Source organism: Prunus dulcis, chromosome 7 (assembly GCF_902201215.1).
Source record: "Prunus dulcis chromosome 7, ALMONDv2, whole genome shotgun sequence".
NCBI classification, from domain to species: domain Eukaryota; kingdom Viridiplantae; phylum Streptophyta; class Magnoliopsida; order Rosales; family Rosaceae; genus Prunus; species Prunus dulcis.
This window is the reverse complement of record NC_047656.1, coordinates 3886086-3946119: the sequence shown is the minus strand read 5'-3', so window position 1 is coordinate 3946119 and position 60034 is coordinate 3886086. Positions and strand designations below refer to the sequence as shown.

The window sequence follows — 60034 nt, the reverse complement described above, 5'->3', positions numbered from 1 at the left end:
AAAGTCACAAAGTTAGTGACCAAAGTGATAAGGTAACAAAGTCCATGTCTATTGCCCCACCGGCCACTGAACATTTGTGATCTCGATTTTCACACTGAGATGCCAGAGATGTATTGAAGACAAAGCTTCCTCCATCTCGTAACATGCCGACACAAAAATATTATTATTCATGAATTTAATTAGTTTTATAAAATATAAAATTACAATTTTGCCTCTGAGAATAAGGATATTTCAGTCATTTTTTAATCCTGTTCAGCTTATGTTTGTGTTTGGGAAAAACAATCTAGCTCTATGAAAGAGAATAGAATAAAGATAAGAAAAACAGGAACGCATGACAAAGTCACAAAGTTAGTGACCAAAGTGATAAAGTAACAAAGTTTGTGTCTACTGCCCCACATTTGTGATCTCGATTTTCACACTGAGATGCAAGAGGTGTATTGAAGACGAAGCTTCCTCTAACAGTAACTCTATATGTGATCCCGAACATTTGTGATCCCGAACTAAATTCCGCTTTGGAATTCGAGTCGAACCCTGTGCGTGTCCGACACTTGGCGAATGTCGGGCACAATTGACCTAATTGCCCTTCTAATTAAAATTTCAACCTTGACTCCTGCCGAAAATTCGGCAGAGTCTCCCCTGTAATTTGCTCAATCCCAAAATTTTCACCTGTCAGAACGAGCAAAATATGCACACAACCAACTGCCAGCACTTCATAATACAAGCCAAAAGTTCCAATCTCACTCTAGGGCAATATATTAGAGCAATTCTAATAGTTTACAGAGAAGTGAATCTTTTTACAAACCAACACTTTTGTAACAATGAGGCGCGGAAGGCAAGATGGCCCGGTGGTGGATTTCCTGTGCACGCTACAGCCTGGGGGCGCAAAACATTTGAAATGTGAGTGGGCAAAAATAAAGATTCATAAAGCATCCTAAGAATATACTAACCCCCATTGAAGAAAAATAATTAAGTAAAACTGAATATATACTCTGTATTTGAAGTATACTAAACTCATGGCATTCACAGGCTGAAATCAAGATATTTATATATTTCTATAAATATATATAATCGTATTCAAGATAAAACTTGCATGAAAGCACTGAAATTAAAACTGGCATAAAAACACTGTACTCAAAACTTGCATAAAAGCAATGTACTCAAACCTTGCTTAAAAGCACTGCAATCAATTAAAACTACCACTCGAATGTACCCCTGTAATTCCGTCAATTCCCCTGGCAGGTCTCGGCGACACAAAATCTATCCGAGCCGCAAATTGGCAGGATTCAGGGGGCCATAGTCAGCCTGATCCGCTGGCAGGTCTCGGTGACACCAAGTCAACCTGAGCCGCAACTGGCAAGATTCAGGGGACCGTAGTCAGCCTGATCAGCAATCCTAGTAGGTCTCGGTGACACTAAGTCAACTCGAGCCGCAAATCCTGGCAGGTCTCGGGACACCAAGTCAATCCGAGCCGCAAATCCTGGCAGGTCTGGGGACACCAAGTCAATCCGAGCCGCAAATCCTGGCACCCTCGGTCCGGGCCTCCCCGAAACTCGTGAGGCAAATGTCAAGTGCACTGACAAAACTGAGGGTAAACTGGATGTCCGTAGACATCGGCATAACTGAAGGTAATAACTGTAGCTGGGTACTCACGGTGGTTAAAAAAATATAACATTTCTGAGAAAGTATAACATGCCTGGGTAAACCATCAGGAATATTTAATTAATAAAACTGCTCGGTATAAGTTTTTAAGTAAAACCCTGACCCCCGACTTCTAAAAGTGTGTGCACTAACTTTAAAGTCCTTTTCTGCCCACTTAGGCATTCCAGATGTTTAAAATCGTATGGAAAGACTCGAGACTTCATTAAGCGATAACCTTCCATATTGGTCGATACGAAACCCCGTGGGGTCCACGACCTCCAATGACCAATCTGAGAGTTCCTTTAAGTTCCTCACATTTAAGGAACCATGTCCTGCAAATTTGGTCTGAAACTGACAATCGGATTGACCACGATCATGAAATCATAAAATTTCCAAACCCTGGCCCCAGGGTTCGCGATTTCGGAGTATCCGGGACTCTGATTCAGAATCCGTCGAATCCTACATGATTCTGAAATTATCTGGAACAACATATCTGAAATTGAGTGCGATCCAACGGTTCAACAGTATCGAACCCGGAATTCGCACAATATGGAAAATCCGTTCGGGGCTCAAACGGACCCAAATTGAGATCCGCGAAATCCTACGCGCTCGTGACAACATAAGGATCACAACAAGACACAGTGCTACTACACTACCCTCACCCACACACCTCAGCACGCGCCGGCAGCGATGGGTGTCTAAAGCTATTTCGCCTCGCCGGAAAAACTTCAAACCACGGCTCCAAACTCCTACCCTAGGTAAAACACCAAATTTGGAGCCACTTTTGCTCTTGGACCTACCCCAAAAGGTGACCGGAAGTGGCCGATCACGGAGGCAGAAAATCGGCCAAATTTTCAAACTCAAAAATCCAATAGCTACACTGAGAATCGATCTATCCCTACCCAACAGGCAGCTAGAACAGCTCGAGAGGTTCAAGATCCATACCTGGGTCGACGGAAATGGTTGCCGGAGGAGGGAGATCGACGGCGTTGAAGTTTCGGTGACCTCCCGGCGGTTTTTTGCATTTTTCGGCCAGCACCGGTCGTTGGCGGGCGGGGGAACGGTCAGCGAAGGGAGAGGAGGCGACTGCGGTTCGAACGCCACCGGTCCCGTGGCCGGTGGTGCTCTGTGGCGGCGCCGGCCCTCCCTAGAAAGCGACGGCACGAACAGCGGGTGAGAGGAGAGAGAGAGAGATCGCGCGAGGAGAGAGAAAGGGCTGAGCTGTTTTTATAAATCCAACTTTAAAATATTTACGGTTATGCCACTAAGACTCTTTTGACCATAACTTTCTCGTTACAACTCCGATTCGGGCCCACTATGTGTCTATGAACTCATTTCACCGTGTTTCACTAACGGTGTAAGTGGAATCAAATTCTTCTCGATCAAAAAAAAGTCACCTTTTCTTAATAAAATATTCCAAGGGCAAAATTATCTTTTCACAAAATAAAAATTCCTTAATTATGAATTTTAGGTTTGGGTTATTACACTACCAAGATAACACGGTCCACTATTAGCAACACCAATATTATCCCTTAACTTAATCACCTACAAAGCCCAAGTAAATGGGGTTTTATCACAAATGGCATTGGTGTTTTTTTTTTTTTTTGATAGGAAAAAAAGAATTACAACCGGAAACCACGGGGGCAAGCAAGCCCAACCAAGTCAAAAAAGAAAGGAACAGAACAGCTTAACGGAAGACCCCTATCCCACAACCGGGATGGAGTAAGACTATGGCCTAAGCTAGCAACAGCATCTATAGTAAAGTTGGCCTCCCAAAAAATGTGCTTAAAAGAAATCTCTTCGCAATAAGAACTGAGCAACCAAATGTCTTGCACAACGAGACTTATGCTCCAGGGAACCAAAACCAGATTATTAACACAATCAATGATAAGCTTTGAGTCACCTTCCACAAGGATCTTTCACCAACCCTTATGAATAGCATGAGCCAGGCCATCCCGAAGAGCCAAACACTCTGCAACTGTAATAGAAATTTGACCAGAGTTTTAATTCACTTTAACCCAGTCTAGCGGCGGTGGTTCCCACTTGATGTTAACCTTTCCAGTAGATTTCTGGGCGGGCAAGAGTTAATTTTCCAGTAATCTAGCCCAATGCGACCAGCCACATTTAGTACTCTAACTGGATGAGGATCGATGTCTTTAAAAATGCAGTTGTTCCTGGCTTCCCAGATTTGCCAGCATAAAAGAAGAGCTTTGGAAAGAACATTTGGGCCATCAGCAGCCTTGGTATGAGGTAGCGAAGCCAGCCACTCAATGCCATCAAAATTCTGATGAGCATAGTTAGGGAAAAAATACGTGCATCTCCAGATATTCACTGCAAACTAACACTCAAAGAATAAGTGGTTAATAGTCTCCATATGATTCTTACACAGAGGGCATTCTGGATTGATATTAGGTAAAAATTTGTAGAGATGGTTTCCAACTTGCAGTCTTTTCCGAATGAGAAGCCACGAAAAAAGTTTGACTTTAGGGGGGAAGATTAAACTCCACATTTTCTTCAAAAGAGGGGCTTTTGGGTGACTCTATTCATCCCGCAGTTGTAAATAGTAAGCAGACTTTATAGAAAAATTTCCATTAGGGGCAGGCCCCCAGATAAGCTTATCTTGAAGAGGATAAAAGGGCAAAGGAATGGTCAGAATTTTTTCTATCACATCATCATCAATCACTTGAGAGAGCTTGTCATAATTCCAAGCTTGATTTTGAATAAAGTCAGACACTTTAGCATTTAAATTAAGATTATTTCTAAAGAAGAGAGGAATTAGATCTAACAAAGGAAAAGGAAAGACCCAATTAGCAGTCCAGAAAGGAATGGATTGCCCATTACCAACAATCCACCTTATACCTTTGTGAAGCACAGAGCGCGCCTCAAGGATGGCTTTCCAAGTCGAAGAATGTGAAGTCTTTTTAGCAGTCACAAGAAAACCCTCATTCTTCAAGTACTTCTTCAACATAATTTGAGCCCACCAATTGGAAGAATCAGTTAAACAGATCCAACCTAATATTGCTAAAGCCGCTCTGTTGAAAAGAGCCGCAGATCTGACCCCAAGGCCTCCCAGACTTTGAGGCAAGCAAATGTCTTTCCAGGCCACAAGGGGAACTTTAATGCTGTTGCCCCAGAAGAAACGTCTACAACAGGAATTCATTTCCTTACAGACTTCTTTAGGGCACTTGAAACACGAAAGAGTGTGGTTGGGGACACCCGTAACACTAGCCTTGATTAACGTGGGCCGCCCCGCCCTAGATAAAGTTTGGGCCTTCCAGCCAACAAATTTGGATCGAATTCTATCTATCATCATCTTGGCATTGGCAGGATCTTTCCAAAAAATGATATTGTGTATGCCAAGGTAGTGACCAAGAGTGGTTTTATGCTGAATCTGCAAGAGGTTGCTTAGAGCATTTCTAGCTTGAGAATGGACATTACCAGAAAAATAAACAGTGGACTTATGAAGATTAATTCTCTGCCCTGACACTTTGGCAAAATTATCCAATAAGCAGTTGATATTTCTGGGAGCTATAGCAGTTGACTTGGCAAAAATAAGACAGTCATCAGCAAAAACCAAGTTAGAGATCCGATCACCTCCCTGGGAAGAGAGAAGACCCACATGAGTTTTAGGATTCTGAGCAAGTAAATTAAAATGTCTTATAAAAGGTTCCATGCAAAGAATAAAAATGTAAGGGGATAGGGGATCTCCTTGACGAATTCCTCTAGAAGCCTTAAAATGGCCATAAGGAGAACCATTAATTAGCATGGAAAAAGAAGTGCTTGAAACACAATTCATAATGCGATCACACCAATCATTGCTAAAACCAAACTGATTCAAGCAACCTCTAATGACTTCCAATCAAGTAAATCATAAGCTTTTTCAAGGTCAATTTTAATAGCCATAGCACCCCTAGAACCTTCTTACGTTTAAAGTCATGGAAAAGTTCATGCGCAATAAGAATATTGTCAAATATGGATCTACCAGGGGCAAAGGCTCCCTAGTTTTTGGAAATGCACTTTGCAAGGATAGGCCTAAGCCGACTAACAATTATTTTAGTGATAATCTTATACAAAACATTGCAAAGGCTTATCGATCTAAAGTGGTTAACAGACTCTGGAGAGGCCACTTTGGGAATGAGGGCAATGTATGGTTGATATCTTGAAGGGAAATATTGTCGGAAAGGAAATCATTGACTAAACATTTAATTAAATGTTTAGTCTTGTCCCAACACTTCTGGTAGAAGATAGCTTGTAAACTATCCAGCCCAGGCGCCTTAAGAGGGCCAATACTCTTTAAAGCACACTCCAATTCTAAATTTGAGACAGGAGCCAAGAGATTCTCATTATCTAAACTGGTGACACAAGGCTCAATTACTCGGAGAAAGTCCATCATCAAGTGATGATTAGGGGGCTGCTCAGCCGTAAATCTAAGCTTAAAAGCTTGAACGAAAGCTTCTGGAAGGATATCACCTTCAACCCACAGACCATTAAGATCTCTTACTCTAAGAATTTGATTTCTTTTTCTTCTAATAAGAGCTTGAGTGTGGAAGTATTTAGTATTTTTATCACCCAACTGTAGCCAGCTGGCTCTAGCTTTTTGGGCATAGAAAACCTCTTCCTGTTCAAGCAAAATTTTTAACTCAGTGTTCAATTTGAAGTCTTGGTCTAACAAAAAAGGGTCATAGGGATTTTGAGCCAATTGCTCTTGAATTAAGACTAAGTTTTCTTGGGTGATCCTGAGCTTATGAAAAAGGTCTCCAAACACACTTCTATTCCAATTTTTAAGTTGGTGTTTGAAAGTATTACAACAAGTTTGGATCTGCTGGGCAGCATTTCCAACATAAGAGCAATTCCAAACCTGTGAAACAACTTGGTCAAAATCCTTATGGGCAAGCCACATGGCTTCAAACTTAAAATTTTTAGGGATTCTCCTAAAGATTTGATTACACTTAAGGAAAATTGGACCATGGTCCGACCTCACAATAGGCAAGTTTTGGAGCTCAAAATGAGGGAGAAGTCTCATCCAATCCGGGTTGGCAAGAGCACGGTCTAGTCTTTCATAAATAATGGTGTTGTCATGATGCCCATTACACCAAGTAAAAGGGACACCAGTAGCAGCCAACGAAACAACTTCACAGTCATCTATAAACTTATTGAAATTTCTCATGGCCTGAGAGGTTTCAAGAGAACCACCCACCTTTTCATTCAAAGAATAAATACTATTAAAATCACCTAGCATGAGCCAAGGGTGATTATTTATTGGTTTTAAAGACACAATTTCTCTCCAAAGATTGCTCTGTTTGGCTTTTTGAGGGTAAGCATAGATGAAAGTTGTAGTCCAGCTCTTATTGGTAGTTATATCTTGTAACTCACAGTTAATATAACGCTCATGATAATTCAAAATACTTATATTAAAGATAGTAGGATTCCACATCAAAATAATCCCCCCACATTGCCCAACAGAGGGGATACAAAAACTACAATTAAAACCCAGCCTCTGGACCAAGCGATCAGCCTGATCACGAGAGGATCTGGAATCTAAAATGCACAAAACATCTAAGCAAAGAGTACTGATATAAAACAGAATTTGGAGAATAAAGCCACGCCAGGCACTGCCTCGGCTATTCCAGACTAAAATCTTCATGGATTGGGGTTGAACTCTTCGCGGTCAGAAGGGTGAAAAACCCCCAGAATTTCAACACTAGGTTCTGACTCCTTCGGTGCTTCTTCAAAGAGCTATCTAGCTCTCTTCTCAGGGCTCTTAAAAGCCTTAGCATTAGAAGAGCTATGCTCCTCCAGAGAAAGGCTCGGATCCGACACCACCATCTTACCCTTATCCATCCTACTAGGCCCGTCATCCTTAAAAAGGACTTTAGGAATCGGAGCAGAGCTCTCATCAGTAATTCTAATCCCTCTCGCCACTTCCTTGAAGGTTCTACCATCCCTCATAGCTTCTTTACCTTTCCTTTTGCGACACGACACCACTGTCCAGCCCACCTCTTTTTTCTCAGTATTCTGCAGATTGTCTTCCTCAACCTCTTCACCATTCTCATTCTTATAGATATCGTCAACCGTAATCGGTTGAGGAAACACAAGGATTACATCATCTTGCAGAATCCTACGAATATCCTCGTCCAGCACCAACTCCCTAAGGAAGAAACTAGGTTCATTGTTTAGTCTCTCCACTTGGAGATAATTTTTGTTAGAGATTTTGACAGGGCAATCATGACCCGACTCTTTTTTTTAGCTGCAATAAAAACAGATCACAAACAGAGCCTCATAACTGATATAAATACGAGTTTCTTTTGATTCATCTCCAAGAATGAGACACATTTTCAAGGGCTTGGTTAAATCCACTTCCAAGCAAACCCGAACAAACATACTCTGTTTTCCTACCATGGAAGCTTGGTCAATGCAAATCGGGGTCCCAAGGATGGAGACCAAATCACTTAAAACTTTATGATCCTTATAGTGTAACGGCAAGAAAGGAATTCTCGCCCAACAGACAATGGAATCAACAGCTGCATGGAAAGGAGAGAAGTCAGGTCTCCACCTTTGCAACGCAAAAATTTGACCTTGGACAAACCAAGGTCTGTGTTTAAGAACAAACTCTACATCCTCCACAACTCCAAATTCAATCTTATACCAATCTCTGCCAATGTGATTGACAGAGACTTCTTCTTGCAGGTCTTTCCAGTCACTTTTCAGTCTATTCCTAATGGCCCTCCCAGGAATAGGAACACCAAAAACTTTCCCAACAAGACAGAAGGCTTCGTAATGACTCTGCACCTTAGAAACCAGCGCAGTGGTAGACACCCTAGTTTCATTGTTTTCCATGGTGAAGGTAAAACAGCCCTTGTGAATTCTGGAAGGTTCACGAGGAGGGGTCCTTCTAGTATCAAGAGGGGATCTAGGACTGGTGCTACGAGACCTAGTTTGAGAAGAGCTAACAGCAAGTTGGGGATTCATATTGACACAGAAACACAGCTTAAAGCAGAGGTCGTAGGAACAAAGGAAGTGTTTGAAGCATATAACAAAACATCTCCACATAACAGTATAAATAAGGAACGAATGCATGAAGTAATGGTTAACCCAAACAATCAACCACCAATGCATGCAAATGCTTGCAAGTGAGAAAGAAGGAACTTCCCCCAAATCTTGAAATCTCCACATTGTAGCAGAGCACGCCTCATGACTCAACTGGTTTATCATGTAAAACTGGCTATTGGTGTTCTCCGTGTAATCCTGGCCATTAGATTGAGTTTCCATTAGCTTAATTATGCAAGAGTAATAATTAACCACTTTTACACAATAATAAAAATAGGAGATTAGGATCCTTCCCCAATAGAACCCATCTGAAACGTTCTCGAGGGGAGCAACCGACGCCATCGAGTTCTTCACCGCCACAATTCTGTCCCCTGCTGTCCTTTTCCATCCAAGAATTTTGTAGTCCCATACACGTTTCCATGATTGTATCCTTTCTGAAAGAAGACCCTTGAGCAAGTCGAGACCGACTTGAGATATTTGGCACCTCTTGAGATGGTCCTCCAATCGAATCTTTCGACTCTTCCTCTTCTCCTTTCTACGCCTTTTTCTCTTTCTTGTTTTCCAGCTCCCCAAATTTTTGAGTCCTAATCGTGCCCTAGTTCCTTTGTCCTCTTTTCCCCTCTAGAGAGTCTCTCTCATATCGCTTGATTCCTTTGGAAATGAGATATTGAAAATCATGGCATTGGTGTTATGAGCAGAACAACTTATTATAAGTTGTAATTTATTTAGTCAAGTTTCCGATATGGGATTTTATATTCTTCAACATTAATTTCCTTTAAAATGTGAGGGCGAAACTAAAAGTTAGACTAAATTGCGTGGATGAAAAATACGGTCATTCAAGAATATAGATAATATATTCTGTAATAAATGGACTATATTATGCTCACTTGTGATGCAAATGGAAATATACATGTTCAAGCAAACTGACTAAATGATTCATGGAGTGAAAACTAGCTAATGGAAAAAGTGGTCAAGTACTTGATGAATAGTTAAATAATGTGTAGACAGATTAATATACTATGAATATAAATGAAAACAACAGCCAGTGGACTTGAAGTCATGTGAGTTTCATTTTGATCCAAAATAAATATTAATGGTTTTTTATCAAAAAAACGTCCCTGACGTCTACCAAACTATTAGATTGCATCCTTAAAGCTTTTTTGCATCACTTATGGTCCCCAACATTAATATGGGTCCTTCAAAATAATCCCTCCGCAAAAAAAAAAAAAAAGGTTAAATCCCCATTTATGAGGGATATAATCGTCAGATCAACTCCCTTTTACCTCCTCAGGCTTCAAATATATTTCCTCGAGGTCGTTGTCAACATCATCAATCCCATTTCTACGCCTTTTTTTTTTCGAAATGAGATTTTTCAGTCGGGGAAATTGGGCGGTAAAGCTTATCTGCATAAGTGATTGAGAGAAGTTGGATGAGCAAATGAAAACTATCGAAAAGGGGGAAAGGCTCCAACGTATAAAGGTAAGAATCTATTGAAGAATTTAAAAGCAAAGTGTTCATATTTGGTTTGTTTCATGTGGTTGGTGTATGTATTTACACTACTACATTTTACAATTTGCGCGACGAAAAAGAGAAGTTGGATGAGCAAATGAAAACTATCGAAAAGGGGGAAAGGCTCCAACGTATAAAGGTAAGAATCTATTGAAGAATTTAAAAGCAAAGTGTTCATATTTGGTTTGTTTCATGTGGTTGGTGTATGTATTTACACTACTACATTTTACAATTTGCGCGACGAAGACAATTTCGTCGCGCAAAGTTACATTTAGTCACACAAATTCAAGCGCGACAGAAAATTCGTCACGCACAATCCGTCGTGCAAAGAGCGTGAAGAAAGACTTTGCGAGACCAATTTTTTCATTCGTCGCGCAAAACTGTGCGACGGTTATCCTTCGTTGCACAAAAGGTTCAGGGACGACACAACTGTTCGTCGCACAAACTTATGCGCAACGAAAGAAGGTTCATCGCACAAACTTATGTGCGACGAAAGAAGTTTCGTCGCGACAACAATGCACGATGGATAATATTCGTCGTGCGATTCGTGTCGTAGACATTTGCGGCACTAAGAGTTCTTCGTCGCACAATTCGTGTCTACAACGTTTGCGCGACGAAATTGCCGTTGTCGTGCATATCCTTTTCTCGCGACAAAAGACTTCGTTGCGCAAGAATAAATTATATGTATTTTTTTTAAAAAATTTACCTTTTTTTTATTTTGTAAAATGTGAATTTGCTTTCGTCGCGAAAAATTAATATATATATATATTATTTAAATTTAATATTACGTTTGTTTTTTTTATTTTGTAAAAAAATAAATTTGGTTTTTTTTTTTGGTAATAAAATGAAATTGCAATAAAAAAAATGAATTGTAAAGAACACATTTATTATATAAAATAAAATAAATGTATACTACAAGAGAAATATTTAAAAAATAATTATGAAAATAAAAAACTAATCAAATAATGTTCCAAAATCTACATTGTCGTCTGGCACATGCGGTTCGGAGGTCTGGGGGTCTACAGGGGCCGTCGTCTGGTGGGGATGCTCGGGGTGGACGGGCTCGGAGGTCGGCGCATCAAAATGTGGGACTGGAATGCCGGACTGTGCGAGGGACTGCAGAATGACCGATATCTGACTCTGAAGAGTGGCCAGTCACCTGACTGTTTGACTGCGCTGATGAACGGGGTCTGGGTTCCCTCTGCCTGGCATTCCCCATCCCTCGACAATATGTCCCCGGTCTCCTCCCTAGAGTCTGATCCAACGTCTCCATCAAGATCTGAAACCCAGCATCCTGTGGAGGATCCACAGACTCGATCGGAGTATCGGGAGGAAGTTGGGAGGCGGACTCCTGAAGAACCAACTGGCTCCTCTCCACCATCGTCGTCTATTTAGCATAACATAAAATATAAATTAAAACATTCATATAATAACCTTTAAACTTGAATGCGTAATATAAGAATTAAAATTAAATAATACTTACATGAAGGGACTCGGCCAACTCATTCCCAGGTCGAACATAAACGTCGCCAAAGACGTCGATCTCTGGGAATTTGGACCCCCCCTAAATTGAACAAGAGAAGAAAAATATTAGTACGAAAAAATAAATTAAGAATAATGAAATATTAAAAATTAAATAAAAATTATTTTATTATTACCTGCCGCCGTGCATCCATCCTATAGGAGAAGGGCCTGGAACCCGAATGATGGAGAAGAGTCTTCTTCTTCCTATTGCCCTTATTGACTTTGGCTTTATTCTGTTATACAAAAAATAAAACGTATTAGTTGAAATTGAAATGAAATATAAAAAATTAAATAAACATTAGTAAGAAATATATAATAAATTTGAAATTCATATTACAAATTACCACAAAAGCAGGCGCCTGAAAATGAGTGCAGAGCCACGCCCAACTATCCTCCTGCCCCTCAAGCTTCTTCGGGCAACCCTCTTGAAGAGCGACTTGCGGATCATCAAACGCCTCAAAATAGTGGTGCAAGTCGCTCTTCCACTGTTTGTACCTCTTAGAGAAGAGTCTGTTGACGTACGCCAACGACTCATCGTCGAGGTCCTCCAAGTTATAGTTCGTCTGCAATAAATTAATTACATACATTTAAATAATAGAAATATAAAGTTTGAAAGAAAAAGAATTAAAAGGCTTATATACCGATAACTGGCCGCGAACCTCCGTCTTGATCTCGTCAGGCATGACCTTCCAAGAATTCCATTTCATCGGGCAATGGCTCCGAACGACATGACCAATGTCGTGGGCCAAGGAGCTATGCAACTCCGCCGTCGCTCGTCGTATCCGATGTTGATACAACTGTTGGTCACCTGGGTGACCTTCGCCATCTTCAACTGCCGACACGGCCCTCGGGTGTTCTTCTTGGCTGCAAAGAAAGATGATATTAATGTTAAATAAATAAAAAATTTAACTATAAAATACACACACAAAAACAAAAACAAAAATAAAAAGAACTGGAGTTTAAGGAAATCTATACCTGGCTGTAACCCTGACGCATCAGTCGATGTGGTGTCGGTGGTGCTGGCGGGCCGATGACGCCGCCTGGCGCTAACAGGCTGCACCACTGATGAAGCCGATGAAGCAGGCGCCTAGGACCCCGCGGGACCAACTGCCAAATGGTCCATCAGTGCTAGCGCAGTGGTAGCAGATGTCGGCTGAGCCGGGGGCTCCGAACTCTGTGTAGTCATCACCACCCTACGACGTCGAATCAGGTCTGACATCTGCACAATTTCATTAATACACATAAAAATTAATAAAATAGACGAACTTGTAAGCGCATACAATTTTATTAAGATTCTTGACCTAGGGTTTGCGAGTTCGGAGTATCCGGGACTCCGCTCTACGATCCGTCGAATGCTAGACGATCCTAGAAATACAAGGTACAACATACGTGAGTTTGAGTTCGATCCAACGTTCCGAACATAACAAACCCGAAAATCGCACAATAGGCAAAATTCGTTCGAGACTCAAATGGTAACCAAATTCCAATCCGAAAAGACCTACGTGCTCGTGACAACTAGGGGATTGCACTGGGACCCATTGCATGACTGCTACAGTATCCCACACGCCACCACACGCGCCAGCAGCGTGTGGGTGTTCAAAGCGATACCAATCGCCGGAAAATTCTAAAAACTAAGAGCCAAGGTTCCTACCCTAGGTTGAAAACATCAATTGGAGCCACTATTGTTCTCGGACCTACCCCGAAAAATGGCCAGAAGTTTCCGGAATTTAAATTCAAAAACCGGCCGAAACTTAGGTTTTAAAATCGATTGCCCTATTGCAACAATTAATGAAATCCTACCCAACCATCAGCTAAATCATCAAAAATTGTCCAGAAACCATACCTCAGGTGTCGGATTTGGTCGCCGGAGGAGAGAGAACGAGGGCGGTGAAGATTCGGTGAAAACCGAGCAAATTCCGGCAGCAGGCTCGACGATGACGGCGGGGAAGCTCCGGGGTTCGAAGGTTGTGGCGGCGCTGTCCAAATTCCAGTGGGGTAGGGGGCTGAGGTGACGGCGGAGAGAGAGAGATAGAGAGTTAGGGCAAAAATCAGAAATTGGGGAAGAAGGAGGTCATCTCGTTGTTTCTGAAATTTTATTTGATTTTGCACGACGAATAACTAAAAGCGTTGCGCAAAATATTTTAAATGATTCTTGCGCGACGAAAGACATAATTTTCGTCGCGCAATGTTGTGAGTCCACCAAAATTTGGTATCAGGGTAGGGTTGCGCGGTTTTGCGCGGCGCATAGATATGTATTTCGTCGCGCAATGTTGTAATTCAGCCAAAATTTGGGGTTTAAGGTTTATTGGGGGAGAGAGAAAAGGTGAAAGGTCTGCCAAGATTGCGCGACAAATATGGGACACCGTGGTGCAAAGTTGTAATTCCGGCAAAATTTGAGGTTTTGGGTTTATTGAGGGAGAGAGAAAAGGTGAAAGGTCTGCCAAGATTGCGAGACGAATATGTGACAGCGTCGCACAATGTTGTAATTCACCAAAATTTGGGGCTTAGGGTTTATTGGGGGAGAGAGAAAAGGTGAAAGGTCTACCGAGATTGCGCGACGAATATGGGACAGCGTCGCGCAAGTCTGCTTTCTGTACACTAGCAAAAAAGTTGGACCAAGTGTTCAAGGGGAAAGAGGGTGAAAGGTCTGACTGAGATTGCGCGACGACGAAGCAATGATTTCGTCGCGCAAGACCGTTTTTTGCACACTTTGTGCGACAAATCAACGTTATTCGTCGCGCAAACCCTAAACCCGAAACTAGTTTCAATGATCCAACCAGCAAACTTGTTTTTTTATACTTCGAGATCGTATATGCCGAAAATCGGAAAAAACAAACATTAAGAGATCAAGTAACGGGACAAAACTTTTCAACGGTTCTAAATGAAAAGTCATGATTTAACGGTTATTTTAACTCCGATTTTGATGGTTTTTTACAGCTACATTTCTTGACCCTATATGAATACAGTTACTGAATTTGATCTTTAATTTAAGATGTTTACACTAGGAGGATACCACATAATCTTATGTTATATTTATCGAAAGTATAAATAAACTCTTCATTGTTGGTGAATATATGGTTTTGATGGCATACGCATTCTACCAAACTAGTTTCAGTAATCCAGCTGTCAAACTTGTTTGTTTATACTTCGAGATCTTAGACCCCAAAAATCGGAAAAAAAAAACATTCAGAGATCAAGTAACGGGACAAAACTTTTCAACGGTTATAAATGAAAAGTCATGATTTAACGGTTATTTTAACTCCGATTTTGATGATTTTTTACAGCTACACTCCTTGACCCTATATGAATACAATGAACTAATTTGATCATCAATTTCAAATATACATGTCTATATATTATATTATAAAATAATATAATATTTGCGCGACGAGAGGTATCCTGTCGTCGTGCAAAATTTCATCACGCGATGGATGTTAGGTTGTCCCGCAATGTTTTAACTTTACGCGACGAGTGGATTGTGGGTCACGCAAACTATGTGCGATGAGGATTGATTCGTCGTGCAAGGATTTTGTGCCATTTACTTATTTAGGTCAAATTGTGTATCATTTTCATTTTTTAAAAATGTTTTGTGTCAATAATTTTCAAACTTTGTATCAAAAGGGTTTGGATATATTTATTTATCAATGTTTTATAACAATTTTTTTTTTTCATTTTCTTGTATATGTCAATTTATTTAATAATGTCTCACGCGGCTGTTGTTGCGTTGACCTAACTCGTTTGTTCTTTTTCTTTTATAAAGTGAAGTGATAAACTTTCATAAACTCATGAAAAGTCAATCAAAGTTAGAATTGGATACAACCCCCTTAGGTTAGATTGTTTATCATTTTCATTTTTTAAAAGTGTTTTGTCAAAATAAATTTAAAAATTATTATTAAAAGGGTTTGGATATATTGATTTACCAATGTTTTATAACTAAATTTATTTTAATAATGTTTCATTTCTCCACATATATAAGGTTTGGATATAACAACTACATATATTCAAACATTTGTATTACACAAAATCTATACACTAGCATAATAAAATTACAAAAAAATTCATTATTCATCATCTGAACTATAATAACTTTCGTTATCGTCGCTATCATCACTTTCGGTCTCCCAATCCTCCTCCTCCTCCTCTATAACTACATCATCGTCGTTGCTCGGGCCCACTGCAACATCGAATCTTGGAAGATCACCGAGGTCAATTGTAATTGACTGAATCGGTATTTCGATTGAAGACACTCCTTGTATTTGAAACGGTTCTTGTATAACATGTGTATCTCGAAGTGTTTCCGCATCATTTTCCATTGAAGATTCTAAACGTTGGTCAGCCACATTGTCGACGCCGTTGTCAGTTGGGTCTAGTTCTGGTATAGCATACACGTTCCTATGATCCATCTTCTGAACAACTTTCCAACCGCTCCCGGCTTTAGGGTCATCTAGATACACAATTTGTGTTGCCATGTTTGCCAAAATGTAAGGGTCGTCATCATACCAAGTTCTGTTAATGTTCACAGATAGTAAGCCATGGTCGATTTTAACACTTCCCGGCCTATTTGGGTTGCTATCAAACCATCGACACTTAAACATGATCACTTGGTATCGATCTTTGTAAAGCAATTGAACGACATTTGTGAGTTTGCCATAGAAATCAATGTTCGTACTTTCGCCTCCACCTGGGACATGGACACCGCTGTTTTGCGTACACAACTTGTCATCTCGTGCAGCCCCCAAAAATTTGACGCCGTTAATATAACAACCCGAAAACAATTCAGCGCGAATCGGGCCGAACGCCAAGTTATATAACTCATCACTGTAAGTGGGGGAATTCGATGATTTCAACTTATTCACCTAATATAATACAAAACCATTCACATGTTAGTCTGACAAAATTAAATACTACAATTTATATTTGTCAAATACAAAACACTTATAACTTACAGAATCCAAAAACCATTGTGGAAACAATTCACGGTGTTTCTGGGCAACTAAATGTGATGGATGTTCTCGCTTCATCATCTCTTCATGCTCATCTAAGTATGCCATTATCTCATCACAATTGTTCAATACGAACCAATGCGCTACCTCCATGTCATTTCTAGAAAACGACTCTCCTCGTCCAGGATCTCCAAAGGGTCGTGCGCTTTGGGCAAAAACAGAAAGTTTTTCCTTTCTCATACCTCCGTCATTATTGCGCTGAGGACGATTGAAAGCCGTCTCCACATCTTTTAAATACATTCCACAGAAAGTAAGCGACTCATATTGAACCCAAGCCTCTATAATTGATCCTTCGGGCTTCGCCTTGTTGCGTACACTTTTTTTCAGCTCTCCGAGAAGCCTGTCAAAATAAAACGATATGATACAAATTAGCAAGCCTGTGATAATGATGCATACACAAACGATAAAGGATTATATACCTTTCTATTGGATACATCCAACGATAGTTGACAGGACCAGCAAGCAATGCCTCTTCTGGCAAGTGAACCATCACGTGCATCATACTTGTGAAGAAAGCTGGAGGAAATATCATCTCAAACTTGCATAGGACTTGGACAATGTCATGGCGCAACTGAAACATGTCTGTCTTTCGCAATGTTTTTGCCGTCAGTTGGGAAAAAAATCTGGACAACAACATGATTGGCTTCACAACATCTTCCGGCAATAGATGTCGAATACCCACAGGAAGTAGGCGTTGCATAAACACATGGCAGTCATGGCTCTTAAGTCCAGTAAATTTACCCCCGTCAACATTCACGCAACGTGCGATATTAGAAGCATACCCATCAGGAAACTTTACAGACGATACAAACTTTAGAAACTCTTTTTTTGTCATTCGGTTTCATAGAAAAGAATGCAAGATCCCTTCTAGCTTTATCACTGTCCCTATTCATCCATAAACCCCTTCGTATGCCCATTCTTTCCAAATCAAGACGAGCTTTGATTGTGTCCTTTGTCTTGCCCTCGATATCTAGAATCGTGCCCACCAATGTGTCAAATACATTTTTTTTCAACATGCATCACATCTAGATTGTGCCTCAATTTGAGTTTCGACCAATATGGGAGCTCAAAAAACATAGGCTTGTGAGTCCAGTTCATATGTGTAGAAGGTCTGGTCCGACTAACTATTTTTCCGAACGGAGCAAAATCCAAACGGTTAAGCTGTTCCAAGATCTCATCACCGGACCATTCTCTAGGTCTGAGGCGACGCTCTGTGTTCCCGTCGAACTCTTTATCTTTTTCCCGCCACTTCGTGGTCCCATGGCAACCATCTCCGATGACCAAGGTAACAAACTTTTCCTGCGTGCAACCAGAAGTTACATCTTCCTTGCATACAGGACATGCCATATAACCCTTTGTGCTCCACCCAAAAACCATTGCATATGCTGGAAAATCATTCACAGTCCACATAACTGCTGCCCGCAAAGTGAACATCTTCCCAGTTGATTTATCGTACGTGCGAACACCGTTTGTCCATAAATCCTTCAGCTCATCAACCAGCGGCCTTAAGTAAACATCGATTGACCTCCCAGGATCCTCAGTTATCAAAACAGTCATCATCATGTATTCTTTTTTCATGCATTTCCAAGGCGGCAAATTATATGGGAATACAAAAATCGGCCAAGTGTTGTGGTGTTGGTTTAGAACCCCATACGGATTGAATCCGTTAGTGGCAAGTCCCAATCTCACATTTCGGGGATCAGCAGCAAACTCGGGGAACGTTCGATCGAACTCTTTCCATGCCTCCCCATCTGCAGGATGCCGCATCACATCATCGTCTACCCGTTTTTCCTTATGCCATCTCATGTCTGTGGCAGTATGCGTCGACATATACAATCGCTGCAACCTAGGTTTCAGGGGCAGATAACGCATGACTTTTTGTGGGATCTTAGTCGTTCTATTCTGAGATGTCATTTTGAACCTCGACTCATTGCATATAGGGCATGTATCCAACGTTTCATGCTCCTTGTAGAATAACATGCAATTATTTTTGCAAGCATGAATTTTTTCATAACCCAATCCAAGACCATTCAACACCTTCTGCGCGTGTTTATGGTCTTTCGGCAAACAATTGTCCGTCGGAAGCATTCTCTTGAAAACCCCCAAAAAGTAATCGAAACACAGGTTCGACATACGATACTTTATTTTTCCGTGCATTAGCTCTACAATGGCAGTGAGAACGGAAAAGCTCTCGCACCCCGGGTATAACTCTTGGTTGGCATTTTTTAACAGTTTTTCATATTGTTCAAACTCCGCACTGTCTATTGGTGTAGGCACGTCATCTTCCCCTTTCGTGATTGATGTTGGTCGATGCAAATGGAAAAGCATCCTGTATAATATCCATGACTTGATCATTAGGATCCACAATAGGTTCAACATTGTCCATTCTTGTGGCATTTGAAGACGAAGCATGGTCTAATTGTTCCCCATGAAGGTTCCAAATGCTATATGTCTCAATCATTCCATTCCTTACTAAATGAAATCCAACATTTTCAATTGTCTCCCACAACGTGTTATTACACCTCCTACAAGGACAACGGATTCTAGTTGCACCCGGGTTGTGTCTACGTGCAAACTCAATAAAATCCTCGATTCCATCCAAGTATTCGTCTGTCATCGGGTTCTGTATCCACCTTCTGCTCATAATTCCTGAAACCACAATCACAACACAACAATCACAACAACTTCATACGAAGTTATAATGTCACCTTATGCCTCCGGTAAGGGCCCTATCCCATTCGAATGCATAGTGTCACGTAACCTACGGCTACATGAGATTAGATTTCGACATGGATAAATTTCGACAGCATCTCGATACAGTTCTTGAGGTGGGCATAGGTATAAATACCTACGTACCACCCGAAGAACGTACCGAGATGACACCGAAATCTCCACAATCGAAACCTAATCCTGTAGCCGTATTACGTGACAACACTATGCATTACCAAACTGTCCAAATAGTGGGACAATTCAAGAATTAATTGGACCGCAGTCATGCTTTACGCATCCATGTACGAAATCCAACTAATCTCGAACGGGAAACTAAGTGTTACTAAACATAAAAATAAAAGTACGAAGTTAATTTCAATTAACTTCGTACATCACAACACATTGTGCTACGTCACGCACAATTTAACAACAGAATATTAATATAACTTCACAAAAAAAAAAAATTAAACATAACAAACTAACTTTAACATTTTTAATATATAAAATGAATAAAATACCTTCTCAATCGTTCTCCACCAATCGCTAATTACAAATATCCTTAACGAGAACAAAATTAATAGCGTTAGTTATGAATTCACATTAATACTTTTAAACTAACGACAAAAAATACTTACTCAATGAACATACTGAATTCCCAGTAGAAGTAGCGGCAGAGAGGTTGAGAGAGAGGCAGAAAATGCTATATTTTTTGCATTCTGCCTCTGCAATGGCAGAATTCTAATATGAAGAAGAAGGAGTTTGCGCGACGAACCATTGATTTCGTTGCGCAAACTGCCGTTGCGAAAAACCATTTTTCCGTCGCACAAAACTACTTTTTTCATCGCGGAAGCACGTGTCTACATCAAACTTTTGCGCCACGCATGACATGTTTCGTCGTACAAATTCTAATTATCGTCGCACAAAAACAACATTCCATAGCGCAAAATCTATCTTTCGTCACGCAAGAATGTACCGATATCAAACTGTACGCGACGAAAACTATTTCCGTCGGGCAAAAAAAAAAAATCCCCCCTCAAGTATTTTGGTGCCAAAAAAAAAAATATATCCCTCGTATTTCTTACCCTCGTTTTCTTACACAACGATAAATGATTTCGTCGCGCTAAGGTGTCTTTTTCGACGAAACCTGTCGTCGCACAAGTTTTCGCAGCCAATTAACGGGATCTACTGTTTTGTGTTCACCTTTACGCGACGAAGTGTCCCATCGTCACGCTAGGTTTTCTTATGCAACAATTCTTCTCCCCACACAAGTGTTTGGCTCCAACAAAAAACCCGGATTTTTTTCCCTCACTTTGCGCAACAAAGTAAAATTTATGTCGCGCTAAGACGTTTTGCGCTTCGAAAAATTTGGTCGCGCCAGTTTTCAATATTTTGCGCGACAAATATTTTTTTCCGTCACTATAGTGCATTTTGCGAACGAATTTGTGTTCGTCGCGCAAATAGTAAAACGTAGTAGTGATGGCCCATGAATGACACAATTTTACATGTGCTGTGCCAAAGTGAAAAACAAATTGTTTTTAAAAAAAGACGTCATTTTTGAGGTGCCAATTTATCTTTATAATATATTGGAAGATTGTGGTCTCACCAATACTCTTAAGAACCAGTGTACATGTGCCAAAAAGATATGAAAATGCACCTAGCATCAAGGTGTTGTCCCATAATTATATCAGCAGGTTGTGCATCAGCAACTATATATCCCTTGTTTCGTCTCATGAGTAAGAATGTCATTCTATCTTCGGCCCCATGTTCTTTGGCATGCACACAATAAAGTCAAAGTATATATACATTGATCATTCCAAGTTAACATTGATAATTTAATAAATGAAATATTGGGGAACTTAATTCCATAAGTTATCATGAAGGCATGTGGAACGGTCCAATAGTTGACTAGTGTGATGAACTATCAACAAATTTGCATTAGCAAAACTACTTTCATATACATACATGAAGTAAACATCTGCACATTAGATACATGGGTAAAATATTTGAGATCAAAAGAGCAAAAGATGTTGGCGAGAGTTGACTTGCATTGCACACCAAGATTATGATTTAATTTATTTCTTGCATTGCACATCAAGATTCCCGTATTGAATTAATTGATTTCCTTTCTATTTATTATTTCCTACTGTAAATAGAATTAGGAGTTATAGCTTGACTTGGCCTCCAAGATTTGATTGTACTACATATATATATATATATATATATATGACTTCCTACAAGGAGAAGAGTACATATAAAATTCCAACAATTATTTCTCATATTTTAGCAAAAACGAACCTGATAGTGCCTACAAACCTCCTTATCATCCCAAGTAAGTTCCATGTCTCCCTTCCTCCGTCAAACTATGTGTTGGAATTCACCAATCAATTAAAGCAAGAATAAACAAACAAACAAAAAATCCCATTAGAACCACTATTTTAAAAATCAACAAAATTTACCAAATTATAACATCCAAATACTCGAGGCAAAACTAGCAAATGGGTGTATAGAAAAGCAACGATTAGTCAGTGTTTATGCGAGTTTCTTGACATTAAACTCAACTCACTAGAAGCCAATAATATAAAGAAACCCAAAGCGAATTCAACGTGTAGTACCAGTACCACATCAGATTCCAGGGAATGGCAAACACGCCACTGCTTTGAGAAGAAAACAACGTTCCTGAGAACAAGGGCATAACCACCCAACTACCTTTGGTCATTCAACCAAGCATTGTAACATCCCGACCCAAATTAATTATTATTTAATTAATTTGTAGAATTTATAATTTTGCCCTTGGGAAGTAGGGTTATTTTGGTTATTTTTTAATATGGAAGTTTTTTAGGGAAATGAGTGACAATGTTGCATTGAGCTCGTTGATACGAATTTGTAGACACGTAGTGGGCCCAAATTGATGTTTTAACGAAAAAGTTACGGTCAACGGAAGTGTAGTGGCACAACCATAAATTTTTCAAAGTCGGATTTTTAAAAACCCACCAGCCTTCTCTCTCTCTCTCTCTCTCTCTCTCTCTCTCTCTCTCCTCTGTAAGCGTCGTGACACCGTCGTTTTTCTGCGTTGATTCCGGCACCGTCCGGTCCGACCACCAAATCCGACGCCACAACTTGCAAAATCTTCATATCTTCCTCCTCTACATGTCCATACCCATTTCCAGCTTCGATACTCCAACATTGGTCTTGATTTTCGATTGAAACTGCGCCAAAAACCCCCTTTAGTTGCCGGAAGTGTTCATGCGATTTCCGACGATTCTGCCAGCCAAAATTGTCGAACCATGTATGAAACTTCATCTACTCTTTGTGCTCTACCTGTTTATGTGCTTGGTTTGGGTTAATTTTGAGGTTTAATAGATCGATTCTTAAACCCATTTTTGGCCGACGATTTCGGCTTTGATTCGGCTAGTTCTGGTTAGTTTTTGGCCTTGGTCCAAGAACAAAAGTTGATCCCCAAGTTAGTCTGAATGCATTTAGCATAGGTATTGTAGGGTGTTTCCAGAATTTTCGGATTGCCGAAATTTATTCAAGCCACCAACATGCTGCAGGCACGTGTGGCAGCGCGTGGGCCACTCTGTGGCGGGTCGTTGTGTCCTAAATTTTTTCACATGTCATCCCGAACACGACAGTGTGATCGAATTCGAATTTGATTATCGTATGACATTCGAATAGATTTATGCATGTTACGCGATATCTGGGTTCGATATGTTCGAACAGTTGGATCGTCTCCATTTCCAAGTATGTTACCTCTATGATCATGTAAGAACTTGTGGATCAAGAATCGGAGCCCCGGATACTCCGAATCAATGATTCTAGTATTAGGCAAAGTGATCGTCGTCTGATCATGCGATTGGTTTACATCTGACCATTTGATTGAGACCAAACTTACATGACTTATTTAGTAGATCTTATCGAACCAGTAGGAACTTTCGAATTGTAAATCGGAGGTCGTGGGCCCTGTAGGCCCGATTGACCATCGGTTGATCAATATGACTAGTTTGACCGCATAGTTGACCAGGGGTCTTTTGAGACCATCATGTCTCTTGTTGAGTGGTAAAATGGCATTCATGTTATCACAATAATTAAGAAGTTAGATGCACGAGACCTTTCCATACATATAAATATCGTATCCTAAAATGTTCCTCATAGGATCACCAATTGGACAATGGTGACCCGCAAAGACTGGTACACATTATGTCTGCTCAATTGGGAGGATGACTAGTCTCAAGTCATTCGTGTAGAGACACTGAGACAGATGTGTAGGTGCTCTATAGAAGATGGAGTCCATTGAACATGATCAACTCTAGAATTATTGTATAGAAGTCTTACTCACAAGTGTCAAACAAAGAATTCTAAGATGTGATAATGCAAATTAATCCTTAGACCTGAGACATCACAGTTGTCCTGTGTATATATTGTTTCTCTTTGAGAGCACTATACGGTCGTATCAAAATGATGTGACTTAAATGTGTTCCTCAGGATTCTCAGCGTTTACGCAGAGACAGGTGAATGTACAATAAGGAATCTCTACTCTTAGTAAGAAGAGAAAATACTCTAAAGATATGATTCGTGAATCTTTGGCCAAAGTATTGGATGGAAATTGAAACAAGAACGTTTGCAATTTCATCAAATTGAATCATATAATCTAAAGATGTCATATTAGGGATTTTGACACAAGTTTACCATATTCCGAGAATATGACATAGAGTATTGAATTAGAGAAGGATCAAATTGCATTGTAATCACAAACTTACTAGGTTCTCTAAATGAACCTGCTAGGTGTCACTCATACTGCTAGGTGTCACTCATGGCTTGTGGAAGCCCTGTAAGGACTAATTATAATTAGCCTTCGCCAATAGGGAGAATTGTATGGAGGGATACAGTTCACACTTGATTCAGAGTGAATCATTCATACCCACTGCCTCGTTAATTAGAACCTATAAGATTGCACACCGAAAATGAATCGATTGGGAAATTATGAAGAGAATGAATGATTTTGTGACTTGGTGAAAGTCAAATGTCAATGTCAAAAGTCAAAGGTCAAATGGTTGACCCGACATTTGACACGATCAACTAAGGATGACTAGGACCAACACTTGTTAGACAAGTGAGTGATTGAATTAGTCAAGTCACTAGAGTAATTAAATTGATTGGATTAATTTAATTATTCAATTAAAGTTATAAAACTTTAATTAAAGGTCCCATATGACTTGGAAATTCAAAAAGGATTTGACCATATGGACTTAGGCACATATGTGACACATTATAAGATTAATGTGTTGGACCAAAGTGTGTAGCTATGGAATCCTATCATCCTAGGGTTTTCAAGTTGGTGAAATTGAAAGAGAGAAAACATCAAGCTCTCTTTCCCTAACCTCTTCAATCTATCACATCAAGTGAGGCTGCTAGCACCACTCTGTTTGGGCCAACAATTAACGCACCCAGCCCAACGCTGGAGGCCTAGAAGGACGAGGCAAAATCAGAACCCAGGCAGTTTGGACTAAAAATGGAATCAAGGGTCCAAAGTCAAAAAGCCCAGACCCAAGTCAGATTTTTTTGGAAGGGAGCCCAGCCCATTTTTGAAACCCATGTGAGCACCACCTGGGCTTGATTACTATAAAGCTGGGAAAGTAGCCCAAAATTGAGAAAACCTAGCCCAAGACCTGTCAATCCACGAAAATAAACTTGGGCTTCGAAAAAATAGAGAAAAATCATCCCACAGTTCCAAAACTCAAAACTGGGCTTGGCATGATCAAATGAAAAAGAAAGAAAACCCAAGATAAAAGCAAACCCACATGATTACCTGACTTTGAAAAGTCAACAAATTCAACTGGGTTGATAGGGAGTTAATGAAGGCAGGTCTTAAACATGCAAAAATCTCCAGCCTTTTCAGGCAAAAGAAGATCAGAATCCCTTTTCTTTATGCAGAAAAATTCTGCTCCATAGCAGGTACCATTTCCAAGAAATAAGCATACTACGATTTCAAGAGATAAGTAGGGTGCAAGGGAGTTGTTCAAAACAGGAAAGCAAACTGACCATCATGGCAGATTGAGTTTTTCTCTTTACAAGAAACAAAAAGAGAACAAAGAGAGTTGGTTTTCTTTCAGAAAAGCAAGGAAAAGACCTCTATGAAAGCTGATTACTGATAGTTCTTATTTGCCAAAACAATAACTTCCTTCTTTTATGGCTTTGAAAAGAAAAGATCTCATTTTTTAGAAAATCTGCCGCCCATTTTAAAGATCAAAATACCCACTCCAGCATTTCCTATAAATATGAGAGGAGGTTTTCAGATCAAAGGACAGCCAAAAAAATCAATCAAAGACAAACTCAAATGATCACTTGATCTCAAAAGCCTTCAAACAAATTGAAGCAACCAAAAGCTCATTGAGCCACGGGAAAAAAGCCAGCTACAAATCAAAATCTCCAACTTCAATTCAGACTTAGAAGAATGAGTCATTCAAAATGAGATTTCTCTCGTTACAAATTTGGTTCAGCATAAGCCAAATCAAGCAGAGTTCGAGTTTTTACAAATATGAAAACCTCAACAAATTTATGGAGAGCCCTGATCAAGCAGAACAGGTACCACAATGCAGTTCCAGCTCAGTGATCAAGTCTAGCCACTTCTGCCCCCCTTCCAGATTGAAGAGGTCCCAATTATGCCCATTCGAAAAGCCTTCCAGGGCTTGAAATAGATTGAAGCTCTGCCAAACTCGAACGTTGGTATCGATTTACAGCTGAAACTTGACAGTTGAAGGTGTTGATAGTCCAGTCCAGTACAGGCGCACCCAGTCCAGCCAAGATCAGAAGCACCTATCCAGGCAGAAATAGAAGTCCAGCCCTCTTTTTGTCTTTCTAGAGTTGATTTTTCCTTTTTGAGTTCTGTAAAAGGCACTTCTGCCTAAAACAGTTCGTTATCTTATCTGACAGGACCCGCCCCGGAATTCCCAAAAATCGGAGCGAATCCCGTCTCGTTACTGACATCTCCCCGATGCCGGGCCCACTTACTAAGATCGAGACTTTCTACCAAAATTTGACAGAGTCTCCCCTCTAAATTGAACATTTCCTCAAAAATTCAACCTGCTCAAAATTAACAGTTTAAGGTACCCAACCAGCAGCATGCTTTAAAGAAAATAAACAATTTACAACAAAGGCCTTCAGCCTCAAAAATCAAACCCTAGCAAGGGCGATAACAGAGCATATCTAAGGAATTCAATTACAACAAAAACAAAGTTCAAGGGAAAAAGAATGAAGGAGTCCTTCGAAGGCTCAAGGCTCGTAAGCACACGATCCGACTCAGCTGCGGAGCTCAGTCAACTACTGGCTGGGAGGCGCAAAACAGAAAAATGTGAGTGAACAAAAATAAAGTTCAGTTCAGCGTAAACCAACATAATATAACCCCACTGTTTAATAAACCATGCAAGAAATCCAAATGCATCCCAAACCATCATAATCAAATAAATATATGTATATGTCAAAACCAAACCAATACCGGATGCCAAGTTCGAAATCCAAACAGAACACTAAACAAACCCACCAATTAAATATTATAAGTCCCAAACCAAACTCTCGAAAGTGTACCTATTGGCACGACCGGCAAGGAAGTATCCTCACCGAAAAACAAGAATGAATGAATAGTTATATACATATGTAAATATATATATATAATATAAGAGATTTATATATATATATAATATAAATATGACCAACACCTAGTTGTACCGGGGAAACAATCCAACCGGGGGATTGTTTGACTAGTCACCATGGCATAGTCCTCATGGAGAGTCCTCAATTCACCATGTAACTAGGGAACGAGCCGTCCAACTGGGGGACTAACTCTCACTCAGCACGTACAGCCGATACCCTCAAAACTCGTACGTTTATGGCCAGTCCTACGCGCGCGGACTACCCAATCAAGGGTCTACAGCAACATCCCGTCAAGTATGCCCCGGGTTCCGACATTTCCAAGTATCTCAAGTTTCCGCATCCAAGTTCCAAATCTGGGGAGGTACATAGGGTAGTGCTTATAGCACTCCAAACTGACATTCTATACTCATCACTTTCCACAATCTCATCTCAACAACCCAAGTACCCCACATATAGACAAACATGTATAGAAATTCTCAAAATCCTTATATACATACTCAAATATGTCAAAACCCAAAATATATTACCAATACTTAATGAAAATAAAGAATTCAACTATTAAATATAACATGCATTTCAATAACTATTTAATTCATATGCATAAAATTCTCATTATAAAACCATGCTTATAAGTTGAAAACAAAGTCCACTCACAAGTAGTCCCACACTGCCTTGACCCTGAGAGGGTCCTGCCTGCTGCGTATGCGTGGTCGGAGTACCTATTTCAGAATACGAATACGAGATTAATACAAAGTGTTTCGAACGAGAACTTGAATTAAAATCCTAATTTCCCGAGTTTCTAGCGAGTGTACGAGGAATGGAACAAACTGGAAGTTCCTAAAGGTTCCACAAGGTTTAAGACACATGTCCCGTAAGTTTGGTCCAAAAAGGACGGTTATATCACTCACGATCGAATGGTTATCGAAAAATCTTCAAACTTTAAATTATTGAATCGGACCATCCGGTGCTCCGATTCATGATCCGCAAATTCCTACACATTCCTAAGAAAGTCTAGAGTAACATATATTGGAATGGAGTCGATCCAACGGTCCGAACATGACGAACCTGGATAACTCCTAATATGTGAAATTCGTTCGGGGTTCAAACGTCAACCAAATTGGAATCCGAAGGTACCTATGAGCTCGTGCTGACCAGGAGAACACATTGGGATAAAAATACACTTTTTCTACAGTGCCCACGCGCCGCCACATGCGCTGGCAGCGCGTGTCCAAAGCGATAACCCTTCGTCGGAAAAACTCAACACCTCGGCTCAAGACTTCTACCCTAGGTACAAGACCCTATTTTGAGTCACTTTTGTTCTTGGGCCAACCCCAAAAAGTGACCGGAAGTGGCCGGAATCGGAAATCCAAAATTGGCCGAACCCTAAGTTGAAATTCAACTGACCTAAGCTCAAAATTAACGAAATCCTATCCAACCATCAGCTAGAGCATAGAAAATAGGTAGAAAAGCATACCTTACTCGTCAAATTTGGTGGAGAAATGAGAGAGAACGAGAGGCCGAAACTTTGTTGAAAAACTGTCAAAACAGCTTCGTTTCGTGGCTGTTTCCGGCGACGGCAGAGGCGGATCGAGGTGGCGGTGGGTTGGAACAGAAAGAAGGAAGTGTGGTGGTTCCAACGAAACCGGTGTCGCTCAGTTTGGAGGTGTGTGGTGGCGACGGTGACGTCATGAAGGTGCTGTCGTGAGAGGAGAAAAAAAAATGGGGGATGGGGTCTGTTCACAGGAAGGAGAGAGAGAGAGAGAGAGAGAGAGAGAGAGAGAGAGGGGAAAAACTTGGTTTTTTAAAAACCAACTTCGAAATATTTATGGTTTTGCCATTGTCGATGTTTTGATCGTAACTTCTTTGTTACAATTCCGAATTGAGCCCACTACGTGTCTATGGACTCATCTCAATACGATCTTTCTAAAAATACCAGTCACTGCCCCAAACTCTTTCCGGGTAATAAAATAACCAAAATACCCCTACCTCAAGGGTAAATTCGAAAATTCAAAATTAATTAACTTGAGAAATTTAATTTATGAATTTAATTTAGAGTCGGGGTGTTACATTATCATTTATTCTGGCCAGAACCACCAATCTTGTACTGTGAAAATTTGTGAAGTCCTCACTAGTCTGAGGCAAGAAAAGAACTTACTTGGGAGATATTCCTCACCCAAATTCGCAATCGCTTGTTTAGAAATTAGTAACTTGGGGCCCAAGTTATCTATTTTTAAAGAAGTCTTCTATGATTTTTCATTGCTAGTAGTGGCACGCTCGCACACTAAAGAAAGTTGACTTGTTGACCAGTCAATGGTTCTCAAGACAATGCGGAACTTTACCCTACCATCACAGGAACAAACGTAAAACGGGTGAACACACTCTTCACTTGTTGTCTACTCATTCTCTCATCCCATTCAATCATTGGTGGAGAGCTTTGAGGAAGTGCATATCTTTGTACCTATTTGAAGAGCTACAAGGTGCAAATCAACATCAAAGGGAGAGCCAACAACAAAGGGACCACTCCCTCTACTTGAACACCATTCTTGGCTTCAAGATTCACTCCAAGGGTATGAACATCTTACCTTTCTCTGAAATAGGATTTAGAGAGTCTTTGGTGCACACTTTCATAGACTTATAAAGATTGGGACCAAATGAGACTTGCATGAATCCCTAGTTTATTTAATGCTTCCGCTCTTACTTTGATTTCATATTAGATATAGCTTGCTAGGTGATTTATACTCTCAAAGATTGGTTGTAGAGTTTTTAGAAATCTCTATACAACACCATTCCCACAATATTCCCTTCATTCTACACACGCATTAGATAAATTACTCCACAAAAGAAAGTTATATCAATATATTTGTGTTGATGTGACTAAAGAATTGAAGTGTGTTGTTATCAGGGGCAGTATACAAAAAATTTATACATACAGGACACATGCACGATATACTATTTTTCCCTTCAACTAAATTTTTTTCCCACCACCAGTGGGGTATAGCTCAATTGGTTGAGCTTTTCCACTTCAATTGACGTGGGTAGAGATTCGCAACCCCCAGACAGCTAATAAATATATGTGTAAACTCCCCTCCACCAATCGCTTGTATAGAAAATAAACATTTTTATTACTGGATTTTTCTTAACAACATAAGTGCGTCCAATAACATATCAAGTTTAGAAGAATGTTCATAATTTTTTTAAAAAAATTAAAAACAATATATTAATAAGCGTGTGAATCCTTGACAAGGCTAACTCATTGTTTTGGGTTGAGTGGTGAGGGAAGTCTTCTTGAAATGGTGGTAGCTATAGTATTGATTTGGGTGGAGTGGTGGTGGTTTAGGTGGGAGGAGAGACACGGGTGATGATGGGTGGGAGACAGTACATAGACTTCTACCAAAAAAGCATTATTACACAATTGACGAATCCAAGCTAAACCCAACAGACCCATTCGCCCACTTTTTCCCATTAAAAAGCAAAGGATTAGAAGCACAATAAAAGCCCCGAGAAACCTTTAAAAATGACAAATTCACTTTTGGTTCCTTTGGTTTATTATTTTTACCATTAAGGTCCCTGTGGTTTCAAATAATTGATTTTTCTATTTTGTGTTGTTTATTTTTGGGAAATAGCTCTAAATGCCACCATTTTTATAATTTTAAATGAAAATACCACCCCTCCACAATTTTTTTGCAACTATCACCTATAAATATATATTTATTGTCCACTTATTGCACAAATATCACATTTGCCGAAATTTTGTTCTCTCTCAGCTCGCTCAACTCCCTATTCACTCTCTCTGTGTTCACTTGCTCTCTCTCTCTCTCTCTCTCTCTCTCTCTCTCTCTCTCTCTCTCTCTGCTCTCTCTCTAGTGCAGCCCTCTCTTTATAAACCCTAAACCCTCCCTCGACCCCATCTTTTAGGTATGTCTTCTGAATAGCTACTTGCAACCTTGAAGCTCTACTGGATCACCGACCTCGAATAGGTAGTGTTGATGGTTATTTTCTTAATATATGTGGGATTCTGTGAGATTGGTTTTATTTTGATTGCTTGGGTTTCTGTTAAATTGGTTTTGGCTTTAATTGCTTTAGGTTAGGTTTTTTGAATCTTCATGCTCATCCATTTGGGTTTTTACCAATTGCATTTAGATTGCTCTGGATATGTGAATCTTGAAACTTGGGATTTTCCAATTGATGTTTCAGATTTGTATAGTGCGATTGTGATGAATCCTTGTTCACTGCTGTGTTAGTATTGTATTGTTGTTGTGTTCTGTTATTTTGCTTTCATATTGCTATTATATTGTTGTTCTATTACCATTGTATTGCCTGGTTATTGTGGTTGTATTGTGTTAATGAAATGTTGTTTTGTCATGGTCAGAAATGGAGACAATTGTTATTCTGGTTTGCTACAATGAAAAATGGGTAACCCCAAAGAAGATGTGCAAGTATGAAGGGGGTGACTCAAAAGGCTTAATAGTTCCACGGACCATCACATTTACTGAACTGTTAGATCGTGTGCATCATATTGGTAATACAAACAGAATGGAAGATAAGGTTTGCTTAAAGTTCTCAGTTTTGGTGGCCTCGAATGAGTGGAAGCACAAATAGATTGAGGACGATGATGATGTCAATTTTTATACAAAAATTATTTACAAAAAGAGGATGGTATGAATAAATATGCAAATGCTTGGTGATGGGTTTGAGAAAAGCATGATTATATTTGGTGGTGTGATTATGTTTGGTGATATGATATGTTGTTCGTCTTATTCTTCATATATGTAATTGTTGTATTAATAATTGACACAAATTAATGTCCTAAGCATCCAATTATAAACTAGTAATGAGTAAAAAAAATGAATGAAATGAAACAAAACAAAACAAGTAAGCCAAAATAAACACAAACAACAATTTCTAGCACTCTTTTATTGCCACTGTATCCCCCACTATATCACCATGGTAGCACCATTTTATCGCGTTTTAGGCATAAACGAATTATGCACTTCCTCTGTTTTTTAGTTTTGACAAATGTCCATTTTTTGACCTTTAACTTTTCAACCGATTATGCAAATTTTGTGTTCTGTATATGGTTGGATTCAACACAGAAAAATGAAGAAAACCGCACGGACCAAATGTAAAAAATGGATACAAAAATGAGCATAATTCAGTAGAAACAAACACAACGTTTCAAACAAGTAAACTATTATACCTCCATAAAGAGCAAGTATGTTTATATATCGAGCTGTACGAAATAGTTCAACTTCACAATGTACAGAATAAGTATGCTAACCACGACGGCAACTCGAAAACGAAAGCCCAATTTGAAAACCAAATGACAAATACATCCGTACTGGTATTCATGACATGTACTACCAAATTTGGTTTGACAAAATTAAAATTGATGCATACTCCTACTTCAAATTGAGTACAATTGATCTGCCATGTCTACAAAATGGAAACAGTTCATGTGCCATGTAAGGCAATTAGCCACCGCCACCAACATTATGTATCACCATATAAAGCACCTCCAGCATAGCTTCCATGTGTGCATATTCATATAAAGAATTTCCTGAAATAATTAAGGAGCAGAGTGAATTCCCAAGTGATAAGTGATAAGTGATAAGTGAATTCCCAAGTGGATGCCACAAAACAGGTAATGTAGAGACTATAAATGACACCTACAATTTCCTTTCTTTGGATGAAAAAAAAACAACAGGAAACACAGACTTCAATTGCAAAAATCGCCAAAATCATTCAAATCATAATGGAATGAGAATAAAACCATAATAAAATAGCAATACAATAGCACTAAAATGCCAATACAAAACCACTAATTGGCAATACAATAGTAAAAAACAACACTAAAACATCAATAAAACATCAATAACAACAGCAAAACAACAGAATCTCAAATCAAACGCAAGAATCAATCCACAAAGAACAAACCCATTCAATGTTTCAAACAAGGAATCATCAGAATCAAACAATTTCAAAGGAACCCCTCAACCCTAAACCAATTTCAGACAAACCCCTAAGCCCTAAACCAATTTCAGAGAAACCCCTAATCCAATTTCAGAGATACTCCTAAACCCTAAACCAATTCAAATTGACGATGAACAGTACCTTTTGCAGGTGAATGATGGAAGAGGAAGACCACTGCGTCACACAGAGAGAGAGAGAGAGAGAGAGAGAGAGAGAGAGAGAGAGCTACACAAGAGAGAGCTGCGCAAGAGAGGCCAAGAGCTTCCCGCGACAGTGAAAGAGAGAAGAAAGAGTGAGAGCTGACCGAAGAGAGAGTGAGACATGAGCAATGGAGACGAGAGCTGAGCGACAGAGAGAGAACAAAATTTCAGCAAAAGTGATATATGTGCAATAAGTGGACAATAAATATATATTTATAGGTGATAATTGCAAAAAATTTGGGGGAGAGGTAGTATTTTCAATTAAAATTATTAAAAAAAGTGGCATTTAGAGCTATTTCCCTTTATTTTTAGAAGAATTGATTTTTTTTTTTTTTATAAATAATTTGTTGACTAAATTAGCCGTCCACAAGTAACAGAAGTTAAAAAATTTTGACAGAAATTTAGGATTATCCTTAAATTGCTTCAAATTGAACCCACAAGGACGAAAATGTTCAAATTGAAACCACAAGGGCCTTAGTAGTAAAAGTGATAAACAACAGGGACCAAAAGTGACTTTTTGCCCTCTTTTTGTTAGTGCGCTTTCATATTTGTAATAACCTTGTGTAAATTTGTATTTGTAGTGGCTCTTATAGCTGGTAACCTTTGTGCTTGAATTATAAATGCAATCTATCTTCTTAATCTAAAAAAGGGCAAACAATATTTTATTTTTTGTTCTGAAAAAACACAAGAAAATGTTTGTTTCTCTTTTCCCTTTTGGATGAGAAAAAGGAACATGCTTTAGGACCCAATTCATGGTAAAGATGCAACAGATTCAACAAGCTTTCCATCTCACAGAGCCTGTATAAAATAATAATAATAATAATAATAATAAATAAAGCCCCACACCTTCTCCAAACTTTGACAAAAAGACAACAAAAATAAAAAACAATTGTCGAAAAGTACAGTTCACCTTAACATTCCCTAATTGTCCTACTGTTCCTGAGAAACCTTATCCTACAAACCTTCTTAGTGTGAGAATATAAGGACATTGACCAAGGAATCCCAATGAGAGATGCGACAAATAAATAGAAAATAAAAGATGATAAGGCGCTTGGATCAATGAATTAAATATGTTACTACTGGATTTTGAAGATAGAATTTCTTCTATGATATTACAGATGGTGAGAACATAAGAAGAATTACAGGAATGAGAACTGAAAAAATAAAAAAACTAAAAGAGAATAAGAGATCATCTTCTCAACATATTGTATGCTGGCAAATCTTTTACACTTGAGACATCTTCAAGTGCAAGCTCACGCTCTAGCTGACTTCTTGTAGACTTCAGAACATCCTGAAAAAAAATTAGACAGTAAGACATGAGCAGGAAGGATAATATAAGCGTGCATCTTAATTTAGCAAACATAGTAGTATATGACAGAACCATTTACATTGAACTCCATATAGGAAGCACGTTTTGCAAGCCATTGAGCATCCATCATCTGGAAGGCTACACAATAAAGGTTATCAAATGCCATTTCATCTTCTTGAAGCAGTTCGAGAAAACGGATGCCTGCCAAACTAGCTGGCTCTGCTGCAAGAAAGATATGACCGATTATTCTCTATAAACAAAGCATCAGCATTCAGAATATGATGAAGGAAAAAAGAAAAAAAAATGTAAACTCTTGAGAAAACCGGATTAGTGGAAAATAAGTTACGAGTCATCAAATAAACATACTAAGATGTGGTTCTTTGTCATCAAATAGTTATCTGACATTTCCTCATCAACCATTGTCGTACTACGTTGAAGGAATATCCACTAATTTGAAAATTTATTATACCTGATTGAAGATCCAACATGTGTGCCAAGACAAAAGAAATATTGATACCAGCTACAGCAAAGGGATATTCCCACTCAGCTCTAGTTCCATCTTGTTTGTGCAACAATCTTTGGAATGATTCCTGTAAGAGGATAAAATCAGAAACTCATTAACCCTTTCATGAATTTTGTGGAAACACAGAATAAAATGATTACTTAACTATGAAACCCGAAATCCCAACTCAAAGGAAGAGGAGGAGGTACACTAGTCTTGCCATGCAAGTTCATTTATGCAGTAATATATGTTCATTGTAAGTCAAAAGACCGGTTTTAAACTAGGACAAACGAAATCACATAAGTGACCAAAACAGTAAAAGGCCAAAGAAACTGGATGGTCCAAGCTTTAATAAATTAAACAGAAAAAGATACTGCTAGAAGCAACAGCGAAACATATCAAGGACATACAAGTTTTTATGATCAAGTAGTGAGATCTATGTTGCAAACATGAAATAGAACTTTTTATAATTGAAAAAGACATTAAGTCAGAAAGAGACAAACCGGATACTGTTGTGCGAAAAATATAAGATTCTCCAATGATATAAATCCCCCGCCTCTACAAATAAGGTTGGAAATTTATCGTTATCATATCAATTTATTCAGAAAAGATATATGAAAAAACAAAACCAAATACATGTGACTCACTTAAGGATACTTTCATTTTGTTTTATGTACGTACCTAAAGTCTGTTGAAGGGTCTGAACCTTGCCATCCCATCTGTTTCCAAAGCTCTGATTTAAGAGGTGGGAGCTCCTTATCTGGATAAGCCAACCTCCATAACTGTAAAAGTGCATCCTGCAATTAAAAACTTAAGTAATTACTTCGAGGTTTTCATTTTGAGTAAACTGGAGATAAAACCAAAAAAATTAATTCAAGGTTTTCTGAAAATACAGACAACCCTTCTATTGTTAAAAATTACTCGGCCAATAAAATATACTAGTCCGCCCACACCCACAACAGTACAATAAACCAGTACTTTGCTTTATTACAATATATATAAATTTTCTCTTTTTCCTTATTACTCTTCAAGTTACATTGCTCCCTCTGTTGTAACTGTAAACAGTTAATTTTTCTGAACAATGAGCATATTTTTAGGCACTTTTGAGCATTAACGCTCCAACCAAATAATCATAAACAATGAAATAACATACAAACATTAACTGCAACAATAAAATTACTGATAATACTATAAATAAATAAATAAATAAATAAAGCAATTATTATTGTTATTATTATCATTATCCAGATCTTATTATTATTTTTATTATTATCATTATCCAGATCTTTATGTTTGATATAGTAGTACTAGTAACACCAATAGAGAAATGATCAAAATGACGTGAAATGGATAAAAGACCTACTTGATGCTCCACACGAGAGCCATCAAAGGGTACTTCAAGCCTTTGTCGCAGCTTTCTGAGTCTTGCTTCCTACAGGACATAAGTACCAGCAGCAAGTGAACCACGTATTCAATATATACAAATCTACATTATGCAATATATACTTTTCAATTATACAGACAACAGAAATTGTTGACATCCCATTGCTGCAGAAAGCTTAAGCGGCTAGTATACCAGATAACAATTAAATGAGCCCAATAAATAAACTACGAAATAAATTAAGAGAGCAATTGCAGGGATTCAAACTCAAAATCTCCCCTTTTTGATACCATGTTACATTTTCTCGGTTTATCACCATTCCTGAAAATTTAAGATATAGGATATAGAACTAAAATTATGTCAGTGATACAAATTACACAATTTTTTTGAAAATTGAACACTTCAAACGATAAAAGCACAATGTATGCCCAAAGAAAAAAGATAAAGAAAAGATGAAGTACAAATATCCACTTCAAATGACGGCTAAGAGTAAGCAGTTGTGCTTAAGTGCCTGAAAGACCAAATATTCCATTACACAAACTTCCATTGAAATAAATATAAAAAAGATTAATGTTCATAATATCAAGAATTAGCGTACTCTCTCACATTTAAATGTTATATTATAGACAGGTTGATTAAAAAAATGGAACAAATTCATAATTAATCCACCAACAGCAAAAACACATCATAAAGACAAACACATTTCATAAGATAGTATTAGATAATTGAAATGTGAGGCTTCATCTTAAACTTTTCATGGATTTAGGATCTAAGGAAAATATATACTCCTTGGAGATAAAGATCAGATCATTTATTGGACATACTTGCAGAGGACTAAGGGGTGGTGCAAGCAACTTAGTGCTTTGTCCATTTTGTGTAGTTGAAGGGAAGGTCAAAAGCTGCCCAATAAGCGATCCCGATCCAAGAACAATATTTGCTACAAAGAAAAAGATGGAAATATATAATTACAAAAATAACAATACATTTTGAATGTATAAAGAAAATAAATAAATTACAAAGAATGAACAGTGATCAGATAAATGCAAAAGAGCAAGAGCCTATTTGGGAGTACTTATGGTCATAAGCACTTTTGTTAGGGCCTATTTGGGATTGCTGTCACTTTTTTAAAAAGTTGTTTTTGCTGTGCTTTGAAAATAATTAGCTGTAAAGTAAGGCATCTCCATGTTTGGTAAACAATAATTTTAAAGTGTTGTTAGTACAAAAAGCAGTGTCAAAATTGTTTGGTAAATTTTAATATTAAACTGTTGTAATTGTGAATAATGACTAAAATAAACATGATGTTGAAAGTGTTATGCGCTAACCAGGTGGTGATAGTGGTGGTGGTGGTGGTGGTGGTGAAAGAGATGGTGGTGGAGGTGGTGGTGGTGGTGATGAAGGTGGAGGTGGTGGTTGTGGTAGCAGTGGTGGCGGTGGTGGTGGTGGAGGTGGTGTCATTTTAAAAAATTAATGATAGTATTTTGGGAATTTAAAAAAATTAATTAAAAGGAGCATGCTTTTAAAAGCTACTATCAAAAGGCCACTGCTTTTAAAATAATCAGGATATTTTATTTTTACCAAACACCTTAAGCTGCTCAACTTTAAAGTGAAGCTGGTTTTTACCGGAAAAAAAAAAAAAGGCAATCCCAAACAGGGCCTTAGAAGCACAACAAAAAATTTATTAAAAATCAATTGCTTAATGGGCAATCACTCGGAAGTTCTTTTAAAACCTAGAAAGAACTTTACCTATTACTTCCAAATGTTACCAAAAGCACTCTTGGTCATCTAGAAATGTTTCATTTAACCTTTCTAAAAGCACGTACAAACAAGCTAAATATCTGCTACCATAGGCTGTTTCAAATTATTTTTAACTAAATTGAACTCTCCAATAGAATGTTGAATACTCCTCATGGTTCTTTACCTTGTCCAATGAAAATTGCCACTTTCTTGAGACAATTCAGTAACTTAACATTTGACGTTAGATGAAGCACTGGAACAACTGATCAGGGATAACATTCACTTAATCAAATGGTTTAGTTATCAAGTGGGTACCTTTCTGAGAATGACTCCATAATCAGGTCAAAAATGAAATAAACTTCACAGTTTCAGTTTATTTAGTTAGATCATGTTTTAAAATTCTAGCTATATAATGCCTGGAGTCTTATTAACAAAGTTGAAAGAACCTTTCCAGTAAAACAGTAAAAGTTTTTTTGACACCAAAATTATGATTACCTAACCACCGTGCCCACTGTGCAATCAACTGAGAAAACAGAAGAGTCCAATGGAGGTATTCCTTTCTCCGTTCATCATCGCAGGTCTCTTCAAGTGAGGATCCCTGTGGTAAATCCAAGAAAGATATCAACCACAAAGGGCCAAAGAAAATTGGTAACAGAATAAATCCCCACTCTCCATGTAAATGAACAATTAAAATCCCCACCTCAGCATGCGTATCTGAATAATAATTCCCCAGTAGAGGCTCATTAAGATCATCTGACCCTGATGTCTCTAAATGCTCATTCTTTTTCCCATCAACATCCCCATGATGAAGCCTTTTCCGCAAAGTTCTTGATGTCATGATGCTTCCTATATCAGCCTGAATTTTCAAAGAAATAATTTCATCAAGAGCATTGTTATGAGCCAAATGCAGCATCCTCAAATATACTTGCAAACAACCCAATGACAGAATCTCTCCACATTCCATTAAAGCAACAGCTTGCCACCAAATTCAACGCCAAATCATACCCATAAACGTATAACCGATATTCATATACCACTTAACTTAGTAGTAGTACATACTTAAACAACTAAAATTCACACTACTTGACTAGTGCACAAAATGTCCAAGTTACTGTGATACATCCAAATATTTCAAACCCATAAATCCTAAGACCGAAATAACTGGGATTTAGTTCGAAATACAACAGGGGTTTGTGTCATATGCCAATTCAGAGACATAATCTAAGTTTACAATGGTAAAAAAAACGATGAAATACCAAAAAGAAAAACGAAGCAGAAGAAGGAGAAGACAGAGGCTTGTTGGCTTACCTTACGTTACCTTTAGGTTTGGCAAGGGATCCCAAACGAAAAGAGCTTTTTGTTGTTGATTCTTTGCTAAACAATCGATAAGCGCTCAACTTTTCCGTTTCTCTAAATGGTATTAAGCAAACAAATAAGGTGAACTGTATAAATCTATGGTTTCTCCATCTGTCCGCGTTTTCCTTTTATTTGTTTCATCAGATCAGTGTTGCTATTGCTCAACATGACTTTCTCAATCCTGAGTTTGACGCCAATTCAATCCGAACGCCGCCGAGGTGACGTGTCAATAACGTGCCCCGCACTTTTTTTTCTTTTTTTTTTTTGGGTTAAGGATTTAGAATTTAGATGTCACCGAAAAATAATAATTTAGAATTTAAAAGAGGGCAACGCTGACTCACCTAACAGCTACGACTTGCTAACCAAGATATTTATATGAGGCATCATTTTCGGCATTTAACTCTCAAATCAATCAATTTCGTCTTAAATTTCTTATTCAACATAATAATTTGATCCGTGTTGTTCAATTAAAGTTAATATTAAAAATTATCACGTGATTCCGTCGATCCAACGAAAACGGCTTCTTGCGTATTTTTTGCCTCTGGCTTGACTACTCTGCTTGCTTAACACAAGTGTGATTTAACCTTCACAGACCACTGCACTGGCTAATTTCGTCAAAACGCATCCCACCCACCCATGAGACAAACAAATCGCTGCTTTTGTCATCTGCGCTAGCTCATGTCCTCCGACCACCCACCCACATGACGTTAGTAACACATCACTCAAGTCATTACCAAGCATTCCAATAGTAGGTGTGGAGAGTGAACGAGGTGTAGCTTAGTGGAAAAAGACATTAATAGACCAATGGTCTCAAGTTTGAACCCTAATAGGCATTGATAGACCAATAGTCTCAACTATCGCTTGTATTAAAAAAGACAAAAATTGAGATATTTATTTATGCGTGTATTTGGGAGATAAAAATTATCACTATCACAAAATAAAATGCACGAGTCAAGTCGAGACATTATTCCAAGCAAAGCTTTACGGGCTTGCTCTTATGAAGACTTCTGAAGCTAAAAATCCGTTGAAAATTTTACGCATATGGTTAATTATATTGCTTAACTAGTATTATAATCCACATTCTGACCAACAAAGCCACAGCCACATTGTCCCACTCGATTCAACAAAATGATCTCCAAATGGTCAAAGAGAGTAGAGACTAGCTAGGCATGCCATATCCAACATTAAAGTACACATTTAGTGATGCCCCAAACTCTGTTTACAGCGCCAATCAAGTTTGCACAGGTACATTCAAGTTAGGCACTTCATGTCAAATTAAAATATAGCTACCGAGAAACTTCCTTTCTACTAGACATACATTAAAGGAGACTGACTGCTTAAACTGGCATGGGGAAGTGGACCTAGATGTTTAGAAGACACTATTCTCTACTAATTTACATAATAACACAATGCCTCTGAGAAATTCCACTGGCTCCATTGATTTCCAAGATGAATTTGTCACCAAAAGTTATGGGCACCTTGGCTGATTTTGTTCACAATCCAGTATAGGAAATTCTGGCTTGGTAAAATAAGTAGGAACTCACTGTCGAGGTACTGGCTGTGTATTTGACTGATTACTTTGCCCATAGAATCCCATACCCAGCGGTCGATAATAACCTCCAGTAGCTGGCTGCAGCTGCTGTTGCTGCTGCTGCTGAGGCTGAGGCTGATGTTGCTGCTGTTGCTGCTGCTGCTGCTGTTGCGGCTGACCTGGCCTCGACAAACCCATTGAAATATGTGGAGGTATGGGGGGTGGAGGTGGCAGAGTATTTGATCCATATCCGTAAGGCATTACACCCACCATGAGACCAGCAGATTGGGCATATTGATTCGCTGGTGGAGTTGCAGGAGATACTGATGGTGCTGGAGGTGGCGGGGGCGGTGGACCAAATGTATTTTGCATCTGGTTAGTTTGGGACAAAGGCTGCATGGTTGCCGGTGGTGCATGTGGAACATTGGTCATTGTCTGCTGTTGTAGAGGAGTAAAATAGGCTGTATTGCCAACATCAAGATTGTTAAGTTCAGATGCAGACATTTGCTTCTCAAGCTTGGGCCGTTTTTCTGGAGGAAACATGGATAACCCTGAAGTAAATGCAGCTGACGTTAGGCTACCAGTCATTGAGGCAGCTTCTTCAGCAACAAGGGATGAAAGAACAGAGGTCAACATCTGGGCAGAAGATGTAGATGCAGCTAGCTTAGCAGCAACAGCAGCAGCTGCTGCCTTTTTGTTCTCTTCATCAGTAGTTTTGACAGAGGCAAAAGAAATCACAGGTTGGGTTGGAGGCTGAGGTGGGATGCCAGTTGGCTGCACTAATGATAAATTTGGTTCTAACACCTTTGTAGATTCAGTTGTCATGTTAGTGACATTGCTTTGGGGGTTAACAACCGGGGACAAAGTCAGTCTCCTTTTAATATTACCCAGTTTCTCAATCTGATGTCGAGCAACCTGCATGACAATAAATAATTCCTGTTAATCCAAGTAGCCAGTATATTAATATAGTTTTCACAATGCAAAATTTGAAAAAGTAGCATAAGCTCAACTACAAACAAAAGAATATGGCATTTACTGTATGTAGAATGAGGATGATATACATGCCATCTAGCCTGGCTCCTAAAGTGCAAAGCAGCAAATATGCAATTGGTGGAGGGTTGCCTACCTTTGTCAATTCCAATGAGTTACACTAATAATTCAAACTTGGATATCTTGCTTTGATACCTTGATGAAATTTATTGACTTATTACTGTTCCTAAAACTTAAGTTGTTAGAGGTACACATATATACTTGCATGTTCGCATGTTTGATGTGATGGGAAGTGCCAAGGGAATTGCATTATAAGATATTATTTGGTATGCTCTGTCCTGAACTTATATCATACATAGACAGACAATGTCTCTCATGGAAATTGTTATGGCTCTTAACAGATATTCAAACCTACAGTAGATTTATAGCTTGAAAAAAAGAAATGACTACAATGTCAGTGTAAAAACAAAAACGAAAGGTCCCTATAAAAGGTATAGCTGACAGTTATAACTTAAAAACTAGAACATTTAATCAGGAGAGGACATATTACTGTGAACTGATGTGGGGGCATGAGAGTAATCAACTTATTATTGTTGCCTCGTCCGTCTCGTGGGAACTTTGGAACTTTCTACTTGCTATTTGGAGTTAAAACGGGAGCTACCTAAATCAGTGTCACTATTTCATGGAGAATTTGGAAGACAGGCAATGGCACTACTTGTTGCGACTGGAGAAAAAGGAATATTGGAACATTGATAGGGCTCCAGCAAACATTTCTGTCATTCTAGTATCATCTGTGAGGACTTTAGCATGAATCGTCCACTTTAATTTAATAATATTTTAAACTGTTAAAAGGAAAAGTAAGAAAGAGGAAGAGGATCATATTTCTGATTGATTCAACTTAGTAATACGCACAGCCTACGGCTTCCATAAATTAAAAGTTCGAAGAAGTATTTTTTAGAAATCAACCCCAGAAATCATCCAAATGAGCTCAATCAAAGCAATTAAATTACCTAAACCATCCCTACACATAAGGCTGTTTACAGCCAACATTACTGATCCCCTCAAGCTGGAGAGAAGATATCAACTACCCCCAGCTTACTGCAAATAAAATCACTAACAAGTCTACCATCTTCCACAAAAACTTTGACAGCTTGGGCCAAATGAGGTTAAGATTCTTCAGTTTTGTATTGTTTATAGCTAGCCAAAGAAACGAAGAAAAGGCCGTCCTTTCTGCCACTTTAGCCACCGTAGGTCCCTAAGTAAAGCTAGGCAAGAACCAAGACTAGATCTGAGCAAGACAATAACCAATATGAGGTCCAGGCAAGAGCAGAAATGAAATGAGATCAAAGTCAGATGAGGTCCAAGCAAGATTGTGAGATCGAATACTATATCCAAATGAGACCAGATTGAGACAATATCCGAGCCACAAGATTTAATGGAACCCATGACAGAGAAGTAAGAGAGACCTTATCCATATTTCTTTTTCCCCTTTTCTTATTTTGTGAGAAAGTAGGTACAGGTAGATGCTTCTTTAACTCTAAGGATTATATTTATCGGATTCCATGCTGAAAGGTGAATTATGAAACGGGAACAGGATCATATTTTTCATTGATTCAACTGAGGAATATAGATGGTCGTATATAGCCTCCATACAAATAGGGATAAAAGAGTCAATGAAAAATTGCTAGAAATCATCCAAATCAATCAACCAACTTATCTAAATTAGCTCAATCATCCCTGCAAACTAGGTTGTTTACAATCTACATCATCAACATAAACCTTCAGAACCTTCACATTCTTTTCTTGTCTACTTGGTCAGGATTGTCTAGAAAGGCCAAAAAGAAAAAAAGAAATCTTATATTGTAATGAGGAAAGCATTGTCCATGGACAGGTCCAAATGTAAACTTAAGAAGATGCGAGATTAAAGATCATCTAAGATGCGAGCTTACATCTCAAGTCTAGCTTATCCCATTCTTATATAATTCCATTCATTTCTCCCAATTGGTGTGTTATGGGACTGATTTCTGGAATTATATTCGTTAAAAACTGAATACAAGAGTATCTTAAGAGCCTATGTATACTAAGAGTACAGCAGCCTAGCATTCTTATTTCTTGCTTATTAAGAAAACCTAATCCTACTATACCTAATAAATTGTATTCCTACTAAGACTACTTAAAAAATCCTAATCCTATTAGGGTACGATTCTAGCTAATTTGGGAATTTTAATAAATCCTAATCCTAATTCGCTAGCAGCCTTGTAGATGCCCCTGCATCAAACTCCCCAGGTTGGAAAAGACTTGTCCTTGAGCCTAAATCGTCATCATCGAAGATTCCACAAGAAGCTTGAAACTGAATTCTTCCTTTCCAAAACAAAGAGAACTTTCAAATATGGGACCATTCTTGAACATTCATGTTTATTCACTTGCATCAAAACATTTACTAAAATCCCCCATTGATCAACTAGCTCATGGTCTAGAGGTACTTCTCTTCCCAATGTTGGAAGATGTCCCACGTTCGAATCCTCCTCCCCCATTGATAAATAAAAAACTAAAAAAAAAAACTAAAACATCAACTAAAATCCCTAAAACTTGAAATAGCAAATTCCAAATGAAGATTTAATTTAATTTATATGCTTATTCCTCACCCATTTCTTCTAAAATTCTAGTAGTTAAAGAAAATCCATAATCCAAATCAAAAGATTACCCAACTTTGTCTACTACTAAAAGGCTTTAAAGACTGCCGAGCAAAAACAAATAAACAGCTAGCCAATCTAAGGCCTACAGCAGCTTGCCAATCTAATAAAATGACATAAAATGAAGGATCCCTAAAAGATGCAAAAAGAGAAGCCTTAAGAGGCCCAAAAACCCGACTTTCCCAACAATTTTCTTCCACATACCCACTATAGTTCTCGAATATTCTTCTGTTTCTCACCAACCAGATTACCCAAAAGACAGCTAACACAGTGAAATTCCACACAATTCTAGCCTTCCACCACCAAAATACCTACATTTCCCAAAGCATGTTTGAAGGCGACTCAAGAATTACCCAATTAACCCCTGCCTCCCTGACTAAACGCCACCACAGCCTCAATGCATATGGATAACGTAAAAAGAAATGAGTTTCAGATTCTGCCTCTTTCTGGCACAAAATGCACCAATAGGGAGAAAGATAAACAGCGAACCTTCTTCTTTGTACCATATCGCATTTCCAAAATTAGTTTAGCAGGTTGGATTACAGGAAGCGATTTCTAATCAGCCAGAAAATTTAAAAACGTCTTACAAGAGAAGACCCCTGATGAATCCAGTTTCCACGTCCTCCTACCCGGCCTATGTGCCGACAGCTGAACATTTTCCATAACTGAAAAGAGTGCTGCAAGCTCCTCAATCTCCTCCTCATAAATTTCTTCAGAATCGAAAATTCCAATCCACTTGGCCACCCCAACCCTCTGTGAGCTCAGCCACCCTATAACTTGGAGCAGCAGACAGTCTGAATAGACGAGGAAATCTTGAACACAAAGGAAATTCACCAGGCAACAATCTGCCAAATCACACTTTGTTCCCCCTCCCCACTACAAACTCAAAGCAAAGGTGGTGGGGTATATTTTATCATGGATAACGTTTACACGAAAGCAAAGAAATGGATGTAGTAAAGATTAGAAAGTTTATAATGCTAGGATGGTCAACAACCCAGGTAGTAAAATGGAGAAGCCATCTTAATTTTGTTATCTTCCTCGGTGTGGCCATTATGCCCCCTAAAAATTTGTGATAACTTCCATGACAAAACTAACGAATTTCATCAAGATCCAACTAATCACACTAATGATATCAGGAGGTTAAGTGTCGCATTTTGAAATTTAGGAACCAATATGAGACATGGGTTGGAGTTTAGGAGCATTAATGAATTTCTCCTATAAATTTATAACTATTGGTACAAAAAATGATGATTAATCAGATCCACATTGATAAAAAAATTGTATATGACTTCACATCTATATAGTCCTGCACACATTTAAACGCATATGTTAATTAGACCTAAACTTCATACAAATTTATGATACTCTATTCTCTACGTATAAATGCATATATGACTCAAGATTCAGTTTCCCAGTGTCCTCTTCTTTAAAGTCAACTTCTTCCTACGAAAAAACCAACAATTTAATTCTTATTCCAACCACAAACATCATCTAATCTAGCCACCCATAATTTTTGGTTTTTATTTCAAGACAGAAAGAAAAAGACATGTCTTAAATAACCAACCCGCTATGAACTGAATCAAGGCCCAGGGTTGATAATACCACAAGTTGTGCTGGCTACAAAAGATTCTGAGGAACTGATGTTGAGCAACTAGCTGAGCTCAATGACATTCACTGATAAAACACTCGTAAATGCACTTACAAGAGCTCTGTAAATGAACACCATTTCCAAGACGCAAAGACTTATGAATTTAAAAAGGGCAAGTAAAGACTAGTTCACTCTTACTTGCAACTGAGTGCGAACAAGTTCCAGCTCTGATTCCTGTAAAAGTTATATTAGAAAGCAACCATCAATATCTGAAATTTTGAACAAAACCACAGAAGTGTGAACATAAGTGTAACAGTAATAAAAAATCTTACTTGGTCTTGAAGTGCTTCTTTAAGCTGCGAAACCAAGGCAGATCTTGTTGCCTCCACGTTTTCAAGCTGACCAACAGATTGATTAAGTACATCTTCCTGCTCTTTTAAATCATCCAACAATGTAGATCCCTGCTGAGTTCCTGATAACACAGTTTATAACAAGGAAAATCACTAAAAATCATGGTACTAAGACAATATACATGAGGACCTTCAACAAATTTCATCTAGAGTTTCTTAGTAGGAATCAAAAACTAAATTTCAAAAAAGGATTATAAAGGAGAAAAAAAAAAGTTAACAGCAACTCATCTAGGTGCATGAAGAACAAGAGATTATGAAGCTTACTGACTGCATCAAACAGTTCAACAGTCTGCATTACTATTACATGCATGTACAAAAAAAATAGAGTAAATATCACCATATAAGTCAAAAGAGGGGATTTCATTGGCCTTAAGGACCCGTTCAGATGGAATATCAGGATTTCAAATCCATTGATCTATAAATCCATATTTCGATTAATTAAAGTGTAATGCTTTTGACTTTAGGATTTCAAATAAATTTAATTAACTTAGAAACTAAAACACATGACCCACAACCATGATTTCTGATTCATGGCCCATGACCTACAGTCTACAGATCATTACACGTGGGCCATGGCTTGCGAGCTATGACTTATGATATATAACTCATGATCCGCAACTCGCAATGCAAGTTACAAGTTGCTACCCATGACCACTGAACAAATATTTGAAAATTGAGATTTGAATTTGAAATTGAAATGGCTTCATTTATCAGATAACCAACTTTTAGATATCACAATCATAATATCATAACAAAACACTGTTCTAAAGTCACTCACTCACTTAAATCACAAAATTTAAATGCAAAAAAGCATACACAAGCATAGGTGTAGATTCCAGGGCCTAAGAGAAGTATATTCCAAACTAATTACAAGGTTACTCTTACATACTAATACCTAGAAATGGATACTCACTATACTTGTTTTAGGAATTGTTTCTCAATTTGAAACTTACAATTCTGACTCCTAGAATTGAGCTCTAGACAGTAGGTAGATGACTACAATCAGGCCAACCTTAATAGTAATAACATGTCATGGAACAATTCAATTTTCCCCTATCAGTATATTAAAATTGCATAATTTGCATCTGAGTAGCAGAATAGACACAGCCTCCTGGCATTACAATTCGTGGAACAAATAATAATTCACACAACAAATAATTTGGACAACGTTCTCAACAGTGAGCCAATAGTACATATAAACCCTAACTGATAGGATTAGTCTCAGGAAACAAAGAATGAAATAATGTGATAAAAAGAGATAGAAAGCTTTTCATGCCAATCTGAGAGTTTTTAAATCACTCGGTGGTACTTGAGAGATTCATTAGAGCTCTTTACGATTATGCATACAAGAAAAGTTGCATTCTTCCTGTAATTAAATTTGTGATCAAGTCTTCCTGTTTTCATGATAATGGTTTGTAAGGGCACTTATTTAGATCCTCTTATATATAAAAAATGGGAAGAAAAAATCTAATTGCCAATAATTAGAAAAATGTACACAGCCAAAGAAAAATGCAGAATATGAATTCACATCATGACCTGACCTTAACCTGAAAAAATATATATAATATAAGTTATAACCATAGCAATTATTCATCTGTAATCTAAAATCTCTCAGATACCTTTTTTTTATAAGAAATTAACCTTCCTTAATATAATTTTAAAAGAAAACATATCAAAAGACAAGAAATTAATAGATACAGTATGATTCCCAAACAACATCCTCCTTCCAATCTGAAAATACTGCAAACGAACTGAATTTCCCAATATTGTGAAGAGACGGAAGGTCATAAGAATGCCCAAAAGCATATACATCCACAACAAAACAAACTCCTGACCCCTGAAGCTGTGAAAGATCCTCCTATTTCTTTCCAAAGGAAAGGCCCAAAACACAACCAACACTCGGCATCTCCCTAATACTTCACCTCTCTTTCCACCACCAAAAAGAACTTATGCCTTTCACAAAAGGAGTATAATATGATGCTGGAGCTACCCAACTCAGTGAAGTTTCCTTAAACAATCTTAACCACAAAGATAAAGAAATACAGCAGTGCCGAAACAAGTTATCAGAAAATGCATCAGATGGACAAGCAGTCCACCTAGACCGTGCCAACTATAGATGCAATACAAGCAAAACCACACTCAATACAAGCCCCAAACCAATCAGAATGAATTTCTCTTAACTGCAACATCCTTAAAAAGCTTCAAAAAAGACGCACACAAGTAACCAAGAAATCTAATTCATTCCAACTAAAAGTCAACTCCTTCCTATCTTAAAAAATTCTTCTGAACTAAAAGACTCCCCTATTGGCAAAATTTTAAAGGCACTGCTACCGGTCCCCCCCGCCCAGAGAAAGACCTCTGTCAACAATGGGAACAATTTCTTGGAGCGACCCACTCCAAACTGAAACCATGCAACAACTTGACCCTAATTTGTGAAGTGGAGTACCAATGTAGATTGATGTGCTCAGTCGATTCACCAGATATTTTTAAAAAGGGACAGCAATGAGGTAATGAAACATAGGACCTTTTCGAAGCGTACTTCAAGTGCCCAGACCAATGTCTTCTATCAGGCTATGTTTAACTCAAAGTGATATTATTGGCAGGAGATAACAAACTTGAGACACCCATGAACTCCCTATCATTTGGGTTCCTCAGAAAGATTAAGTTCCAAGACAAGGCTCAAGAAGGAAAGTATGAATCCAAGGAGGATAGAACCAGATTATGATTCAAAGAAAATGTATAATCATTAAGGAACATATATACCCTAGTATCTTCCAGAGTAAGAATTCTTGCCCCATTCCCAACAAGAAGTTTCAACAGAGAAGAGAATAATCCCTGACAGACACAAATCCAAGGGCATTGGAAGGTGCCTCCTTCCACAGTACAAGAGTACCACCCATTAGAACGCAATAAAATATACTTCTGGTAATCAAATGACTTTTATAGCTATATGAAAACTCAATAATTGAAGTCAGAAAAAACAAGACTTCAATTTTCAAACCATAATAAGAGTCTTACATTTTGTCAACTAGTTCCATTCCATGACAATCATTCTCTCCAAAGTTACATGTAAATAACATTAATTAACGTAACCAAAGGTTCTAGGTCTTACCATGAGTCAAGGTATTTTCAACATCTTCATCAATTTTACCCACATGATGTACAGCGGCACTACACTTGTTCAAAGCAGCTTCTTCGCTAAGATGTTCTTCAAGAACAGGTTGAAATGCGGTAAGTATTTTTTCTGGCAGACCTCCAACAGCCAGTTTCTGAGGTTTAGAAGAATAATAACGCATGTTCAAGCTCAATAATTAGGAATACAATTATGAAAATTGAGAATAAACCAGCTATATCTATTACCCCAGGGCCTTACAATTCTAACTGAGTGTGCATCCCTCTTCACTATCTTGATAGGATTTGAACTCTTTCCATTGCTTACAGGTAGAGCAGGAGGATTCTTTCCCATCATTTCATCTTTAAGACTCTGCCCTCGAGACCCAAAAACCTTCCTTTCTTCCCAAATGTCAACCTGAACAAAGAAATGCAAACAAATAAATACAATATCCAAAAGAAAAAAGTTCCTTATGGATTAAGTAATGAGACCAGATTGCTAGGCACACATTATTAAAAGGAATCATAACGAAGAGCGGACACTAAACTGGTTCACTCTATTCCACTACATGGAATAAAAGGTGCTAGTCTTCCAGGACAGTGGGAGCAAACTAAGAATTTTATTCATGGATAGAAGGTGCTAACTCAGCAACATAGCAAGTGAAATCAGCTAGGGCAACAAAAAAGGACTTAGTATCAGACCCCGCTACAATCAAAAGGCAAAGAATACAGAATCTTTCAGTTGTTCAGGCCCAGTACTGAAGACTTAATACTGAAGTCTCAGGTCAGCTAACATGATAACTTAATCTCACAGGTTATTTACTACTACTATTGTGTTAACAATGAATTAAGAGAACATTCATAGATGCTCACCAGTCTTGTGGCAACTTTCTTTCCATGTCCATCACCATTTTCATAAACATGCTTCAGAGCTGCAGGAAGGAATTTCCAGAATTCATTCACAAACTCACTGCCCTTTCGCCTACTGTTTTGCAATATGTCATTAGCCAAATATAGAAAAGACACACGCTGGTCTTTTTGGGAAGAATTGAAACATTTATCCCATGTTTCAACAATCTGTTTTGCTTTCTTTCGGTGATAAATACACCAACGAGACAGAGCTGTTTGAATGTTTAAAGAAAAGCAATAATATAAACATTAATGTTGGAGCTAAGTGATCACTTACAAATACATACATCTACAAATTATGATGAAATATTAACAGCTATAGGTATTATCAGTATATCAAGAAATCAATATATTGTTGAATATGTTTACCAAAAGTATTAACAAAGAAAGAACACTAAAGGTTTTCTAGAACATTTTCTAGAACATCCAGTATGAAAAGCACTATAGGTTTGCAACTCTGGATAAAGAAAGAAAGGAGCCATTAGGAATGGATCAAGATTTTAGCTTAGTGAAGTCATGATGGAAAAGAAATTTTTTAATAAATAACTACATGATGGATAAGAACCCAAAAATAAAAAATAAAAAGCTCATTATGACAAATTGAGATCTTAAAAATGACCAATTAGCAGATATTCACATCGCCAATGCATCAATCTTAAATTCATAACGGATATTATGTTGCCAAAACCAGAAACATGACTTTTGTTAAGGGAAGGGAAGGGTGAGGGGCGTACACATGCACACATACTCTCCTTCATAAGAAACAAATTTTATAGCTACTCAAGGAAATGCAAACAAAGTGGACAAGATATCCACCAAAGATCACATATCACAGTGCAGTCAATCAAACTTAATAAAATGCTACATTATATAACACCAAGACAAGTATTTATCCCAAAAAAATCAATCACAGAAGTTATTTACATTATAATAAAATTATACAGGAACAAATATGAACATAATAGAAAACAGAGAAAGCATAAATACAGTTGAAGCGTCACCAACAAATACAATGTTACCACAGCCAAAAACAACATCATAAAGGAAAGGTAGAAACTTCAACATTACAATTTTCTAAATAAATCTAAAATTAGGGAAAAGTGTAAAATTGATATTCAATTAGAGTCAGCAAGATGCTAGTAATAAAAAATATACATGTTTCAGTAAGTCACCTTTTACCAGAAATTCTTATAAGTATGTTAACGATCAGGTATGTAATACAATCACAGAGAAACAAATACAACCCCTCAATTGTTGACATGTATTAGACCTCTTAAACTTGATAATCACACACCATAAATCAGATAAAGCATGTAGTAAATAGGGGATTTCTTATGAAGGATACATTCAATGCTTTGCTGTGAACTGTTGAGTTTTGTGAGCTTGTCAGCTAATATCTGTCCGTCAAAAGCTTCGTTGTTACTCATCTTGCTAGTTACTCAATTTTTAACATCCCCTGCCGCAAAAAGTGTATTATTATGTTAAAAATATAAAATAAATGCCAAAAAATGTATGTATAATCACTAAGTTTTTTACTTTATTTCATCTAATCAAGAAACCTACTACAACCAACAGAATAAACAATTATTTACACTATACAAGCTCTGTCCCAACCATTTTCAAACCGTTACATAAATCATGGTACTCAATTCCGTCCTCTCTTGCGAAATATTTACATGCAATCACAGTGACATAAAAATATACATAATTATTCAAAACTAATTAAAAATAAAAATAAAACCCCTTTCCTAAACTAAAATTTGATAATCAACTAGATAGTGCACTCCATGGCCTTCATCACTCATAACCCACCAATTTCATAGCACTGTACAGACCTCCATTTCATTAATCAATTCATCCCTTACTCTTTACATATTAGTATTGTATAGTAGCACATACTTCGCAACTTTATTCAGCAATTCACGACAAAAAGAATTCCTTGCCACCAGCTAGACACGAAAACGAAATTCTAGGGTTTACACAGAAACGACGTCGTCAGGCACAGTTCCGCTCGAGACGAACCCAAAACAGCGTTGAAGACACGAATCAAAGAGAAGAACGGAAATGAAGAAGGAGAAGAAAGAGCAAGGAGATGTTTCGTAGATTTTTCGGAGACTTACCGGAGCAGCGAAAGGACGCCCCTTTTATTCTTCTTGCAACTTGCAAGGCCCAAGTGCTCTGCCCCTCCTTCCTCTCTGGGCTGAAACGACGCCGGCCTATACGATATAGCTATACTCTTGCCAACCTACAACTAGCCCTCAGAAAAGTGAAAGTAAAATAAAAATAGTTTTTTTTTTATAAAATAAACAAGTAATTTTTAGAGTTATTTATACTGACACACTATTAAGTTTTCAGATGTTTCACAAACCCCCCTGAGGTTTCAAATATTACATGAACGCGCTTGAGGTTTCAAATTATTTTCACAAAACCCATTTTCGTTAATTTTTCATCCAAAGATTAATGACTTTATATACAAAATATTTCTCCAAATAACAAAATTAGCCTTTGAGATTAGATTGCACATATATTTATTGAGGTTGATTTTGTCATTTGCACAAAAAAAAAATTTAATTGAAATCATCAAGTTTTGATGAACAATCAACAGAAAAGGGTTTTGTAAAAACAATTTGAAACCTCATGAGGAATTCCTGTAATTTTTGAAACCTCATGAGGAATTCCTGTAATTTTTGAAACCTCATGAGTTTAGCCAAAAAAGCCGAAAACACCTTAGGAGGTATAGACAAAATATCCTTATAAAAGGAGATTCACTATTATACCTAATATAGGGGGCTCAAATTATAAAATACCCTATATGAAATGGACTTTAGAAATACATCTAAAGCTCATTTACAACATAACAAAGAGACTTTTAACTTCTTTTGTAACTTGTAACCAAAAAAAAGGCTTTTAACTTTTTATAAATTACAAAACTGCCATCAATTTCTTAAAATAAGCCCAACTCCAAAGCCTCATAAAAAAAAACCCAAAATACTCAATAGGGTATCAAAGTAATTTAATAATCAAACTTAAATTTAATAGGGTCAGCTGTCATTTTTTGGGTTGTTTTTGGGTTTGTTTATAGAAATTCAATTATGTAGGGTTTATCTATATTATTAGTGCTAAGAATGAGTTTATCACTAAATATCTCTGTTATAAATGTCACTTTTTACAAATATATATGTCAAAAACCCACTTTAATAAGCTTAAATGCCCCCTCAAAATTAAAATCCAATTGCGAATCAAAATGATCACAATATAATACAATCCAAGAGTTATTGAATTAAAACATCATCTATATTAATAAGACAGCAACACAAACAAATTGGCTAGAGTGAATATGTTTCCACTCTGCACCTGAGTTTGAATGACCCTCTCCGTAGTTTAGGGTAGAATATCACTTGTATCAAAAGCAAAAAAAAAAATAAAAAAAATAAACACAAACAAAGACTAATGTTCCAATTCTACTTCTTCTTATTTATGACTGCAAACACAAATATAGAAGCTCATTGACCATGACGAAATCAAATTAATTATCTTCCTACCAACACCGCATCTAGCCTTAAGCTAGTGCAAAACCTGTGACAAATTTGGGGAGAACATTATTTCCAGTGATCTAACTACATAACAGTGAACAAATATGTTAATTGAACAATCATGCCAAAAAACAATTAGGCAGATTGCAGCAAACTCCTTCAAATGTAAGGTAGAACAAAATTAAGGGAATATGAGAAGTTTTAGAGGGAGTCTTTTTAGAGAAGGATTTTATCGAGTAATTAGGCAAAAAGAGGTTATGGGGAATTTGATATAAGTATATGGCTCAGAGTGGCTTCTTATTCAAAATGCTCGAAGAGACTTATTCACTAACCCAGAAGAAAAAACAAAGAAGAGAGGTGCCAGGACCCCCCTAAGGGACCTAAGAGGAGTCCTAAGCATGTTCAACACCCAAGGGGTATTGGGCCCACAAAATTAAGCTACTTTAATCCCATGTCTGGAAGCAACATGAGGCTTTGACTTCTTCAGAAAATCCGGCAAAGTAACCTCTGTAAATGGCACAACTCCCAAATTCTCCACATGTAAGAAAGTCACAATGTATATACAAAAACTCAACAACAGTAATAACAACATCTCCACAACCAAAAATTTTACCAACAAGGTCTCAAACCTTTTAAACAATTCACAACACCCTAACACAAGGTTATATCAAAGAGATAATCTAAATAGTTGCAACATTTAAATAGAAATCCAAAACCAGTAATGAAATGATAGTCCTACGAGATAGATGGAACAATGAGCAAGAAAGATGGATGCCTCAACGTGGTGAGCACTACCTCAGGAAATTTTTTAAGTTTTCATAGTCTTTAGGACTTGATTTTCCTTTCACATACAAAAGTGTGTGTCTATGTACTCCACATCCTAATCACATCGCTTAGTAGTTGTACTTCTAAGCGGATGTCGTAGTTCTTGGATAAAAGATTTGTTCTTAGTTTTGAAAATGACTTTGAAGTCAACACTGTTTTTATCTTAAACTAAGTGTGTGCCAATTGCCTTTTTTTTTTAATTGTATTTTTTTAGCCTTTTCTTTTTAGTTAAAAGAAAATAGATTTACTCGTATCCTATAAAAATAGGACATATGTTCTCATTTTGTTTTTTTATTTAAAATCTTCTGAGTATGAAAGTTGTTAATTGCTAGAGATGATTGCCTACAAAGTCACCACTAAACACATAAAACTAACAAATTTGATAAGAAAACAAAGAAAATACATATAGATTCTATATGTAAAATATAAACATCTCAAACTACCTCAAACCTATCTTTTGCTAATCCTCGAGCAAAATTGGATACAAAAACAAAAACAAAACGACAAATTAACTAAACCACTTTCAAAGGTAATCTTGATGGCACTTAGCATGTGCCACAAGCCGTTAAACCTCTAGGTGTTCCTAGTAAGAGGAGTTATGTCTCCTTGGGGTTTACCAGTTACAATACCCACAAACGTTTTACTACGAAAGAAAGTCGTTAAAGGAACCACTTTAAACAAGCAAATAAATACCAATGCACACCAATCATACTTTCAACACTAAAGATATGCCATAATGAGTAAATTGCATCATAGTGTAATGTCTACTACCAAAACTCATAACATCAAATCCTAAAAATAACCACACTTGAATGTCATGGAATTATTTCGGTTTGACTCTAATCCGCACTGGATATCACTTTATATTCTTCTCTCATAGAAAATATCTACAACTTTTTGAACATCTCTAAGATTTTTTTTTTCTTCTTCAACCTCTGTGTTAAAGGGATCAGTGGGACATATGGATTCAATTAGGGGAAGGAGACGACATGGCAGCAAAATTTTCTTCTTCTTAGGATTTCTTGGCAATGGGCTGTGTTGTGGTGAGTGGCGGTTCGACCTCATGCCCCACTTCATCCGCAAACTTCTCAGCTTCTTTCTCTTGTTCTATTTTTTTTTTTCCAAGTCGAAGAGTGATTGCCTTTTCTTGTTCTTGATTTTTCGGATTAACATTGGCTTGGCTTGGAAATACCCTTCGGTTTCTTCCACTCATTACATTAGTTAGTTGGTCTAATTGCACCTCCAAATTTCGAATAAAAGCTTGCTAATTCTGAAGTTGGGTTTTTGTTTCAATCATAAATTGACTAGTAGACATAGTCAACTGAGTAAGAGCATCTTCCAAATTTATTTTCTTCTCTTGAGGCAGAAAGCCAGGTGGTGGTGTTTGCGCATTCTGATTATTGCTCCATGAGAATTTGGATGGTTTCACTAACCAGGGTTGTATATGTTGGAATAAGGATTATTCCCTTGTTGATTAAATTCTGCAACCTGATTTACTAGCTCAGCAGACGCGATTGGATTCCATGTGGTGCACTCATAACTTGTATAAGGGCCAGCCTAAAAATAACAACCAAAATTAGTATTAGTGTTCACAACACTAACACTCAAATAATCAACTGTTTTAGTAAGGTTAGAATTTTATTATGTTAACAAAGCCCACTTCCAAGACCCCAGCTGGCTTCAAGTTCACTCTCTCACTCGACCACTAGTAGCTGTTGAAAGCTATAGTCTGCAATAATTCAAATGCTTTTGTAGCCGTTTTTCCTATTAAAACTGTCTCCACTTGCTGCGTCAACTAATGTTCTGCTTGTTTAACTTAATCCATTATAAAAGTCTGAACAACATGAATCCAAGTTGGGAGCTCATGGTGAGGACACTTGCGCAATAAATCTTTGAATCATTCCCAAGCTTCATAAAAAGGTTCCTTATCATACTAAGCAAGAGATATAATATCTTGCCGAAATTTTGCAGTTTTGGTTGGAGGGAAAAACTTAGCAATGAATTTCTTTGATAAGTCATCTCAAGTACGAAAGGAGTCTTGTGGCTATGAAAATAACCAGAGTTTGGCTTTATCCTTCAAGGAGAAGAAGAATAACTTTAAACAAATCACATCATCAGTCACCCATTGAACTTGGAAGTGTCACAAATCTCCAAATATACTGCAAGATGTACATTTGGATCTTCATTCGGCTGACCACAAAATACGGATGAATTCTACAGCATAGTGATCACAGCTGGTTTGATCTCAAAAAATTGTTGGCCACGATAGTAGGATGTTGGATCGCTAAAGGGGTTGTCATTGGGTTGGCAAATTACCTCAGTGCTCTTTCGACTTTGGCCATGGTGGCGAATGGCAGTTCCACCAAGGTGTGCTTCTCCGCTGGTGAAATGTATGTTCGATTTCAGTCAAGTGGTATGAGTTCTAGGTTACGAGAACATCTTTTAGAATGTATACACGGATCAAGGTACATGAAACTAAAAGAAAAAATTCAAAGTAAACTCAGAATTAAACTATATTGATATTAATAGAAAATTCAAATTAGAGACAGACGAGAAGGAAAGGAATATGACAAGATTCAAACACACCACTTTGGGAAGGAAAACTAAGAGGAGAGTGAAATATTTTATCGGGTTGAGAAATCTTAAAATTTTAGGTCAGGTGATGCAAAAGTTAATATAGAAACACAAAGTTTCATAACACGACGGTTTTGGTAAAAACAACCCTAGTATAGAAGCTAATCTTGATGCATGTAGAAACTGACGTGGTTGATAATAATGTCAAATGACTTTTAGTATTCCGAAACTGCCGTGGTTATTTACTGACAGGACCCGATCCTAATTCCACTTTGGAATTCAGGCCAGACCCTGTGCGTGTCCGACACCTGGCGAATGTCGGGCACAATTGACCTTTTGACCCTTCCTGTTACAACTACGATTAAAACTTTCCTTAGACTCCTACCGAAAATTCGGCAGAGTCTCCCTTGTAATTAGTCCAAACCCAAAACTTTCCACCTGTTAAACAAACAAATAATTCCACACCAACTGCCAGAATAAATCAAATAAACGTTTCTCAACTCTGGTTCTCAGTTCCAACCAGATATCAGAGCAATTACTAATAATTTACAAGATTTCGAGAACTTTACAACAAAATCCTACATCTGGTGGGTGGCGCAGGAGCTATGAGTGGCCCGTGGTGGATTCCTTCGCCCTTCTACAGCCTGGGGGCGAAAAACAGTTTGAAAGTGTGAGTGGACAAAAATAATGTTCTTGAAACAGTTTATAATCATAATAACCCCCATTGTAAAAATAACTTGGTAAGTAAAGCTAAAGTTCAACTGTATTTAAATACAAGGAATTCATCTAAATATATATAAATATATATATATATATATATTCGTATAACTGAACAATTATATGGAGATATAAAACATGCACGAATATCGAGAAAACTGGTATAAAATGATTGAAAGCAATGGCTGGACAAAAGTACTCAAATTCCTTTAAAACTACCACCTAGGTGTACCCCTGTAAAATCCGTCAACTCCCCTGGCAGGTCTCGGCGACACACAGTCTATCCGAGCCGCAAACTAGTAGGATTCAGGGGACTATAGTCAGCCTGATCCGCTGGCAGGTCTCGATGACACAAAGTCGACTCGAGCCGCTCTGGCAGGATTCAGGGGACCGTAGTCAGCCTGATCCGCAATCCTGGCAGGTCTCGGGGACACAAAGTCAGCCGAGCCGCAATCCTGGCAGGTCTCGGGACACCAAGTCTGCCGAGCCGCAAATCCTGGCACTCACGGTCCGAGCGTCCCCGAAACTCGTGAGGCAATGTCAAGTGCACTGACAGAACTGTAAATAGACTGGATGTCCGTAGACATCGGTCCATCTGAGGGTAATCACCAAAAACGGGTACATGGTGGTTTTAAAATAGATTACTTTAGGAAAGTCTGATAAATAACTGTAATCTAAAATTATGCTGCTATCTTATCTGATACAAGCCTCAAACTCTGTTTCTATAACTTTTTAGCATGTGCAAGTAAGCAGCATAGAATTATAGAAATATTACTGCACTAATCATGCTCGGAAACATTTAATAAAACTTATTCAAGATCAAATAAGAAATTTAATTATAAAAACCATTTAGAAAAGAAAAGTCCACTCACTGCTGGTTCGAGCCAGCTGGACCTTTTGAAGGTCCCTTCTGTGGGTCGGTCGGGCCTCTGGTGCCTAATTAACCATGAATAATAGATTAATAAAACTGCTCAATAAAAGAATTAAATTAAAACCCTGACCCCCGACTCCTAGAAATGTGTGCACTCATTTTCAAGTAAATCTTATGCCCACCTTAGCATTTTAGACAAGTAGAATGGTCTTAAAAGATCCGAAGCTTTACTAAGCGATAAACTGCCAGACCGGCCGATCTGGAACCCAATGGGGTCCACGATCTCCGATGGCCAATCTGGGATTCTCTAGAGGTTCCTCACAGAGAAAGACCTATATCCTGCGAGTTTGGTCCGAAACGGATGGTCGGATTTGCCAAAATCGCATAATAGCTTAAAATCCAAACCCTAGCCCCAGGGTTCGCGATTTTGGAGTATCCGGGACTCCGATTAGCAATCCGTCGAATCCTACACGATCCTGAAATCATGTAGAATGACATATCTAAATTTGAGTGCGATCCAACGGCTCGACGACACTGCACCTGGGGATCGCACAATATGGAAAATCCGTTAGGGGCTCAAATGGACTCCAAATCGAGATCCGTGAAATCCTACGCGCTCGTGACAACATGAGGATCGCAAAACTACACAGAGTCACTTCACTACCCTCACCCATGCGCTGCCACACGCGCCGGCAGTTTGGGTGTCCAAAGCGATGACGAGTCGCCGGAAAAACTCAAAATCGAGACTCCAAA

At 38.1% G+C, this 60034-nt stretch overlaps 2 protein-coding genes and 1 non-coding gene across 11 annotated transcripts; 1 reads left to right on the top strand and 2 right to left on the bottom strand.

Moving 5' to 3' along the window:
• Positions 1–34285: 34285 nt before the first annotated feature.
• Positions 34286–39744, bottom strand: LOC117635096 (ELMO domain-containing protein A). Of its 7 annotated transcripts, none has more exons than XM_034369433.1 (11): positions 39482–39744; positions 38874–39029; positions 38669–38771; positions 38358–38435; positions 37264–37376; positions 36422–36490; positions 35740–35855; positions 35562–35616; positions 35026–35146; positions 34636–34775; positions 34286–34538 (listed from the first exon to the last, which is right to left on the bottom strand). In XM_034369433.1, exons 2-11 carry the CDS (start codon positions 39009–39011, stop codon positions 34437–34439), a joined length of 1035 nt encoding a protein of 344 aa, XP_034225324.1. In that variant the 5' UTR covers positions 39012–39029; positions 39482–39744; the 3' UTR covers positions 34286–34436. The 7 variants fall into 7 exon arrangements, with proteins under 7 accessions (XP_034225324.1, XP_034225323.1, XP_034225322.1 ...); XM_034369432.1 differs by having other exon boundaries at positions 34636–34778; positions 39492–39742; XM_034369431.1 differs by having other exon boundaries at positions 34636–34778; positions 39482–39736.
• An 809-nt stretch (positions 39745–40553) lies between these two features.
• LOC117633898 (regulation of nuclear pre-mRNA domain-containing protein 1B-like) lies at positions 40554–53017 on the bottom strand. Of its 3 annotated transcripts, none has more exons than XM_034367739.1 (8): positions 52882–53017; positions 52107–52217; positions 50726–50973; positions 50115–50270; positions 49854–50010; positions 46664–46803; positions 46530–46565; positions 40554–41975 (listed from the first exon to the last, which is right to left on the bottom strand). In XM_034367739.1, the coding sequence occupies exons 2-8, from the start codon at positions 52186–52188 to the stop codon at positions 41070–41072; spliced, it is 1725 nt and encodes a 574-aa protein (XP_034223630.1). In that variant the 5' UTR covers positions 52189–52217; positions 52882–53017; the 3' UTR covers positions 40554–41069. The 3 variants fall into 3 exon arrangements, with proteins under 3 accessions (XP_034223630.1, XP_034223629.1, XP_034223631.1); XM_034367738.1 differs by lacking the exon at positions 52882–53017 and adding an exon at positions 52634–52874; XM_034367740.1 differs by lacking the exon at positions 52882–53017 and adding an exon at positions 52661–52874.
• A 3961-nt stretch (positions 53018–56978) lies between these two features.
• LOC117636223 lies at positions 56979–57084 on the top strand. Its single transcript, XR_004587024.1, has one exon. It is a non-coding gene; the product is annotated as a small nucleolar RNA R71 (small nucleolar RNA).
• The last annotated feature ends 2950 nt before the right edge of the window (positions 57085–60034 follow it).

What these genes read in the sequence shown, in the direction of transcription:
- LOC117633898 (XM_034367739.1), bottom strand. Translation starts at nt 52,188, where the DNA reads ATGAGTAACAACGAAGCTTTTGACGGACAGATATTAGCTGACAAGCTC. An exon ending in AGAAAGTTGCCACAAGACTG is followed by an intron (nt 50,271 to 50,725) that starts GTGAGCATCTAT and finishes TTCTTTGTTCAG; the next exon opens with GTTGACATTTGGGAAGAAAG. An exon ending in AAGAAGCACTTCAAGACCAA is followed by an intron (nt 46,566 to 46,663) that starts GTAAGATTTTTT and finishes TAACTTTTACAG; the next exon opens with GAATCAGAGCTGGAACTTGT.
- LOC117635096 (XM_034369432.1), bottom strand. Translation starts at nt 39,011, where the DNA reads ATGACATCAAGAACTTTGCGGAAAAGGCTTCATCATGGGGATGTTGAT. An exon ending in GGCAATTTTCATTGGACAAG is followed by an intron (nt 37,377 to 38,357) that starts GTAAAGAACCAT and finishes TTTTCTTTGTAG; the next exon opens with CAAATATTGTTCTTGGATCG. An exon ending in CACCCCTTAGTCCTCTGCAA is followed by an intron (nt 36,491 to 37,263) that starts GTATGTCCAATA and finishes TATGTCCTGTAG; the next exon opens with GAAGCAAGACTCAGAAAGCT.